The 72,089-nt window shown below is 44.6% G+C and overlaps 2 protein-coding genes across 10 annotated transcripts in view; both read left to right on the top strand.

Annotated features, from left to right (window-relative positions):
• Positions 1-3,483, top strand: part of eaf2 (ELL associated factor 2) — a 17,969-nt gene extending 14,486 nt beyond the window's left edge. Inside the window, exon 6 of the mRNA XM_078227848.1 lies at positions 2,615-3,483. Within this exon, the coding sequence (XP_078083974.1) occupies positions 2,615-2,661 (47 nt within the window). The 3' untranslated portion in view covers positions 2,662-3,483. The remainder of the gene's footprint in view (positions 1-2,614) is intronic.
• An 11,094-nt stretch (positions 3,484-14,577) lies between these two features.
• On the top strand, positions 14,578-56,304 carry iqcb1 (IQ motif containing B1). 9 transcript variants are annotated; one of them, XM_078227856.1, is made up of 14 exons: positions 14,578-14,666; positions 17,786-17,904; positions 22,783-22,945; positions 25,428-25,557; positions 26,399-26,492; positions 36,899-36,998; positions 39,426-39,598; positions 43,492-43,601; positions 46,459-46,568; positions 48,364-48,506; positions 50,174-50,322; positions 50,843-50,974; positions 53,070-53,226; positions 55,159-56,304. In XM_078227856.1, the coding sequence occupies exons 1-14, from the start codon at positions 14,647-14,649 to the stop codon at positions 55,359-55,361; spliced, it is 1,803 nt and encodes a 600-aa protein (XP_078083982.1). In that variant the 5' UTR covers positions 14,578-14,646; the 3' UTR covers positions 55,362-56,304. The 9 variants fall into 9 exon arrangements, with proteins under 9 accessions (XP_078083982.1, XP_078083980.1, XP_078083979.1 ...); XM_078227854.1 differs by having other exon boundaries at positions 14,579-14,726; XM_078227853.1 differs by having other exon boundaries at positions 14,587-14,756.
• The last annotated feature ends 15,785 nt before the right edge of the window (positions 56,305-72,089 follow it).

Genomic DNA, 72,089 nt, shown 5'->3' on the forward strand with positions numbered 1-72,089 from the left:
ACCCCCTGATAATAAAAGCTAACACACTATAGGCCTTCTTCACAGCTCTATCCACTTGAGTGGCAACCTTTAGAGATCTGTGGATATGGACCCCAAGATCTCTCTGTTCCTCCACAGTCTTCAGAACCCTACCTTTGACCCTGTAATCCACATTTAAATTAGTCCTACCAAAATGAATCACCTCACATTTATATGAATCACCTCACATTTATAAGATTAGGTATAGACTATAGGTGAACGGGCCTACTGCAGCTGACAATTCAACGGCTGTCAATGGAACAGTGATCCAGGTAAGAATTCTGAGGCTAATCTCAAACCTGCTCATTGGAGTACACTTACATAGATTCACAGGAAAATTACTGGCGGTATTGCCCAGAGTTAATGAGGTGAGACAGAATTCAGAAACTGGCATGGTGGCACAGTGGTTAGCACTGCTCCCTGGCAATTTCAGTCTTGGGTGAGTGTGGAGTTTGCGTGTTCTCCCAGTGTCTGCGTGGATTTCCTGCGGGTGCTCCGGTTTCCTCCCACAGTCCAAAGATGTGCAGGTTAGGTGAATGGGCCATGCTAAATTGCCCCTTAGTGTCAGGGGGATTAATGGGTAAATGCTTGGAATTACAGGGATAGGGCCTGGGTGGGATTGTTGTCGGTGCAGGCTCGATGGGCTGAATGGCCTCTTTCTGCACTGTAGGGATTCTATGATTTTTACTTGCTCCAGATAGCCAATTTGTGGGTGGCACCTGTAACCACAACGTAATAGCAGATCGTAACAGTGAATGACCAGTAACAGTTTACAGGAGGGTGTCCAAAGATAGCAAGAACATTTTTTGTGAATAAGAAGTGTATGGCCTCTGCAATCATTGCTTCATAATATACCAGTTAATTTGTGGCTGTACACATGGACAAAATGAAGTGTAATATTCAGGGCCAGGGTGAGGGGAGTGAAGGGAGATGTCAGAATAATTGATTGCGTCCAGGAGTGGGAGGGAAGGAAGGAGGCACAGGGGGAGCAGGGAAAGTGGAAAGAAAGGAAGAGGGAAAGAGATGTTGAGATAGAGGAGGTGAGGAGAAGGAAGTTTGGAAAGAAATGGAGGGGCTTAGAACAGTGGAGAGGTTTGAGAGAGGGCTTCCGTTTTTGAAAAAGGAGGATGAAGAGGAGTAGGGAGAGTTGCGGGGCCAAGAAAAACAGTTATAAGAAATGGAGAGGAGGGAGGAAACTCTGCTCTCGGCACCTGTTTTAATGTGGTGGGTGTGGGGACAGTGTTCCTCTTGTTCCCTGGTCTCCCAATTCCACAAGAGATTTGAAATTCGATCCTGATTCATTTATGCGTTGTGGGTTTGTGGTTCAATCCATGTTCGGGGATGGGAGAGGGTTTGGGCCAATCTACTCTCAGGTTTCAGGTTTATGTTGGGAGTCTCAGATTACCCAGAGACAGTGGTCAAGAACTCATAAGTGATTTTAAGTTAATTTATTGAGAAGCAATAGTTAAGTATGATGCATAAGCTATAAAGATAAGAGGAGCATACGACCATGACAGTTGAGAGCGGTTTACTAGGAGCAGTTCACTAATGCCCTTTAGGGAAGGAAATCTGCCATCCTTACTTGGTCTGGCCTACATGTGACTCCAGACCCACAGCAATGAGGTTGACCTTTAAATGCCCTCTGAATGGCCGAGCAAGCCGCTACGTTCGAGGGCAGCTAGGGTCAGGTAATAAATTCTGGCCCAGTGATGTCTGCATCCCATGAATGAATTTTAAAAAAAAACTTATCCCAGAGATCAAATGAAAAAAATGTAATTGGAAGTGGTAGTCCCTTTGTTTGAAGCAGACTTCTCTTTGTGCTTTGCCTTCTTGAGTTAGACTGCAGCATTAGGAAGTCTTCCATCAGGGAGGACTGTCCTCTACTCCTTTGAACATTCATTGATGTACCTGATTTCTGGGGGTCTTTGTTGAATCATTTATTCAATTGGACATTAGCACGGGACTGATATTCAGGGTAATCCCTCCTATTTCTATCAGAGAATGTGGCTCATCGCTAACACGTCCTGTTTAACCTTCAGTTGGTTTGCAAAGAGGGTCATGAGGTCACCTGCCCATATCCGGATTATCAATGTCTTATTTCAATGCCTGTGATAGAGACATGAGCTTGATGAAGATAACAGCCCCCATAAAGTTTAAAGTTTATTTATTAGTCACAAGTAAGGCTTACATTAACGCTGCAATGAAGTTACTGTGAAATTCCCCTAGTTGCCACACTCCGGTGCCTGTTCGGGTCAATGCACCCTAACCAGCATGTCTTTCAGAATGTGGGAAGAAACCGGAGCACCCGGAGGAAACCCACGCAGACACGGGGAGAACGTGCAAACTCCACACAAACAGTGACCCAAACCAGGAATCGAACCCGGGTCCCTGGCACTGTGAAACAGCAGTGCTAACCACTGTGCTATCATGCCGCCCCTCATTGTCCTGTTTTTGTCAGTTGAGGAAGCTCTTTAGAAAGAGGGGGAGAGCAAATTTCTATAATATTCAATAGATTTCTTGGGATTTTATGAAGTTATTGCACAGGAACTTCTTACACTGGTGTGGATAAAATGCTTTCTTTTCATTAAATTTTCAGGAAGTGATCTGCAGCTAAGTGACTCTGGAAGTGACACCGACGAGTGAAGAAGCCTTCAGTGTGTGACTGCAGAGACAGAACTTGGCTGTACTATCCAAACTGTTTTTAATGGAAACTATGCCAAGAAGGACTAGGAAGAAAATGGCCGTTGTGTAGCAGTGCCGTGTGTGTGTGTGTGTGTGTGTGTGTGTGTGTGTGCGTGCGTGTGTGTTTGTACATTCTGATAAATATAATTTAATAAACTTTTTGTAGCAAGAAAACAGCTACTGCAAGAACTTCGAGGGTAATGAGTATAAATGGTGAGCGAGTGAGTCTTGTGAGTTGAAGTTAATTGAACCGTTCTCTGCCTTATTGATGTCTTGAGCAATACTTGATGTCTTAACTAAATCAACTCAGTGCTCTTATTACAGAGGATCAGTATCTGATCCATCGAGAAGGGAAGGAACTTGTATTTATCATGATTAGATTTTGCTATAATCAGGCCATGAGGTTTTCAAACATTTTGTTCTACAATCTGAGGAATTCTGAATGTGGCTGTGTATAAAGGTGTATAAACATGTGCGCGTACAAGTGCATATAAATATTTATATTATACGTACATACACAGATGTTTCTTTTATTAGAAAGCACTTTTTAAAAACCGATTGAGATTTTCTTTGGCTCTTTGCACTGTGACCAGTTTATTTAAGATGATAACCATGGCAATTTGATTACAGATGCACTTTTGGTTCCTTCTAAATCTGAATGATGTTCCCAGGAAAAAAAATTTTCTCTTTCTCTGGCGGTGTGTTTGTATCAGGTATGATGGACTTGTATTAAAAATGTATTTAGTAAAATATTTAATAATAAAGAGGCCAACATAACTTTTGGTCCAATGTTTAGTGTACATTTCCTTTGAAAATTTGATCTCACCACCCGTGGACTTTTTCTGCCATTTATTTCAAGATTTAATTCAAGATTGCTGGGGAGAGGATGGCGGGGGATGACCATGAAACCATTCCAGATGTTTTTTTTCATTGAATTCAAATTCCACCATCTGCCATGGCGGGATTCGAACCCGGGTCCCCAGAACATTAGCTGAGTTTCTGGATTAATAGTCTAGCGATAATACCACTAGGCCATCGCCTCCCCCATGACACATCAAGACACTGCATCAGCTCTGAGCAGTGTAGAAGGTAAAAAATACCTCTGAGGCTGGTATGAGTCAAAATAGAATAGGCTTTATTCTCACAAGCTTGCGGGAGAACTTGATCCCTTGAAAGCAGAAGCCAAAGTTCTCCCTGAACACAGAAAAGTGGGGAATATATATACAGCATGGCTCCCAGCACCAGTCACGACACAAACACTGGTCTGGTCATGGATTAAAAGTCCAATTGGCAGTCCTTGAGCACGATGCATCTGACCATAAATCAGTGTGTATCTGATTCTCAGGTCACGAAGCACCAGTCTTAGTGGCTGTAGTCACGATGTAGTCTCTGGTTTCCTGCTCTTCCGCGGCTTCCCTTTGAAGTGACTGTGTGCGGTCAGCGGCCCCAGCGGGAGTCCTTCTGTCAAACATCATGGAATTGCTTTCCTTCCGCAAACCACACACAAGCTGGTAGAAAAGGTATTCTCTCAAACACATTCACATTTACATTTGACTATCTATTGTTTTATGAATAAAAGTTAACTTGTATTAATGTCAGAAGCAGTATAAACAAGGGGATTAGCCATAATGAAGGGTTATGCTTGTGATACATTCTAAGTACAAAGTTCAACCCTTTAGGTACAAAATACATTGAGTACAAAAAAATTAACCCTTTCCCTTCTTCAGCAGCACCACAAACCATCTCTGCTTTAGCAAAGGGACAATGTTGGTGTCTTCTCTGCATTGTGTTGACATGAAAGGAAAACCACCTTGTGTTTTGCTGATGGGTCACCATTGGCCCAGAAAGTTAACTCAGTTTTGTGCCACAGATGCTGCCTGATCTACTCACCAGCATTTTCAATTTTTATTTCAGATTTTCAGCATCAGCAATGATTTGCTCTTGAATTCCCAATTCTCAGCAATTCCCCATTGGCCAATAATTCCCCGTTGTACAGCCTTCCGGTATTGCACTTGTAAGAGTGCCCTATCTCAAACCTCACACCTTCTTCAAACCGTTTCATACAATAAACTCGTTCAATCCCTCTCCTCTCGCTCTCTAATCACCCTCAATCCCCCACCTCTCTCATTCATCGCCACAATCCCCCTCTCTCTGTAATCTCCCCCCCCCCCGCTCTCTCTATAATCTCCCCCTCCTCTCTCTGTAATCATCCCTCTCCCCCCCCCCCCCCCCCCTCTCTGTAATCTCCCCCTCCTCTCTCTCTCTCCCTCTCTCTCTGGTCTCCCCCTCTCATCTCTCTCCCTCTCTCTCTGGTCTCCCTCTCTGGTCTCCCTCTCTCTCTATCCCACTCCCCACTTTTCTCTCCTCCCTCACTGAGGGGTGCATTCCCTCCACCCAGCACTCCAGGGATTCTATGGTGACGTCATAATTTCACTGGACCACTAATCCCAAGGCCCAGGCCAATACACTGAGGACATGGCTTCAAATCTTACCCCTGCAATTCAATTAATAAACCTAGCAGTAATGGTGACCATGAAACTGGGAAGTGGTTAAATATTTGAACAAGACTGGGGAAGAAGTAAGGAGAATCACACGATTGTTACGGCGCAGGAGGCTATTTGGCCCATCGTATCTGTACCAGCTCTCCAAATGAACATCATGGCTTAGTGCCATTGCCCTGCCTTTTTCCCCATAATCCTAGCAGGGTGGCATGGTGACACAATGGTTAGCACTGCTGCCTCAGTGCCAGGGACATGGGTTCGATTCCCAGCTTGGGTCACTGTGGAGTTTGCATGTTCTCCTTGTGTCTGCGTGGGTTTCCTCCGGGTGCTCCGGTTTCCTCCCACAGTCCAAAAAAAGTGCTGGTTAGGTGCATTGGCTGTGCTAAATTCTCCCTCTGTGTACCCGAACAGGCATTGGAGGGTGGCGATTAGGGGATTTTCACAGTAACTTCATTGCAGTGTTGATGTAAGCCTACTTATGACACTAATAAATAAAATATCCCTGAACGTTGTTTCTGTACAAATAATCACCTAATGCCCTTCCAGACAGTGCATTCCAGAACCTAAACACTCGCTGTGTGAAAATGTAGTTTCTCATATTACATTTGCTGCTTTTGCAAATCACTTTAAATTTGTCTCCTCTCATTTTTGAATGGAATGGTTACAGGAGGTGGTCATTCGGGCCATTGTGGCCATCCTGGCTCCCTGAATATGCAACTAATCCAATCCCAGTCACCAGCCTTTCTCCATAACCCTGCAGATTTGTTTTCTTCAGATAATTATCCAACTCCCTTCCAAAAGCCACAATTGAATCTGCCTCCACCACACTGGCAGTGAATTCCAGATCCTAACATTCAGTGAAACATTTTTTCTCATGTTCCAGTTACTATTTTTGCCAATCGCCTTAAATTGATGTTCTCTGGTTCTCGATCCCTCTGTCAATGAGAACATCTTTTCCCTATCTACTCTGTCCAGACCCCTCCTGGCTTTCAGCACTATCAATTCTCCTCAATCTTCTCCAAAAGAAGCCCCAGCTTCTCCAATCCATATAGCTGAAGGTTCTTGTGAATCTTTTTTGTGCTCCCTCTATAGTCTCCATGTTCTTCCTAAAGACTAGAACTGGACACAATATTCCTTTGATTTGATTTATTATTGTCACATGTATTAACATACAGTGAAAAGTATTGTTTCTTGCGCGCTATACAGAGAAAGCATACCGTTCCTGGAGAAGGAAAGGAGAGAGTGCAGGATGTAGTGTTACAGTCATAGCTAGGGTGCAGAGAAAGATCAACTTAATGCAAGGTAGGTCCATTCAAAAGTCTGACAGCTGCAGGGAAGAAGCTGTTCTTGCGTCGGTTGGTACGTGACCTCAGACTTTTGTATGTTTTTGCCGACGGAAGAAGGTGGAAGAGAGAGTGTCCAGGGTGCGTGGGGTCCTTAATTAAGCTGGCTACTTTGCCGAGACAGCGGGAAGTGTAGACAGAGTCAATAGATGGGAGGCTGGTTTGCATGATGGATTGGGCTACATTCAGGAACATAGCAGGAACAGTTTCTCCCTATCTAATCACATAGGATGGCCACATGGGATTGCAGGTAATGTCTTGAGGTGGATAGAAAGCTGGTTAGCGGATAGGAAGCAAAGAGTTGGCATAAATGGTCTTTCTATGATTGGCAGTCAGTGACTAGTGGGGTTCTGCAGGGACCCCAACTGTTCATATTATATATTGATTTGGAAAAGGGAACTGAATGTATTATCTCCAAATTTGTAGATTATCCAAAGTTGGGTGGGAGGGTGAGCTGTGAGGTGGATGCAGAGATGCTTCAGTTTGATTTGGACAGGCTGTGTGTGTGGGCATCTGCATAGCAGATGCAATAATGTGGATAAATGTGAGGTTATCCATTTTGATAGCAGCAATAGGAAGACAGAATATTACTTGAATGGGTGTAAATTGAGAGAAGTGGATACTCAGCGAGACCTTGGTGTCCTCGTGCATCAGTTGCTGAAAATAAGTGAGCAGGTACAGCAGGCAGTAAAGAAGGCAAATGGTGTGTCAGCCTTCATAGCAAGAGGATTTGAACATCGAGATAGGGATGTTTTGCTGCAATTGTATAGGGTGTTGGTAAGGCCACACCTGGAGTATTGTGTGCAGTTTTGATGCCCTTATCTGAGGAAGGATGTGCTTGCCATAGAGGCAGTACAGTTTACCAGGCTGATACCTAGGATGGCAGGTCTGTCATATGAGGAGAGACTAAATCGGTTGGATTATATTCATTGTAGTTTAGAAGAGTGAGAGAGGATCTCATAGAAACTTATAAAATTCTAGCAGGGTTAGACAGCGTAGATTCAGAAAGAATGTTCCCAATGGTGGGGGAGTCCAGAACTAGGGGTCATAGTTTGAGGATAAGGGGTAAACCTTTTAGAACTGAGGTGAAGAGAAATTTCTTCACCCCAGAGGGTGGTGAATGTGTGGAATTCACTACCATAGAATGTAGTTGAGGCCAAACACTCATACTACGTTCTGCACTCTCTCGTTTCCTTTTCTATGAATGGTATGCTCTGTCTGTATAGCGCGCAAGAAACAATACTTTTCACTGTATGCTAATACATGTGACAATAATAAATCAAATCAAATCAAACCAAAGCGTTGTCAGATTTCAAGAAGAAATTAGATATAGTTCTTGGGGCTAAAGGGATCAAGCGAAAGGGGGGGGGGGAATCGAGACATTTAATTTGAGGATTAGCCACGATCAAAATGAATGGTGGAGCATGCTCAAATGGCCTACTCCTGCTTCTAGTTTCTATGTAATCAGCCCCTCATGATTTTGACATCTCTGTCAAATCTCCTCTTAGCCTTCTCTCCCAGGAGGACAGTCCCAATCTATCCTCATAACTGTAGTTTCTCATCTGTGGAATAATCCTTGTCAACCTCTTTCCAATGCGTTCACATCCTTCCTACAATGTGGTGCCCAGAACTACACAACATGCCAGCTGAGGTCTACATGCCTTGTATGAATTCAGCATAACATCATTCCTGTTGTACTTTATTCCCCTATTAATAAAACCCAGGATACTATACGCTTTATAACTGTTCTCTCCGTCTGTCCTGCCATCTTAAATAATCCATGCACATATACACCCTGGTCCCTCTGTTCATGCACCCCCTTAAGAGTTTTACTCTTTATTTTACCTGTCCATGTTCTTCCTACCAAAATGCATTCACCTCACATTTCTCCGCATTGAATTTAATCTGCCAGAAGCTAGAATTGGAGGAGCGCAGAGATCTCAAAAGATGATAGGACTGGAGGGTTTTACAGGGGCTGGGTAGACAGGGTGGTTAGGCCATGCAGAGAGTTGAACACAAGGTTGAGAATTTTAGAATTCCTTTGTTGAAAGCTGACCATAGGCGAACCCCTTCCCAGCTTCGTCCGGGCTCTAACGAAAGGTCATTCAGACGCAAAACATCAACTCTGTTCTCTCTCCACAGATGCTGTCAGACCTGCTGAGGTTTTCCAGCCTTTTTTATTTTTTCTTCCCAACCTCATCAGCAAACAACCGAGGCTATCGAATCCCAGTGAATCCCAATCCCAAAGAAGATATTGACTCGGACTGGAAAACCCTCTTCAGGCTATATAGCCTAAATGCCCTGTGCACATGTCTGTCCTCACTCGGCCTTTTGCAATGTTCCAATGAACCCTAACGCAGGAACAGCACCTCATCTTCCGATTGGTACCTTACAACCTTCCGGACTGAACATTGAGTTCAACAACTGCAGAGCATGAACTCTCCCCTCCATCTTCATCCTATTTTATTTAATTTCTTTTCATCTCATTCATCCATTTTTATCACTTTTCATCCTTCTATTTTTTCACTTCTCCAATCTCGCTCTCCATCTTGTCTCCTAACCCACCTCCCTCCCCCCTTTCAGAGAAACTGCCACATTCCTCAGGTAGTCCCTTCACAATCTGTACCTCTGTTCTGCCATTCACACATTCCAATCACTTAATGGACACTTTTAACACCTTTCTCAGCCTTCATCAAAACTATTTGCATTTCCTTAGTCCTATTACAGCCCGCCCCATCCTCATTAAAAAAAATGTAAAAAGCTTTGAGGAAGGGTCATCCAGACTCAAAAGATTGGATCTATTCTCTCTCCACAGATGCTGTCAGACCTGCTGAGATTCTCTGGCACTTTCTGTTTTTGTCGCCTAAATATCTATTCTCTACCAATGACTCAAAAGATGGGTCTTCTGCACAGTATGATTCTATGAAATATAATTCCAGTGTTATAACTCAGTCAATATCTTTGAATCTGATCTTTGCAAATGTGTTACCACCATCTCTCCTTAACTCCCAACGCTTTTACAGATGCACCATAGAAAGCATCCTTTCCGGATGTATCGCAATTTGGTATGGCTCCTGCTTTGACCAAGAACGTGAACGTGACCCAGTCCATCACTCAAAACCAGCCTCCCATCCATTGACTCTGTTTACACTTCTCGCTGCCTCAGAAAAGCAGCCAGCATAATTAAGGACCCCATGCACCCCGGACATACACTCTTCCACCTTCTTCCATCACGAAAGATACAAAAATCTGAGATCACGTACCAACCAACTCAAGAACAGCTTCTTCCCTACTGCCATCAGACCTTTGAATGGACCTACCTCACATTAAGTTGATCTTTTTCTACACCCTAGCTACGACTGTAACACTGTATTCTGCACCCTCTACTTTCCTTCTCTATGCATATGTGGGAGTGAACGAGAATCCAGGATGGTAGTCTGCCTCCCTGGTGCCGGGGTACTGGATGTCTCCGAGAGGGTAGGAAGCATATTTAAAAAGGAAGGTAGTCAAACGGATGTGATTATACACATTGGTAAAAATGATGTAGGTAGGAAGAGCAGGGGGGTCATACGAGAGAAATTCAGGGAGTTGGGTGCTAGGCTAAAAAGTAAGGCCTCCAGGGTAGCAATCTCTGGACTGCTCCTGGTGTCTAGTGCAAGTGAGGCTCGGAACAGGGAGATTCTACAGTTGAACGCGTGGCTAAAGGACTGGTGCAAGAGGGAGGGTTTTAAATTCATAGATAACTGGGAAATCTTCAAGTCAGGATTGCAACTGTACAGAAAGGATGGGTTACACCTTAACTGGAAGGGAGCAAATATCCTGGCTGGGAGTTTTGCTAGAGTGTTTCGGCAGGATTTAAACTAGTGTGGCAGGGGGGTGGGGAACAAAACAGTAGGTCAGTAAATACTGAGGCTGGGGTTGAGCTAGGGGCCAGGGCAAGGCTAGCTAAGAAGAGGAGCACTCTGGAGGAGGATGACCTGAGTGGGCCTGGAGGTCTGGAGTGCATCTGCTTCAATGCGAGGAGCGTAACGGGTAAAACAGACGAACTTAGGGCCTTAATGCTTATGCGGAATTTGGATGTGGTTGTGGTGACGGAAACTTGGTTAAAAGAAGGACAGGACTGGCAGCTGAATATTCCGGGGTATAAGTGTTTTAGGCGAGACAGAGGAGGGGCTAAAAAAGGTGGGGGAGTAGCGATATTAGTTAAGGAGCATATTACCGCGGTGCAGAGGGTAGACAACTTAGAGGGGTCATGTACTGAGTCGCTGTGGGTGGAACTCAGAAACAGGAAGGGTGCAGTCACTATGCTGGGTGTGTACTACAGACCACCCAACAGCCCTCGGGAAGTGGAGGAAAGGATATGTCAGGAGATTCTGGATAGGTGCAGAAAAAATAGGGTTGTTGTAGTGGGGGACTTTAATTTCCCTGGCACAGACTGGAAAGTGCTTAGAGCTGGGGGTCTGGACGGGGAGGAATTTGTAAAATGCATACTGGAAGGTTCTTTGGAATAGTATGTAGATAGCCCGACTAGAGAAGGGGCTATACTGGACCTAGTTCTGGGAAATGAGCCCGGTCAGGTCGTCAAAGTTTCGGTAGGGGAACATGTGGCAAATAGTGACCACAACTCTGTTAACTTTAGGATAGTAATGGACAAGGATGAGTGCTGTCCTACAGGCAGGGTGCTAAATTGGGGGAAGGCTAACTATAGCCGGATTAGGCAGGAATTGGTGGATGTTGATTGGGAGAGGATGTTCGAGGGTAAGTCCGCGTCTGGCATGTGGGAGTCTTTTAAGGAACTATTGATAAGGCTGCAGGATAGGCATATGCCTCTAAAAAGGAAAGATAGGAAAGGTAGGATTCGAGAGCCGTGGATAACCAGGGAAATTGAGGATCTGATTAAAATGAAAAGGGAGGCGTACGTTAAGTCCAGGCAACAGAAAACAGATGGAGCTCTGGGGGAATGATGTGGAGATGCCGGATGGCTGTCTTGTCTGGAGACAATACACATCTTTTTAGCCTGTCTTGATGCTCTCTCCACTCACATTGTTTTGTTTCTTAAAGACTTGATTAGATGTAAGTATTCGCATTCCAACCATGATTCATGTAAATTGAGTCTGTGTCTTTATATGCTCTGTTTGTGAACTCACCTGAAGAAGGGGCTTAGAGCTCCGAAAGCTTGTGTGGCTTTTGCTACCAAATAAACCTGTTGGACTTTAACCTGGTGTTGTTAAACTTCTTGCTCTGGAGGAATACAGAGAGAGTAGGAAAGAACTCAAACGGGGAGTTAGAAGGGCAAAAAGAGGTCACGAGATGTTCTTGGCAGGCAGGATTAAGGAGAATCCTAAGGCATTCTATTCATACGTTAGGAACAAAAGAGTTGTCAGGGAGAAAATCGGACCTCTCAGGGACAAAGGAGGGGAATTATGCTTAGAACCCAAGGGAATAGGGGAGATCCTAAATGAATACTTTGCATCGGTATTCACGAAGGAGAGGGGCGTGTTGACCCGTTAGAGAAAATCTCCATTACAAGAGAGGAAGTGTTAGGTTTTTTAGGGAACATTAAAACTCACAAAGCCCCAGGGCCTGATGGCATCTATCCTCGACTGCTCAGGGAGACGAGAGATGAAATTGCTGGGCCTCTGATGGAAATCTTTGTCGCTTCTTTGGACACGGGTGAGGTCCCTGAGGATTGGAGGATAGCGAATGTGGTCCCGTTATTTAAGAAGGGGAGCAGGGATAACCCAGGAAATTATAGGCCGGTGAGCTTGACGTCCGTGGTAGGGAAGTTGTTGGAGAGGATTCTTAGAGACAGGATGTATGTGCATTTAGAACGGAACAATCTCATTAGTGACAGACAGCATGGTTTTGTAAGAGGGAGGTCGTGCCTTACAAATTTGGTGGAGTTTTTTGAGGAAGTGACAAAAACGGCTGATGAAGGAAGGTCCGTGGATGTCGTCTATATGGATTTCAGTAAGGCATTTGACAAAGTCCCACATGGCAGGTTGGTTAAGAAGGTTAAGGCTCATGGGATACAAGGAGAAGTGGCTAGATGGGTGGAGAACTGGCTTGGCCACAGGAGACAGAGGGTAGTGGTCGAAGGGTCTTTTTCTGGCTGGAGGTCTGAGACCAGTGGTGTTCCGCAGGGCTCTGTACTGGGACCTCTGCTATTTGTGATATATATAAATGATTTGGAAGAAGGTGTAACTGGTGTAATCAGCAAGTTTGCGGATGACACGAAGATGGCTGGACTTGCGGATAGCGAAGAGCATTGTCGGGCAATACAGCAGGATATAGATAGGCTGGAAAATTGGGCGGAGAGGTGGCAGATGGAGTTTAATCCGGATAAATGCGAAGTGATGCATTTTGGAAGAAATAATGTAGGGAGGAGTTATACAATAAATGGCAGTCATCAGGAGTATAGAAACACAGAGGGACCTAGGTGTGCAAGTCCACAAATCCTTGAAGCTGGCAACACAGGTGGAGAAGGTGGTGAAGAAGGCATATGGTATGCTTGCCTTTATAGGACGGGGTATAGAGTATAAAAGCTGGAGTCTGATGATGCAGCTGTATAGAACGCTGGTTAGGCCAGATTTGGAGTACTGCGTCCAGTTCTGGTCGCCGCACTACCAGAAGGACGTGGAGGCGTTAGAGAAAGTGCAGAGAAGGTTTACCAGGATGTTGCCTGGTATGGAGGGTCTTAGCTATGAGGAGAGATTGGGTAAATTGGGGTTGTTCTCCCTGGAAAGACGGAGAATGAGGGGAGATCTAATAGAGGTGTACAAGATTATGAAGGGGATAGATAGGGTGAACGGTGGGAAGCTTTTTCCCAGATCAGAAGTGACGGTCACGGGCTCAAGGTGAGAGGGGCGAAGTATAACTCAGATATTAGAGGGATGTTTTTTACACAGAGGGTGGTGGGGGCCTGGAATGCGCTGCCAAGTAGGGTGGTGGAGGCAGGCACGCTGACATCGTTTAAGACTTACCTGGATAGTCACATGAGCAGCCTGGGAATGGAGGGATCCAAACGATTGGTCTAGTTGGACCAAGGAGCGGCACAGGCTTGGAGGGCCGAAGGGCCTGTTTCCTGTGCTGTACTGTTCTTTGTTCTTTGTTGTTCTTTGTATGTCTGTATAGCATACAAGAAACAATACTTTTCACTGTATACTAATACGTGACAATAATAAATCAAATCAAATCTCTATCTCTCCCCACTGATGCTGTCAGATCTGCTGAAATGTTTTAGCATTTTCTGTTTTCCCATCCCAGCTTCATCACCGCACAACCTGGCCTATCAAATCCCTGTGAATCCCAGTCCCCAAGAAAACATTGACTCAGACTGGAAAACCCTCTTTCAGGCTAACGCCTAAATGTCTATTCTCTGACCAATGAGTCGAAGTCAGGATGGGTCTTCTGCACAGTATGGTTCTACAAAATGTAATTCCGGTGTTATAACTCAGTTAAAGTCTGCGTCTGATCTTCATGGGGCAACACACTGGCACAGTGGTTAGTGTTGGTGCCTCACAGCACCAGGGACCCGGGTTCGATTCCCAGCTTGGGTCACTCTGTGTGGAGTCTGCACGTTCTCCCCGTGTCTGCGTGGGTTTCCTCCGGGTGCTCCGGTTTCCTCCCACAGTCAGAAAGACGTGCTGGTTAGGTGCATTGGCCGTGCTGAATTCTCCCTCAGTGTACCTGAACAGGCACCAGAGTGTGGTGACTAGGGGATTTTCACAGTAACTTCATTGCACTGTTAATGTAAACCTTCTTGTGACACTAATAAATAAACTTTAAACTTGCAAACGTGTCACCCTCCCTGACTCCCAAGACTGGGAGAGCAAGTTTTCACCTGAACAACATGGCTTTCAGGTTCACTCCGCCGATTCGATTAATCAGTAGTGTAGCATTTGTAATCAATCATCTCTAAGTCTAGCTTTGAAAATAAAAGGTTAATAATTTACGTGTGTGAATGTGTCTATATTTTTGTTTTGGGTTGCTGAGAGGGGGTGGAAGATGTGGCGAATGTGCGGCTGTGAAGCCGAGGCTTTGGCGTTGCCCTTGGAAACCGGCTGCGGCCCGGAGCCTGAGGCCGGGCCGGGAGTGAGGGGATGGCCGGAGCCAGCCGGCGGTCAGTGCCCAAGGCCGGAGCGGGTCGGCGGTCAGTGCCCGGGGCCAGAGCGGGCGGGAGGTCAGTGCCCGGGGCCAGAGCGGGCGGGAGGTCAGTGCCCGGGGCCGGAGCGAGCGGGAGGTCAGTGCCCGGGGCCGGAGCGAGCGGGAGGTCAGTGTCCAAGGCAGGAGCGGGCCGGCGGTCAGTGCCCGGGGCCGGAGCGGACCGGCGGTCAGTGCCCGGGGCCGGAGCGGGCGGGAGGTCAGTGCCCGGGGCCGGAGAGGGCGGGAGGTTAGCCCCCGGGTAGGGTAAAGGGCAGCGTTTCTCCAGGCTCGGCCGCCGAGGGATGATATTTTATTCCCACCTTTCAGCCTCGACTCCCGCACCTCCTCCCGGCCTGATTTTCACAGCGCATTCCTCCTCCAGTGGTGGAATCAAACCCCCCAACCCCCATCCCTTTGCAACCCCCACCCATCCCTTTGCAACCCCCCCCCCCATCCCTTTGCAACCCCCCCCCCCCATCCCTTTGCAATCCCCCCCCCCATCCCTTTGCAATCCCCCCCCCATCCCTTTGCAATCCCCCCCCCCCCATCCCTTTGCAATCCCCCCCCCCCCATCCCTTTGCAATCCCCCCCCCCCCATCCCTTTGCAATCCCCCCCCCCCCATCCCTTTGCAATCCCCCCCCCCCCATCCCTTTGCAATCCCCCCCCCCCCATCCCTTTGCAATCCCCCCCCCCCATCCCTTTGCAATCCCCCCCCCCATCCCTTTGCAATCCCCCCCCCATCCCTTTGCAATCCCCCCCCCATCCCTTTGCAATCCCCCCCCCCATCCCTTTGCAATCCCCCCCCCCCCATCCCTTTGCAATCCCCCCCCCCCATCCCTTTGCAATCCCCCCCCCTTCATCCCTTTGCAATCCCCCCCCTTCATCCCTTTGCAATCCCCCCCCTTCATCCCTTTGCAATCCCCCCCCTTCATCTCTTTGCAATCCCCCCCCTTCATCCCTTTGCAATCCCCCCCCTTCATCCCTTTGCAATCCCCCCCCTTCATCCCTTTGCAATCCCCCCCCTTCATCCCTTTGCAACCCCCCCTCATCCCTTTGCAATTCTCTCTCCCCCTTTCCCTTTCTCACCCCCCCCTTTCCCTTTCTCACCCCCCCCTCTTCAACATTAACTACATTGCACCTTCATGGTGGACGCAGATCCACTCGTGCATTTTCCAAATCAAGGCTATTTTGGATAAGCTTCTGCCTAAACAGACAAGAATTTGAAGGGTCAAAGGAAGAGTGCCCCTTGCCTATCTATCTGCCTGTCTGTCTATCTTTCTGTCCATCTTTCTGTCTATCTTTCTGTCCATCTTTCTGTCTATCTCTCTGTCTGTCTTTCTGTCTATCTATCCATCTATCGTTCTGTTTATCTATCCATCTATCTATCTACCCATCCATCTATCTATCTGTCTCTCTGTCTCTATCTCTCTCTCTATCGTCACACATCGGCTTACATTAACATGGCAATGATATTACTTTGAAAATCCCCTAGTCGCCACACTCCGGCACCTGTTCGGGTACATTGAGGGAGAATTTAGCATGGCCAATGCACCTAACCAGCACATCTTTCAGATTGTGGGTGGAAACCGGAGCACACGGAGAAAACCCACACAGACACAGGGAGAATGTGCAGGCTCCGCATAGACAGTGACCCAAACTGGGAATCAAACCCAAGTCCCTGGCACTGTGAGGCAGCAGTGCTAACCACCATGCTGCCCATATTTGCTCTTTGTGTGGAGCTGACATGGGCGCCTTGGGCTGAATGGCTTGTAAGCTGCTCTCGGATTGTATATTGGGCGCCATCATCAGGATGCCCCAAAAAACTTCTTGCCTGAGTGCAAAGCTCATCTATTCTCACCGTGATCTGAGTGCAGAGTCTGGAAAGGAAGACTTGCATTAATATGGCCGCAGGGTGTCCCAAGGAGCTTTACAGATAATTAAGTACTTCTTGACGTGTAGGGAACATGACAGTCAATATGTGCGCAGACAGCTCCTATTATCACACGGTGTTGACAATGGCTAGACAATCAAATTTTTGTTGTGTTGATTGAAGGATAAATTTTGGGGACAATTCCCCTTCTTTGAAACAGTGTTGTGGGATCTGAGAGGACATTCTCAATCCAACATTTCATCCAAAAGACAGCGCCTCTGACTGCAGCAATCCCTCCAGTACTACACAAGAGCATCAGCCTAGATTCTGTGCTCAATATTTGGGACTAGGAGACATGAGTCTACCCACTAAGCTATGGAGGAGCATTCTAGCCAGTTATCCATGGCATTGCTGGAAGGGAGCCCCAAGTCCAATAAGTAAAGGATTTGCATTTTTATGGAGCCTTTCACATCCCAAAAAGAGGGCTTGTGCCGAACCTGGGAGATCATCGGTTTGATGCCGTTTCAGACTGATTGGCATCATAAGAGATCCACAGTATCAGAACTTCTTGCAAAATGCTAAACTGCTAAATTACCTGGGAAATTATTTTGCTTTATGTAGTACAACCGGAACTCATGAGGAGAATGCTCGGAGAATGTCTAATGTCACCCCAATGGTCCATGTAAAATGGATTGGAGGCATTGAGTCACTACAACACAGAAGGAGGTCATTCAACCCATTGAGTCCATGCCAACTCTCTGTTGAGCCTTTTCTACAGGCTACTCTATAGATCCTACTCTATAAGTCCTATTCCTCTGCTTTTTCCTCATAGCCTTCGCAAGTTTATTTTCCTCGGGTTCCTTTACAGATCAAGAATGATCTCTTGCTTCCACCAATCTTGCAGGCCGTGTTCCTGGCCAAAAGTACTGCTGCGTTTAAAAAAAATAAACAGTTCTTTTTCACACACCTGCTGTATCGCTTGCTCCAAATTTTAAATCTGTTGCCCCAAGTAGAATATGTAGTTTGAACTGACTGGGAATTAAACCCAGGTCTCCCACATGATGGGAGGAAGAGGTGAGAATTTTACCCTCGAATCACCAATTCCTCCAGCTCATGTGATCAATAAGGAATTGTTAAGTTTTATGATTTGTATTTTATGCTGTGAACGTTTATACTGTACTGTTCACTGAACAAAATATTCTCTTATTTTATGCAAAATGATTAGGGGTGCAGCCACAGATAACCCGGATGAAGAAGAAGTGAATTCCAACATTTTAAACTTAGCAGCTGAAGTTGCAGAAAGCTCGGATGATAAGATCCCGACCCTGCTGCTAAAGCTGAAAGGTAGGAATTTTAAAGTTAAAGTAAAGTTTATTTATAGTCAAGTAAAGCTGACATTAACACTACAATGAAGTCACTATGAAATTCCCCTAGTCGCCACACTTCGGCGCCTGTTTGGGTCAATGCACCTAACCAGCACGTCTTTCAAACTGTGGGAGGAAACCAGAGCACCCGGAGGAAATCCACGCAGACATGGGGAGAACGTGCAAACTCCGCACAGACAGTGACCCAAGCCAGGAATCGAACCCAGGTCCTGGCGCTGTGAGGCAGCAATGCTAACCACTGTGCCACCATGCTGCCCCCTTATCTGGTTAATAATCAGATTATTATCTGGATTATTATCCAAATTATCTAGATTATTACAGAATCAGCCATCCTCAGGCCTTTTAATGTCTTTTACCCTTCAACTGCCCTTCCTTCAACTCTTCAGGAAGTGCTGTCTCTAGTTGGAGATCTTGACATTATCCCTCCAGTGTGTTATCCAAGTGTGGCAGTTTTCATTCAAAGGTGAATATGAATAGTGGGTACAGTCCAGTTTACTTTGTAGGACAATGATAGACTTCAGGAGGACATTGGCAGGCTGGTGGAATGGGTGGGCACCTGACAGATGAAATTGAATGCAGCAATGCTTTAGTAGAATGAAGAGAAGCAATATAAAATAAAGGATGTAATTCTAAAATGGAGGCAGAAACAGATGGGATAAATGTGCACAAATCATTGCAATTGGCAGGGCAGTTTGAAAAAGTGACTTAAAGGCGTACAGGATCCTGAGCTTCATAAATAGGGGCATAGAGGACAAAAGCAGGGAAGTTACGCTGAACCTTGATGCTGAATCACTAGTCCAGCCTCAATTGGAGTCTTGTCTCCAATTCTGGGTACCTCACTTTAGAACTTGAAGGCTTTAGAGAGAGAGCAGATAAGATTTACAAGAATGGTTCCACAGATGTGGGGCTTCAGTTATGTGAATAGGTTGAGGAGGAACTTTGAGAGAGGTATTCAAAATCATTTAAGTTTAAGTTTATTTATTAGTGTCACAAGTAGGCTTACATTAACACTGCAATGAAGTTACTGTGAAGATAGGGAACAAACATTCCCATTGATGGACGTTATTGCATCAGTAAAAAGAGGTACAGTATCAATCAGTTTCCAGGCCATTGTGCAGTTGACTTGATGATGCAACAGGTACACAGCAGATGCCATCTCCCTGGCCCTACACTCAACCCTGGAGCATCTTGATAACAACGACACTTATGTCAGACTCCTATTTATTGACTACAGCTCAGCCTTCAAACCATTATTCTGACAAAACGCACCTCCAAACTCCATGGCCAAGGGCTTGGCTCCTACTTCTGCGACTGGATTCTAGACTTCCTAACCCACAGACCGCAATCAGTAAGGACAGACAACAACACCTCCTCTATGGTCATCCTCAACACCAGTGCCCCACAAGGCTGTGTCCATAGCCCCTTATTATACTCCTTACATACCTATGACTGTGGCCAAATTCCCCTCCAATGATGACACCACCATAGTGGGTCGGATCTCAAACATTGGTGAGGCAGAGTACAGGAATGAGATAGAGAATCTGATTAACTGGTGCGACGACAATAATCTCTCCCTCAATGTCAGCAAAACGAAGGAGATTGTCATCCACTTCGGGAGGCATAGTGGACGACATGCCCCTGTCTACATCAATGGGGATGAAATGGAAATGATCGAGAGTTTCTAGTTGCCCAGATCATCAACAACCTGTTCTGGTCCCTCCACACCAACGCTATAATTAAGAAAGCCCACCAATGCCTCTACTTTCTCAGAAGGCCAAGGAAATTTGGTATGTCCGCTACGACTCTCACCAACTTTTACAGATGCACCATAGAAAGCATTCTTTCTGGTTCTATCACAGCTTGGTGTGGCTCCTACTCTGTCCAAGACCACAAGAAACTGCAAAGGGTTGTGAACAAAGCCCAGTCACAACCAGCCTCCCATCCATTTACTCTGTCCACACTTCCTGCTGCCTTGGAAAAGCAGCCAGCATAACCAAGGACCCCACACATCCCGGACATACTCTCTTCAACCTTCTTCTGTTGGGAAAAAGATACAAAAGTCTAAGGGTCACATACCAACCGACTCAAGAACAGCTCCTTCCCTTCTGCCATTAGATTTTTGAATGGACCTAACTTATATTAAGTTGATCTTTCTCTACACCCTAGCTATGACTGTAACATGATATTCTGCACCATCTCCTTTCCGTCTCTATGTACGGTATGCACAAGAAACAATACTTTTCACTGTATATGTGAAATTTATTTCACATGTGACAATAAATCAAATCAAATCAGTTATAAACTGAGTTAAAGCTCTGTTTGAAATTAAAAATGGAAAACGCTGGAACTCTTCAGAATCGGCCGAACAGCGACCTGCCTTTTTAATCTGTAGGTGTAATTTAAGGATTTGCATGTTGTTATATATTTAAGTAGTTGCATGATTGCTTTAAGAGCAGCTCACATGATTTGACGATGATGTCGCTCGGATGTTTCAGAGGTTCCTGCATTTAGTTTCAGTATGTACTCTGTTCTGTGCAGTGCAGAGAACATCTCTTTTAATAAACTTGTGTGTTATATCGAATCTACGTCTTTTTCTTTTTGTCTAAAACCCACAGCCCCGAACATAATTAGGACATTACAAAAAGAAAATTGGCGATGAGTTGGGATTTTATTTCATCGAGAACATTGAAAAAAGCTCCCAAGTAGAACAAAAAAAATTGTGGATCCTCACACTTCGAATATTAGAAGGCTGGAGAGAAGCATCAACAGGATTAAAGATTGAAGTGCTAGCACCAGGAAGACCAAAGAAGAAAAAAGCTCTCTTGTGTGTGGTTTTAAAAGAAGGGATACTGTACTGTCCAGCTGAGGCTATTTGAAAAGAATCGAGTCAACTGTCTCCAGGCTATAAAGGTGTACTGGGAAGACAGCAGAAAAATATATACTGAGCAGTCTCAAGTCGCTCGTGGCTGCAAGAGAAATGGGTTAATCAGGATCCATGGGAAGAAAATGAATGATGGAGTTCCTATCTAGAATGTTTTCAGTGCTTCGTACAAGCGAATAAAATTGCAAATAAGTTGCTTGTACCAGCTTTTCTCAGTACAATATTAAGTAAAGCCTTTGATTTGCTCTGGTGCTTAGTTCGTCCAGCAAAGCCAGAAACCAAAACTTACAATGACTTGCCAAAGATCCTTGAAGATTGCCAAAGCCACTGATCACTGCAAAATGGTTCAGGTTCCTCCAAAGGAATCAATTGGAAGCCAAAAGCATTGCTCAGTTTGCAACAACCTTAAAAAGGCTGGCACCACATTGTGAGTTTGGTGAGTCATTAGAAGATATTCTTCGAGATTGTCTAGTTTGTGGTCTCAAAAATGAGGCTATCCAAAGAAGATTGCTTACTGAACATGCTTTGACTTCAAAGGTAGCAGTAGAAATCGCAGTGTCGATGGAACTGGCTGCTAAAGAGGCTTCACAATTTGGTGCAGGAATGAAGATCCAGAGGTTGGGAACTGCCCATAAGAAGTCAAAACAGCAACAAGCATGCGAAAGATATGCCAAAATCGTCCATTCAGCGAGTGAATGCTGGAGCAAGGATAGTCAATGCAAGAATTGTGGCAAAATGAGTCATATTGAAAAAGCTAGTTGGGCTAGACCAGTTTCCCCTGAGAAGAATATTCAGAAGAAAAATCTGCGTACTTTCAAGAAGAAGAAGAAGAAGTTGTCTCGACAAAAAGAATTTACAACAAGGAAGAAAAGAATCTCGACTGTGAAGATGAGAATGTCCAGAAATATGAAGAAGAATCACGATAGATTCTGGGTGATTTTGACATTAAGTAGACAATATATTAGGGTGGAGGTAGATACGGGTGCTGCTGTGTCTTTCGTTCATGAGTCTGCAGACCAACAAAAGCCAAAGCAGCTTTCTATAAAAGCAGCTGATGTGATTTTAAGGACATACATTGAAGAGATTGCGGCGTTAAAAGAACAGATACATACATCATGTTCAAAGCAGAGTTGAGTGGATAAACACTGGAGTTGCCTCTCCATGTGGTCTGTAGTGATTTTCCAGCTCTATTTGGGAGATCATGGTTGGAAAAGATAAAGCTTGACTGGAGTGCTGTCAACAGATTGCTCAATGCCAAAACAGACCTGCAGCACCTTCTGGATAGATGTAAGAGTGCATTCGAAGTGACACTTGGCTCAGTAAAGAGAGTTCAGGTGAAACTCAACATAAAGCCTGATTGTCAACCAAAAAGTTTCAAGGCGGGGAGTGGTGCTGTATGCAGTTTGTCCCAAGGTTGAGGAAGAATTAGTATGACTTTTTAACACTGGTGTGTTAGAGCCAGTTATGATGATTCCATAACCACCTCCTCTTTGGAGACTGGCTGTGGTCCCAGCCACTCGAACCTGGCTGCTTGAGCCAGATAACTCCCCTTCTTTGCGTGGCTATTCTTGGACAGGGAGCAATTCATCTCGCAATTCTGGTCTTGGATTCTAGACATCACAAAGACCCGGAAGGGACAGAGGGTGCGGGAGGGGGTGATGTCAGAAAGGGTGTTGGGTCAATGAGGGAGATGAGTAAAAGTGAAGTATTGATTTCAAGGTTTTAGGCTGAAAGCTATACTGATGTTGCCTAAGGCCACAAACTTCTTTTTAACAATGTCCTGTATCTGTTAAGATCAAATAGCAGTTAAGATTTTAAAAAAATGTTTTCTCAGAATTCCAAATGGTACCCAAAGGGTTGCACCCCAATAATATTTCCACATTCTCTAGCATGTGTTGAGATTTTGTTTCTGGTGTAACATTAACCCATTCTGCTTTTGCCATGTGTCTTTTACAGAAATCCTGCAAGATCCTCCCTCAGGAAGCAAAGAATTACAGAAGTTAAAAGATGACATTTATCATTATGACCTAGTTCAATATTGCATATTGGTGCTTAGACAAGACTACTACAACATCCCAGGAAGCTGGTCCACAGCTGTAGAGTTAGCAGAGATAGTCAGGTAAACCAGATCAGGAGTCTACATTTGATATTCCACTCACGGTTGCAATGCAAGAAATCTGTTAGAAATTATTTTTCTCAGATCAGGCATGTCGATTATTTTGCCTGTTTGAAATATTGAAGCTTTAGTTTATGACATAATCTCCATTCTCCCTTCCTGTAGCACACAGTCCAGCATGTGTGTTAACCTAGAAATAATACACAATGCAAATCAACAGGTTTGACTTTACAATCAGGTGCCCCCGAAACAGAACAGTTTGTGCAGTGGATTCCGAACATGGAACTAAGAGGCCTGCTTCCTGAAAGCACCAAAGCAGCGCTATTGGGGGCAATTCTTTGGCCACGTTTGCGCAGGCGCAAATCTCGATGACCACGGCTAGAGACTAGGAGGCCATTGTAGCCCTCAGGTGGTCAGGGACATGACTGGACAGGACTCTTGTTGGCCAAGTCAAAGGGTGGGAGGTCCTGAAGGCACCTAAAGACGAGCCCATAGCGGGCGTTTACACATGTGGGGTTGGAGGATGTTTGATACTGTCAATGAGGAGGGGCAGGGGGTTCCCAATGATGCTGGTGATCCTGCATTGTTAGGGGGAAGACTGGGTGGCAGGTCATGTGTTTTGGACAGTTTTGTTTTCTACATAGTGAATTCAAGGTTTCATTTTTAATTTGGTTGCTGGCTGCAGTTTTAGTTTAGAAGCGGGTGGACATCAGACTGAAAGCAGTGTTTCTCTCTCCCTGGTATTGGAAATTCTGCTGGCTAGCTGGAAGCAAGGCTTCCTGGCCTTCTTGGAGTGAAAGTTCTGCCATTGGTGGGTTGCTAGTTAGTGCCTAGAGTCTCTCTCTCTCTCCCTGGTGTTTTGGGAAGCTGTTCTGACTCTAAGCTTGTCTGTGTGTGCGTCATGAGAGCTGCAGCATCAACCAAAGAACTAAGTTCCAGCATCACGTGAGCATTTGTATTTTCTGTGCTGAACCTGCAGAAATTTGTTTGATTGGAACATTTCCTATGTTCATTAAGGGTTATACAATATCACGGTTGTTTTTAATTCTTGTTTGTAATTGGTAAAAATTATTGTTAATTTTCTTTCTGTACATGTTAACTGTATTCTTAAAATAAACTTTGCTTGTTAAAAGCTCCCTAGTGGGTCAATTGAATCATACCTGAAGTGAAGCATCTCATGCTCACCTTAGCCAAATTCAAAGTGCAAAACTTATGATCCAGGCGGACTTCATAAAACACTTTGGAGTTTCTGACCTGAGTTATAACAGTGTTGTTATTCTGTGGAATTCTCTTCCCAGGAAACGTTGGCGGCTGCTTCATTGAATATGTTTAAGGCTGAATTAGATTCTTGACTGACAAGGGAGTTCAAGGGTTATTGGGTAGGAAGGAGAGCAGAGTCGAGGCAACAATCAGATCACCCACAATCTTATCAAATGGTGGAGCAGACTGGAGGAGCCAAATGGCCTACTTCTGCTCCTAATTCGTATGTTTGTTGGCTAAAACCACTCATCCGAATGGAGGAGCACTGACATGAAAACAGAAAATGCTGAAAATACTCAGCAGCATTCATGGAGAAAGAAACCAAGTTAATGTTCCAGGTCAATGAGCTTTCGTCAGAATTAGAAACTTGTGTGGGATGCAGTATCTTTCATGGAAAAGATGTGGGGAGAAAAAGGAAGTAAGAGGTAGGACTCTGATAGGGTGGAAAGCAGGAGTTAGTGAATGGAAAACAGGATAATGGTGCAAGGCAAAAAGATGCGTCAATGGAACAAGCAAAGAAAGATGGGTCTAGAGGAGGTGTGAATGTATTGGCAGAATGAATACCGACAGCCAAAAAGAATGGAACAAGGGTTGGAATGTGACATTGATGAGCTTGATGTTTAGTCTGAAAGTGCGTAAATGAAAGATGAGCTGGTGTCCCTCAAGTTCCCATTAAACTTTATAGGAACAATGCAGGAGGCCAGAGTAGGAGTGGGGCAGTGAATTAAAACGGCAAGTGACTGGAAGCTCAGGGTCACACTTGCAGACTGTACAGAGATGTTCAGTAAAAAAACAATCACTCAACTTGTGTTTAGTCCCCCTGATGTAGGAGCACAGGTAGTCTTCTTGCTACTTGCCAGTTTCCTCAGCCAATGATTGTACAGGGCTTTAACTTATATTCGTTTGATTTATAATGGTGTTTGCAACTCTCCAGCTAAATCCCTAGATCCATCTCACTCTTAACAATCAGACATAACCACTGTAAACCATCCAAACTCTTCATTTTTGGGTATAGGTTTTTCCATGCAAAAATCCCGAGACACTTGACAATAGCTTGCATTGATTTTTATCATTGTAAATTATCCAACTGGTCAATCTATTTGATTGCCAAAGCTAAAAATTCTTATTTGACGCTAATATCTGGTTGTACATCCAGGTTTTACTGGATGAAAGCGATGCTGGGCTAAAAGCAGAGTTAATGGTGAATTGAATTGCCCCCTTTCAGCACCATCTGTGTGGACCTGAATCCAAAGGAAGATGCTGAAGAGTTTTATACCAAAGTGCTGCCGTCAGCTGCAGACAATCTGATGTTGCTGGCACGTCGTCTGCAGGCTCGTTTTCTCAAGGCTGTTGAGGTAATTTATGCATATCGATTCTGTCTGCCATATTTGCATGAACTCTTATTTATAAACACTCGTCTAAAAGCTGAAGTTTTCCTTCTGATGACAGTGCATAAAGCGTGCAGCATGTAGATTGGCTGAAATTTTGTACTTGCTTAGAAACAATTGCTGAAGAAACTCAACAGCATACACATCTGTCAGAAAATTCACATTCTCAAACAGAATCACGTCCCTTAATAAATAGTATACAACATCTTGTAAGTGATTTGTAGTTCTCCAACCTTCCAACAGAAGTGAAGTTGAAGGGTGACCCTGTGAAGGTTTTGACAGATTAGACACCGAGGGAATGTTGCCACTCATGGGGAAGTGTCAATCTAGGTGCCATCAATATAAGATGGTCACCAAGAAATTGTGTGGAATTCAGAAGAAACTTCTTTACCCAGAGTGCTATGGAGACAAGGCAGGAAAGTGGACTTGGATCAGCCATGATCTTATTAAATAGCAGAGCAGGGCTGAATGGCTTACTCTGTTCCTTTTTCTTGTGATCTTAGTGTTGAGAATATGGAACTCAGTACCCTGGAGATTAATTAAAGGGAATTGTATCGATGTTTCAAGGGAAAACTAGATAAGCATGGGAGGGAGCAGTGAATTGGGGTTTATGACGATGAAGTTAGCTAAGGAAGGATGGGAAAGGATGCAAGTGGAGTATGAATGCCAACATGGACTTGTTCAGATCAATGATCTCTTTCTGTGAGCATTGAACTGAGTGTCTTATTACTCGACAATACTTAACTGCAACGTATGATCAGAAACAATGCAGTGTTTGAAAAGGTTAAAATGTTGTTCTTCATTCAAGAATGACAGCAAACAAGATTTCCTGCACTATTTCCACAATGTGACAAGTTCCCTTTGCTGGCTTCTTAGTGGCCATGATCAACTGATCCAACATGGTAAGTACAGCCAGTTGTTTTGTTTTAACTGTCTTTGGAAATTGTTGCTAACAATTAAAACTCGTGTGTAGCACTCTTAATGTAGATAATTGCCTCAATGGACATTGCAGAGGCTTAATTGGATAAAAATGGACTAAGAGACAATAAAGGACATATTAAGAAGATAAATCATTCATTGCAGTCAAGGAATGTGTAAGTTTCAAAAGACATTTGATTCTCAGAAAAGACCAATCTGCTCCGCTCCACCTCAGAGACATGAGGCAGAACACAAGCCCTGGCCGTCCAGTGCTGCAGTTCACTGCTGTTGCGACTGGCTTACCTTGAAAAACTTGGTTTATACTGTTGTGTTCTCATTGAATGGTTTATAGTTTGTTTATTTATTAGTCACAAGTAAGGCTTACATTAACATTGCAATGAAGTTACTGTGAAAATGGTTACACACAGAAAGAGGCCCTTTGGCCCATTGTGTCTGTGCTGGCTCTTTGCAAGAGTAGTTTTCCTCGTGCTGCTCCCCCTGCCTTCTCCCTTAGCCCTGCAAATGTTTCCTCTTCTGAAATTAATCCAGTTCTCTTTGGGAACGCATAAGCGAATCTATCTCCACCACATTTTCAGAATGAGGTTTAGTACCTTTCCCTTTCCCCTTTGAGGCAAATTATGCATTAAGAATTTGGACTTAAATGTAGGGAATATGATTAAGAAGTTAACAGATGATACAAAAAAATGGCCATTTGGTTGATAGTGAACAAGGCCATATATCTTATATCACTGAACTGAGCAGAATTGTCAATTCAATCTGGAGAAGTGTAGGTTATTGCAGCTGGGTGGACACAGAAGGCCAGGGAATGCACAGTACGTTATAGGATTCTAAAAAGTGAAGGGGAATAGAGAGATCAAGGAGTGCCAATCTACACAGCCCTGAAGGCAGCAGGAGAGGTAGATTAGGTGACTAAGAAAGTACAAGAGGCCCTTTGGCCATACAGAACTCGAGTTTTGCTGACAAAGGGACATGTCAAAGCTTTTCACATTGCACTCTTCAGGACACTATGCAAGAATATTGATATAAGGGGGGAAAACAACAATTTATACTGTGTGAGAAGAAAGTGCTGATTGGTTGGCAAGTTGACTCTGATTGGTAGAGGTGTCGCCATGTAGAATGCATCAGGCGACTCTCAGTTAACTGCCAAATATTGTTTGAAATTTAAACCAGGTAGTTTGACCCCGATTGATCAAGGCATTGCCCTGAGGAATAAATCAGCGAATGACTGTCACTTATTTTGTTTACCTGAAATAGGCACAATGTGTGTGCATGTTCTTTCTGTCTGTAAAGAGCAAGGCCCTGTGTATTTTTTTGAAAAAAAACCATTGGGGTTTATTGGTTTACATTTGAACCAGTCATTACAAAAGCATTCTGTATAAACAGATATAGAAAAAACCATGTAGTGAACAATGAAGGAAAAATACATTCAGCTTCCCTTTGTGCCAACTCCTGGACCTCTCTGAACAGGAGGTCAGGATCTATCAATAAAAAAAAGTATTATTAGTTACACAGAAAGCATACATCAATGCTTGGAATGTGTTCCAACAGGCACTTTTGTGTCACAGTACTGAGCCCGCATCTTCTTAACAGTCTCTTGTATAATGGAAGGTAACTCAAAAGCCTACAATGTGTATTAATATACATGAATTCCAGTACGTGCAAATGTGCTACACCACGGGCCTGACTGACAAGAGCTGTTAAAGAAGTTTAGATGTGGAGATGCCGGCGTTGGACTGGGGTAAACACAGTAAGAGTTTTAACAACACCAGGTTAAAGTCCAACGGGTTTATTTGGTAGCAAATGCCATTAGCTTTCGGAGCCCTGCTCCTTCGTCAGATAGAGTGGATACCTGCTCCCAAACAAGGCACACACAGACACAAATTCAATTTACAGAATACTGATTAGAATGCGTATCTTTACAGCTAATCAAGTCTTGAAGATACAGCCAATGTGAATGGAGGGAGCATTAGGCACAGGTTAAAGAAATGTGTATTGTCCTGTCTGGAGACTACCCCCATCCCCCTCCCACCAGCCAGAGGAAACAACATCCCTGCATCCAGCCTGTCCAGCCCTGTCAGAATTTTATACATTTCAATTAGATCCCCTCTCATTCTTAGAAACTCCAGTGAAAACGGTCCCAGTTGACCCAACCTCTTCTCATACAACAATCCTGCCATTCCAGGAATCAGTCTTGTGAGACTTCACTGCAGTCCCTCTATGGTAAATATATCTTTAGATAAGGGGCACACAATACTCAAGGTGTGTTCTCACCAAGGCCCTGTACAGCTGCAAAGACATCCTTTTGCAATGAAGGCCAAAATACCATTGAATTATTCAGCAGATGAGAGTAATGAGAAATAGGCAGGAAAGTGGAATTGAGCCAAGATCGGATCTGCAATAGTTTTACTGAAGAGCAGAGCAGGCTGGAGGGGCCTACTCCTATTTTACATGTTCTCGTAAATTCATGAGGATGTTGCCAGGAATGCAGAATTTTAACCGTGAGGAAAGATTGAATAGGCTACATTCGTTTTCTTTGGCACAAGTGAGTGGAGACTTCGGACAGGATTTTTGGATGGCAGGGTTCCCCGACTGCTACCCTGAAAACTCGGCAGAGAACACATCCCTGCCAGGACCAGCTACCCCAAAGCTGTTTATCATTCGATGGGGCATTAATTGGTTAAGGGTGAGACTTCAGCACCCATCCGGGGAGGAGATCCCACCTTGGAGAGCTGACAGCCAATCCAATTGGCTGTAGTCCCAGCAGCTCCAGCTCTTACAGCCAGGGTAAAGTAGCAGCAGGGGTGGGCTGAGGCACTTAAGTGACCAGTAACTGACCACTTAACGGCCTCAGTAGAAAGGTAGTTTTTACAGTTGGAATGCGCAATAAAAGGGCAGTTGGGGGGCAGTTAAGAGTTAACCACATTCCTGTGGCACTGGAGTCACATGTAGTACTGTGCTCAGTTCTGGTCGCCTCATTACAGGAAGGATGTGGGAATGATTGAAAGGGTGCAGAGGAGATTTACAAGGATATTGTCTGGATTGAGTGGCATGCCTTATGAGGATAGGCTGAGGGAGCTCGGTCTTTTTTCCTTAGAGAGATGTAGGATGAGAGAAGACCTAATAGAGGTACATAAGATGTTGAGAGGCATAGATTGGGTGGACTCTCAGAGGCTTTTTCCCAGGGTGGAAATGGCTGCTACGAGAGGGCACAGGTTTAAGGTGCTGGGGAGTAGGTACAGGGGAGATGTTAGGGGTAAGTTTTTCACACAGAGGGTGGTGGGCGAGTAGAATCGGCTGCCGTCAGTGATGGTGGAGGCAAACTCAATAGGGTCTTTTCAAAGACTCCTGGATGAGTGCATGGGACTTAATAGGATGGAGGGTTATAGGTTGGCCTAGAAGGTAGGGATATGTTTGGCACAACTTATGGGGCCGAAGGGCCTGTTTGTGCTGTAGTTTTTCTATGTTTCTATGTATGCCGGACCAGGTAAGGATGGTAGATTTCCTTCCTTGAAGGACATTAGAACAAAAAACAAAGAAAAGTACAGCACAGGAACAGGCCCTCCAAGCCTGTGCCGATCATGATGCCCTAACTTAAAAAAATCTTCTGCCCTTACTCGTTCCGTATTCCTCTATTCCCTTCCTTTCATTTACCCATCCAGATGCCTCTTAAATGTTGCTAATGTGCCTGCTTCCACCACCTCCTCTGGCAGTGCGCTCCAGGCGCCCACCACTCTCTGCTTGAAAAACTTCGCCCGCACATCTCCCTTAAACTTACCTGCTCTCACCTTGAATCTGTGCCCCCTTGTAATTGACACTTCCATCCTTGGAAAAAGCCTCTGACTATCCACCCCGTCTATGCCTCTCATAAATTTGTAGACCTCTATCAGGTCACCCCTCAGCCTCCATCTTTCCAATGAAAACAATCCTAGTTTATTCAACCTCTCCTCAGAGCCAACACCCTCGCGACCAGCCTACATCCTGGTGAACCTTCTTTGCACTCTCTCCAAAGCTTCCACGTCCTTCTGGTAGTGTGGTGACCAGAACTGCACACAATACTCCAAATGTAGCCTAACCAAGGTTTTATATAGCAGCAACATGATTTCCCAATTCTTCTAATCACTGTCCCAGCTGATAAAGGCAAGCATGCCACATGCCTTCCTAATCACCTTGGCCACCTCTATTGCCACCTTTAGGGAACTGTCCTAAATACCCCCAGAACATGAATTAAGTTTCTGGATTACTAGTCTAGCAATAATACCGTTAGGCCATCTGTATGTGATAATCATCTGGGGGATTCTGAGGAGACACCCACAGACATTCACTTGGGATTCAGAGTGTACAGTCATCTTGTTTGCCTAAAAGGGGGTTGGTGTGTTAATGTAGGCTAAGATGTACTTTGTAACCCATGTTAATCCTAAAACCTGTGTGTCATTGTTAAAATAGAGAGGGAGTAAAGAAGTTTTGTATCATTATCCAATTTTTTCCGTGGTTAATAAATGTTTATTTTGTTGTGAAAGCTAATTAGCAGTCTTGTGACTCTTTAAGGGAGATGTGCGGGCGAAGTTTTTCAAGCAGGGAGTGGTGGGTGCCTGGAATGCGCTGTCAGAGGAGGTGGTGGAAGCAGACACATTAGCAACATTTAAGCGTTTTATGAATAGAAGTAAAAGTTTTTGAGCCAGGGTTCATAGAATCATAGAATCCTACAGTGCAGAAGGAGAGCATTCGACCCATTGAGTCTGCACTGATCACAATCCCACCCAGGCCCTATTCCCATAACCCCGTGCATTTACCCAGCTAGTGCCCCTGACACTAAGGGGGAATTTAGCATGGCCAATCCACCTAACCCGCTCATCTTTGGACTGTGGGAGGAAACCGGAGCACCCGGAGGAAACCCATGCAGACACGGGGAGAACATGCAAACTCCACACAGACAGTGACCCAAGCCGGGAATCGAACTCAGGTCCCGAGCACTGTGAGGCAGCAGTGCTAACCACTGTGCCACCCGATCAATCTGGGATCTTCCCATCCAGTTATAACATCAACTGGGATCATAAAAGTGGGAAGCGTAAAAGTTTGCCTTCATTGAGTATGTAAAATTATGAGGGGTCTAGATAGAGTGGATAAGAAGGTCCTATTTCTTTTACAAGAGAGGTGGAAACCAGGGGCATAGATTTAAAGTATTTAGTCAAAGAATTAAAGAAGGGTTGAGGAAAAGTTTCTTCTCCCAGATAGTTATTTTCACCCACTGGATTATAGAACCTCCAGCACTATGGACCAAGAGCTGAAAAATGGGATTAGAGTAGATAAAGTTTTTCTGGCCAGCAAGAACACAATGGACTGAATGGCCTCCTTCAGTGCTGTAAATCTTTCCAGGTTTCTCAATGCAAAGGTGAAGCTGCTTTTTTTTAAAAACAAACTTAAAACAGCTTCAGTTTTCCAGCTGGTTCTTAGTGTCAGCTTTCGCAAAAGTGTGAAACTTCCCTGTTTCTAAAATCAGTCATTCTGATACCTGAGTGAGATTGTCAAACTAGCAGCGAATGCAAAAGTAAGATACTTCCAACGCTGGAAATCTGAATTAAAGACAGAAAAATTATGAAAATATTTAGCTACCCAGGCAAGACCTTAACTTGTAGATAATGGGTCAGAGCTCAACTTGAAAAACAATGTCCATGCCCCACCACACCATCAGTTTTCTCCCAACCCCCTCCCCGCTCTGACATTAATCATTTTTACTGCCTCGTGCTTGCTTTCAGCAGAAGTCGAGGGGCAGATTCCAAACAAATTTCTTTCCGTTTTTCCAATATGGTTTTGGAGGACCTGTAATTAAGAATATTTAGTAAGATAACAATTACAGCATTTATATGCGGACTGCTGTGTTTATGGATTAGCTTTACGTAATATACAGAAACGGCAGGTGCATTGAGAAATTGATATTAAATACGTCTTGTAATGCAATGATTCAGTTGTTTCTGAGACCAAAGAGCTTCAGTTTAACTACACTTTTGAACATCTGCAGTGAGCTATTTTTGCACAATTTGTCTGAATGGAGACTTGTGAGAACAGCATTGGTGGTGACAATGTGTTTAAAAACAGCAACAGGGGTACTCCCAGATAATTCTGACAGACTAATTGGTCATATTGAATTTAATAGCTTTTCCAAATATGAAGACTAGTTGGAGGGGGCAAATTTCCTTCCCTTTTTCCAATATGGTTTTGGAGGACCTGTAATTATGAAAAATTAGTAAGATAACAATTACCCTTATATGCTGACTGTTGAGTTTATGGATTTGCTGTACGTCATATAGAGAAATTGATATTAAATACATCTTGTGGATTGCCTACTTTTAACTGCTGCTCATCCTTTTTAGATCTTTCCGTAAATTGCAAAGCAGTAGCCCAGGGTTACATGTATGCCAATATCATGATGATTTACAGCCAGAGGCTCCCATTGCTTATCTCTTCAGCACCTTTGAAATCCTGGGGCTAACTCATGTCCTACACTTCCATTTACCTGGTTCCTAATTGCCTGTGCATTCGAGTATAAAATACATATTCTGCGCTTATTATTGCTGAGGTCAGCAGGGAGAAATCCTAGATTTCCTTTGTAAGGTCTGGCACCGTTTATTGTCCAAAATAAAAGCCTGCATGAGTGTGTCGTGTGCTAGTTGCTGCTATAGTTTGACAGTTCTGAAGAAACACAGTCGGGAATGAATATAATTGAGTGGAACTGCAACCTTCCAGTGATGGTGCAGATGCTACTTCACAACGCAAACCAGTGTGCCAGCAGTAAGCTTTGCTCTGCCACACTTTTGAACACCTGCACACTTGAGCTATTTCTGCACAATTTGCATGAACAGACTTGAGAAATTAGCATCGATAGGGGAAGAGAATGGTAACACATTGTAGATAAATGTGTTACTTGTATAACCAGAACTGCATACTAATGCATGTGACAATAATAAATCAAATCAAAATCAAAGGATTTGGGCATTATAGTAACAAGGTTAGGTTAGAAAGACTGTTTTTGCCCCGCTTGGGGCAAAGTAGATTGAGGGGATTTGATAGACTTGTACAAGATTATGACAGGTTTAGATAAGCTAGACAAAGAAAAGCTGTACCCATTAGCTGATGACACAAGAACTAGGAGATACAGATTTAAGATTATGGGCAAGAGGTGAAGGGGAATGTGAGGAAGAACCTGTCTTACACATCACACAAGGGTGGTGGAAGCATAAACAATGAAGGATTTCAGAAAAAAATTATTATTTGAAGGAAATAAACTACAGGGATTGAGTGGGAGCGTGGGAATGACCTGATTGCTCTGCGGGGAGCTGGAATGCAGTGGGCCAAATGGCCACCCTTCAGTCCCACAAATTACTTTGACCATATTAGGCAGCCAGTCATCATCACTGGTGTTCCTTTTACCCAGCCTGTCAATGCAGCATCTGCAGGAGAGTTTTGAACACAGAAGTGATGTCTCAGTTGGTCAGAAATATAATTATGTACTGCATTGAGTTTCAGCACCCAACAACAGGAAAAATATAAAAGTCCTCTTATCCTAGAAATCAGCCGTCTCTGCATGGATTCCAATGCAAATGTATCCTTCCTTCAGCTGGGCTAGCCACCCTGGGAAAATGTTTAGAGGCTGCAGGATGCCAAGGCGAGCTATTTAAAAGGCCCGCCTTGGTGCTGTGAGACTTCATCCCAGTTAAAATAAAAACATTAAAGCCCTCCAACCCTCCCAACTCGCCCCCATCACCTCAAACACACTCTCCTCACGCCCACATTCAGCCACTTTGGCCCTCATGCCAAGCTATGCCCTGCCACTCACTCCCTATGGCCCCTCATGCCCTCCATCCAAGCCATGGCACGTCCATACCCATTCACCCACTCTATTCTGTATAGAAGCAAAGAGCACCATAGTGAGAGTCAGATGTATAAAAAAAGTAGTTAATGGTACCTTTCCACTTTCTTCAAAAAAAATCTATATTAGTACCTTTAAGCTATCAATATCTGAAACTGCAAGCACGTGAAACCTCTTTATCTTCTGTAAATAAACATTGTAAAATTGGCATCAAAAATCTGGGAGACAGAGCTTTTAATCAAGCGATGTTTTCACTTGGGCTTATGTGTTTTAGTACTCTCTTGGATGCCTGTGCCCTCAGCCAAGAATACATAATGAGATGTGGCTGAGAGCCCAGCAGTCCATTAGCCTTTTGAAACACCAGCCAGCCCACACCCTTGAAATATCCTGTTGTAAATTGGAAACCTGAGAAATGGAATTAGGAATCCTGTATCGGGTCCTGGCCGCAATGTTTATAGGGCTCACAAGTGGTCCCGTCTTGGTAAAAATCCAGGCTATGCCTTGAGTGGGAAAATCCAGAACAGGAAAGCATGACTTTAAAATGGAAGCCAAACTGTTTAGGAGTTAAATCACATAAAGGGTTAAATCTTGAACTCTCTATCGCCAAAATATCTGTGAATGCTGGGACAATTGGAACGGGAAGGCAGGAATTTTCCGGCCATTCACGCCAGCGGGATTCCCTGGTCCCGCTGCTGCAGTGGCCAGGTGTGAACAACTGGAAAATTCCGGCTGAATTTTTTTATTGTTAGGGTTAAGGGTATTAATAGATATGTAGCAATGGCAAATATGTGGAGCTTGGGTACACTTTAACCATGGCTGAATAATGGAACATGCTGTGTGGGGCAAACACTGTCAACCCCCTCAGCTACACTTAGCCCTGTAGCTTTGAAGACATCAGTATAACATAGTCTCTGTTAGGTTTCTGCTCCATGTTGCTAATTGCCCTGACACTTTGTGTCCCCTTTAAACAAGTATTAAGGAGCTTTAAATTCTGGCTGCAACTTCAGATGCCCTCCTCAGAGACAATGAGCTCTTAATGTTGAGCATATTCATGCCAAGAGCTCCATGTAATCCCAGAAGTAGGCCTGACCTAGAAAATGCACTGGGTCAAGTATTCTACGTTATAACAGAATGACCTTAGTGTATCTGTGACTATTTGCTTAGGAAGCTGAAAAGAGTGAAGAAGAAATGGCCTGTGTTTTGGTCTGTGGATAAACTGCCCTAGTGCAGATTGGGGTTACCGGCACAGCAAAACAGAAGGAGATTCCCAACCCACATCATTTATTACCTTCACTGAAGTCCAGACAAACAGTAGAGCCTGTATAAATCAAAAATGCATTTTCAAAGTGCCTTCACGTCCTACCCAGATGACCTTGTTCCTTTTAAGTTCAGAAAAGGCTTGACTATCAAAAAGAATACACAAAAATCTTTATGTGGGGGGAATGGGTGGTACTTGTTAATGAAAAATGCCAGTGAACGCAGAGTTCCAATTACCTATGGAATATAATGGAATATTTGGAGCATGAACATGCAAGCATTCAGGAAGTAAACAGTATTCTTGTTACTTCTAATTCTTTAAAACATAAAAGTATGGAATTATACAGTGAGCAAATACAGGTTCCGGATAACTTTGTAATTGTTTGCAGTTGGTAAAGTGATCGTTCGTTTTAGGGGAACATCAGAAATTCCAGTTGATAGAGAATTCTAATTGGTATGAGTGTGGCACAGTGGTTAGCACTGCTGCCTCACAGCGCGCCAGGGGACCTGGGTTCGATTCCTGGCTTGGGTCACTGTCTGAGCGGAGTTTGCACGTTCTCCCCGTGTTTGCATGGGTTTCCTCCGGTGCTCTGGTTTCCTCCCTCACTCCAGAGATCTGCTGGTTAAGTGCATGGGCCATGCTAAATTGTCCCTCAGTGTGCCTGAACAGGCGCCGGAGTGTGACGACTAGGGGATTCTCAAAGTAACTTCATTGCAGTATTAATTTAAGCCTACTTGTGACTAATGAATAAACTTTAAATAACACAAAGTTTACTGTGTATGGAGCTCCGTCGTAAAGTGACTTAATGGCACAAAAGGAGGCCATTCGGTCCATCAAGTATATTTATGGAGATCCTTTCATGTATATGGAGTTTTGAAGTCTGGTTGTTGTTATGCAGGAAAACTAGAAGTTAGTTTGCACACAACAAGGTCTCACAAACAGCAGTGAGGTTTAATGGCCAGATAATCTGTGTTGGTGAAATCGTTTGAGGGTCACGTATTGGCCAGGATATGAGGAAAACTCTCTGTTCATTGAAGAAGTGCTTCGACTTCTCATACAGCCGCTTGAATAGACAGATGGGGCCTGACATTTCAAAATCTCATTGAAAGCTTATCCCATATTGAAGTCCTGGAACAAACAAAAGTGAAAAAAAAAATGCCAGCTGTTAAGATTTGGGCCGCAGCGCAACATTTGCAGGATCAAGGTTGTGCCATCCTTTGCTAACTGCCTTTCCCTTTTCAATTCAGTGTTTCAGTCTGATTGCTTTCTGCAACTGTTGCTCACTGACGATATGGAAACTGGAGCGATCATGCTGTCTGTCCTACTCAGTATCCTGCAGGTGAACAGGTTAGATGCTGAAGTCTGTCCTATAACATTCAAATGTCTGTAATCATCTGTTTAAAATCAATGACACAACAATGATTTATGCTGCTGAAGAATATGTATTAACACTGTTTTAGAACAACATAGTTGTCCATAGCTGTGTATGTTACCATGAGCTCCAACTTGGAATCAGCTACCAACCAATGAATTGTCACGTCTATCTTGCATGTAGAACGATGCTAACATAACCTTATTTTCACTTGTTTTTTTTTGTTGTGTTGAGATTTAGGCTATTCAAATCCCTTCACTGCAATATACATCTTCGACACAAGTAACCCCCTTTTAAGCAGGGACCTGCCTTAGGTGAGCTCCAGGCTACTTTGTAAATGGATACAGTCACTGCAAGAAATCCGCAGGAGTCTTGTCCAGTAAAACTGTGGGAATTTCATAATCCTGGCTTTGGACCAGTGCAAGAGAGATATGCACTCCGCCTTTTGACTAATGCTAGAGTGTCACATGCAAAACAAAATGTAGGAAAAGCCCATAAATACTCATCCATCCCAGTCCTACCCATTGCATAGTACAACCTTGTGTACCATCCTCCACAATTTCTAGTTATACTAACTCCAGAGATGGAGGCCGGAATTCTCCGACCATTCACGCCGATGGAATTCTCTAGTTCTGCCGGCAGCACGCCCACCACCCTCAGGTTTCGCGCGGCGTGGGGTGGCTTCAATGGGAATTCCTGCTGACAACAGCGGGACAGAGAATCCCATCACCAGCGAACGGCACAATGCTCCCACCACTGAGAAATACACAGCCAGGTGGGCCAGAGAATCCTGTCCAGTGTTTTAAAAAAAGCAGCCATTTTCAGGAAAAGCTTGGAGAAATTCCTTGACAACATCCGGGACACCAGGATTAAGGAACAAAGTTCCAAGAGACCATGATTAACCATATCCATCACTGGTCATGGTTAAACTAGCTCCTTTCTCACTACTTGGCCTAATTTCCTCAATAACCATTCCATTCTTCAAACTAATCCTAAGGTCATGGAATCCTAACTCCATTTTACCTCTGATATAATTGTCTGTTCCTTTTCAAAGATCATTCCTGACAGTCTATTCCACACATGTGGAGAGGGTACAGAAAAGATTTACCAGGATGTTGCCTGGTTTGAAGGGCATTAGCTGTAAGGAGACATTGGAGAAACTTAGTTTGTTCTCACTGGAATGACGGAGGTTGAGGGGCGACCCGATAGAAGTCTACAAGATTATGAGGAGCATGAACAGAGTGGATAGTCAGAAGCTTTTTCTAGAGTGGAAGAGCCAATTATTAGGGGGCATAGATTTAAGGTGCGAGGGGCAAGGTTTAGAGGAGATGTACGAGGCAAGTTTTTTTACACAGGGTGGTGGGTGCCTGAGGGAGGAATGATCATGACTTTTAAGGGGCGTCTTGACACGTACATGAATAGGATGGGAATAGAGGGATATGGTCCCTGGAATGGTAGGGATTTTAGTTCAGACGGACAGCATGGTCGGTGCAGGCTTGGAGAGCCAAAGGGCCTGTTCCTGTGCTGTAATTTTCTTTGTTCTTGTTTGTACATATATCATCTTTCACATCAAAAGGAAAACTTATATCTTTCTGTATTCACTTTTTAATTACATGATACAGTATTTGATTCTTGGTGAGAGTGGTGGGGGGGTGGTTGGACAATGAGGCCTCCCTCTCTTCTGCCACTCTCTGCGGATTATAAATGGATTCAAGAGGGCAGGTGGATAACATCATCCAGCACTTGAGTTAATGCAGCCCTGAAAGAGAAATTGTACAACTGCAACTTTAGATGTACACTTGCTGCAATTTAGTTTTTCCATAGAAAGGCAGACACCTTTTCTCGGCACTTCCTCACAATCATGTACCTAAAATCAGGAACTCAGCAAATTTGGGAATCGAACCTTTGTCCCACTCATTCCATGGTATGTTTTCCCTTATCCATCAATTTCCACCTCACCCCTGCCTCCTATTACAAAGTGCAATAATTATGTGAGCACTGGGGTGTTATGCAAGTCTCACCCAAATGGCTATTCTTCAAGCATGAACTAAGCAGGGAATGTCACAGGCTATTCTGTCACAGGGGCGTAACAGTCGAGCCCGATTCTCTCATTCAGTGTCCACACAGGGTCTCCTTATTGAGCAGTTTTCAAGAGCAGGAACCGTGGTGGCTTCCTCCGACAATAAGCCAAGGGTGCTGAGGCTAATTGTAGTGCCACCTGACTAAAATCATAGAAACATAGAAAATAGAGACAGGATTAGGCCATTCGGCCCTTCGAGCCTGCTCGGCCATTCATTTTGATCATGGCTGATCATCAAATTCGATATCCTGTAAAGATCAGTAAACATTGGACAGCACCAGGAAAGTCACATACTAAATTGTAGAAATGATTTCCCTTTCAGGACAGTATTGTTCACTGTTGAAGAGAAACACATCCGCATCATTCTGGATGAACTAATTTACAAGCTTTTTACGACCAGCAATCCAGTTATAGGAAGCACGTCTATTAAAATCATGCGATTGATGGTTGAGTCCCATCCTCCCACCTTGAAGATTCTTTGCACTTCCTACAAAGGTACGTGAAGTACTAATTATTTCCAGCAATGCTTTAATTAACACTTAGAGCAATTGCATTTTGTAAGGGTGTCCCTGGTACCTGGCACTTCCCGAGGGCAGAAACTAAACCAGACTAATTTCTTTTAGTTTTCTTCTTTTAAGAAGGAGGTCCCAAACAGTTAAGTTGATAACTACAGTGAGTGGTGTGGTACAGTCAAACAAATTTGGTACATTCAATTTTTGGTCTGTGATTAGTAATGATGAATTGTGTCCTGCACAATCTTGTGCATGATTTCCAGCCCCATATGCTTTAAATTGGCATTTTCTTGTTAGTTCTAAAATATCACCCTTATTGTCACCCCAGCCCCCTCACCACTGCAACTGCAATTCTTCTCCATGATTACACCCAAAATTATCTTTTCTGGATTAAAGCAAATTTCTGGAAATGCTCAGCAGATCTGCAGTATCGGTAGAGTTAATGTTCTCGGTAGAGTCATAGAGGTTAACAGCATGGAAACAGGCCCTTCAGCCCAACTTGTCCACACCACCCACTTTTTAACCACTAAGCTAGTCCCAATTGCCCGCGTTTGGCTCATATCCCTCTATACCCATCTTACTGTCTAAATGCTTTTTAAAAGACAAAATTGTACTCGCCTCTACTACTACCTCTGGCAGCCCATTCCAGTCACTCACCACCCTCTGTGTGAAAAAATTGCCCCTCTGGACCCTTTTGTATCTCTTTCCTCTCACCTTAAACCTATGCCTCTAGTTTTAGACTCCCTACCTTCGGGGAAAGATATTGACTATCTATCTTATCTAGATCATTATATTGTAGACCTCTATAAGATCACCCCTAAGCCTCCTACGCTCCAGGGAAAAAAGGCGCAGTCTATCCAGCCTCTCCTTATAACTCAAACCATCAAGTCCTGGTAGCACACTAGTAAATCTTTTCTGCACTCTTTCTAGTTTAATAATATCCTTTCTATAAAGGGTGACCAGACTGTACACAGTATTCCAAGTGTGGCCTTACCAATGTCTTGTACAATTTCAACAAGGCAGCCCAACTCTTGTATTCAATGTTCTGATCAATGAAATCAAGCATACCGAATATCATCTTCACCATCCTGTCCATCTGTGACTCTACTTTCAAGGAGCTATGAACCTGTATCCCTCGATCTCTTTGTTCTATAACTAGCCCCAGCGCCCTACCATTAACTGAGTAAGTCCTGCCCTGGTTCGATCTACCAAAATGCATCACCTCGCATTTATCTAAATTAAACTCCATCTGCCATTTATTAGTCCACTGGCACAATTAGTCAAGATCCCGTTGCAATCATAGATAACCTTCTTCACTGTCCACTATGCCACCAACCTTGGGTATATGATCTTTTATCAGCACCAAATTAATTCTTCTGATAGTCTGTCTCCTTAGGCAGCAACTGTCTGCCTCTCCACAACCTGTTCATTCAGTAATCCCATCTTTTAAATGTTATTGGCTTCAACACCTAAATAACCATCCTATTTTTTGTCCTTTCACGGGATGGGGGCATCACTGGCAAAGCCGGTTTTTGTGCCCACCCCTAATTGCCCTTGAACTGAATATTTCAGAGGGCATTTAAGAGTCAACCACATTACCGTGGGTCTGGAGTCACATGTAGGCCAGACCAGGTAAAAATGACTGATTCCCTTCCCTAAAGGACATTAGTGAACCAGATGGGCTTTTACAACAGTCAATGATAGTACTGAGGCCAGCCTTATATTCCAGATTTAGTAATTGAATTTAAATCACATCTACTGCTGTTGTGGGATTTGAACCGACATCCCTAGAATATAGACCTAGGCCTCTGGAATGTTAATCCTTGTCATTATCACTATTCCTCTATCTCCTCATGCATGTCTGTGAGAAGCCTTCACAAAAGTTCTATACTGAATCTCCCTTGTTGTGCTTCTCCTGAAGCTATGGCCCATGCTGGCTGCAGGCTGATGAGCCATGGTGGTACCAGTACAACAACTTGCATTTATATATCACCTTACATGACTGGTAAGTGTATCAGAATGCTTTGCAGCCAGTGAAATAATTCTGTGATTTAGTGAGTATTGTAATGTATGAAACATGACAGTTGATCTTTCGCTACACGCTAGCTATGACTGTAACACTACATTCTGTGCTCTCTTGTTTCCTTCTCTATGTACGGTATGCTTTGTATAGCGCGCAGGAAACAATACTTTTCACTGTATGTTAATACATATGACGATAAATCAAATCAAATCAAAACCAATTTACACTCAGCACGCTCCCACAAACAGCAATGTGACAATGACTGGATTAGCATTTGTGATGTTGATTGAGGGATTATTATTATATGGAGATGCTGGTGTTGAACTGAGGTGGGCACAGTAAGAAGTCTCACAGATAATCAAGTCTTTACAGGTACAAACAATGCGAGTGGAGTGAGGGTTAGCACAGGTTAAAGAGGTGTGAATTGTTTTAAGCCAGGACAGTTGGTAAGGTTTTGCAAGCCCAAGCCAATTGGCGGGGGTTACAGATAGTGTGACATGAACCCAAGATCCCGGTTGAGGCCATCCTTGTGTGCGGAAGTTGGCTATCAGTTTCTGCTCGGCAATTCTGCGCTGTGTGTCTTGAAGGCTGCCTTGGAGAACACTTACCCAAAGATCGAGGCTGAATGCCCTTGACTGCTGAAGTGTTCCCTGACAGGAAGGGAACAGTCTTGCCTGGTGATTGTCGAGCGGTGTTCATTCATCTGTTGTCGTAGCGTCTGCATGGCCATGACAGCTGCAGCTCCAGGCTGCCTTGTGGAGAGCTTCCTCGGGACTTTTTTTATGTGATATTTTAAAAAGTTGGAGCGCGGGTTTCCCACTTTGCGGTGCCCTCTCTCTCATCTACCTTGATAGACCAATTGCTGCTTCTTAATTGTATGTGGGCCTCTGATTGGCCCTCCAGCTTTGAGAACCCCGAAAGGATGAGGAAACTGCCCTCTGGCCACTAATTTGCTAATTTGGGAAAAATCACTGTTTTCCCCACACAGTGTGAGCTTCTGACTCCCATTTTAACCTAACAGCAGGGTCCTGAAGCCTGTGACACAATCCTGTTCCTGGTGTGCACGACATTCATTTCTACCATGTTCTGATGGTAACACGATCACAGTGAAGGTCAAGGAGAAGTTTGAGTGACTGGAGCCTTTCAGCATGAAAGACATACGTTATAACTTGAGCCTGCAGTTTTCTAACTTGGAGGATTCTACCTTTCTAGGATGGTATAAAGATACCATCCATTCTTTATAGTAACAAAAAGGGCAGGAGACACTCTGCAAAATGATTCCATTTGGTAATGTGAATATCAGGAATTGTTGATTCACTCTTTGACACTGGGAAAAATGAGATCCGCCTCAGTATAACATCACTGTGTCAGTTCACATGCAATTAGATGGTGAATTCCTTCATGGTCAAAACTTCATCACTACTACTGTGCTGTTTGGTGAGACCCGAGACCAAAGGTGAGTGAAGGCAGGATGCGGATGTGGGGTTGTGGGTGCAGCATGTTTGGAGAGAAGGGGGGAGGCAGCAGTGTTGGAGGTAAGGGCAGGGTGCTGCCTTTCAGTAGCTCCCCTCTTCTGGAGACCTGGTCCCTTGATTAGTTACTGAGTGTCTGACTATGAGGGACAGGCACTTGTACCATTATATTCGGAACCAAGATGGCTTTGAGTTAGTGATAAAAATGTGCATTACAGATTAGATATTATGTCAACACGGTCCGAAAAAGAACTTGGATTTATAAAGGTAATATATCAGGTAACTTGTAATTCCCAACATTATGTTTTGCACTTTTAAAATTAATCATTGTGAAAATAGTTGTCAAGCAATGTATGAAAAGTAAAGTTGTTTGTTTCCCAGGTTTATGTCCTCTTCTGAGCAAACACTGGACAGGAAGAGGCTTTGACAAGGACTTGAGTCAGCTGTTGGAACTCCTCTATGCTGGGTCCACCCCAGGAGTTAGCCACCAGGCATGTATTATTAGCACACTCAGTGGCATAGAATTAATAATTCCGTGACAATTAAAATATGCAGCGTTCCACTGGTTTTGGTAAAACAATTTTCAAATAGAATTGGATGTACACTTAAAAAGGAAATATAGTATCCAACAGAAAATGCTGGATAAACTCAACAAGTCTGGCAGCATCTGTGGAGAGAGAAACAGAGTTAACATTTCTAATCCTATGACTCTTTTTCTGAGCTAAAGGGAGGGTGAAATGTGATGGGGACTCTTTAAGAGGTTTGGAGCAAAATAGAAGGTCAGTGATAGATGTGAGCTAGGAGAGACTGCACAAAAGATGTTTGGGGCACATTCAAAGGAAGTGTTAATGGCAGTGTCAAGGACTAGAAATCATAGAAACCCTACAGTACAGAAAGAGGCCATTCGGCCCATCGAGTCTGCACCGACCACAATCCCACCCAGGCCCTAACCCCACATATTTTACCCGCTAATCCCTCTAACCTACGCATCCCAGGACTCTGGTAAGGGGCAATTTTTTTTAAACCTGGCCAATCAACCTAACCCGCACATCTTTGGACTGTGGGAGGAAACTGGAGCACCCGGAGGAAACCCACGCAGACACGAGGAGAATGTGCAAACTCCACACAGACAGTGACCCGAGCCGGGAATCGAACCCGGGACCCTGGAGCTGTGAAGCAGCAGTGCTAACCACTGTGCTACCGTGCCGCCCATAGAAGGTGCTGATGTATCATAAAAGTAAGATAGCAGAATGGGAGCGCAAAGATTAGCGCTCAGAACTTAAGAACAAGTGACAGATGGCTCTGTGAGGGAAGGGGCTGGGTTACTTTGAGATTAAAAAATGGATTTAGAAAAATGGTCAAGATGGAGGAGGAAATTCACAGTCTAAAGTTGCTGAACTCAGCGTTGAGTCCAGAAGGCTCTAAAGTGTCTAATTGCTCTTTCCTCGGGTAGAAAAGTCAAATATTAGGGGACATAGCTTTAAGGGGCGTGGGGAAAAGTTTAGAGGAGATGTTCGAGGCAAGTTTTTTACACAGAGGGTGGTGAATGTCTGGATCACAGGGCACTCAACCGTGTCTGTCCAATCTCCCACACCTCTGCCCTCATCCATCCCCCTCCCCCCTAGAACCACGATAGGGTCCCGTTTGGCTTCATTTTTCACCCCACCAGTTTTCACATTCAAAGAATCATCCTCCCCCATTCCATGGGAATGGAAGGATACGGACTCCATAATTGCATGCGGTTTTAGTTTAGGCAGGCATCATGATCGGCGCAGGCTTGGAGGGCCGAAGGGCCTGTTCCTGTGCTGTACTGTTCTTTGTTCTTTGAAAGATGAGATGTTGTTCCTCCAGTTTGCATTGGGCTTCACTGGAACACTACAGCAGGTAGAGGATGAACCTGGAGGCATGAGAGCAAGATGGTGAGTTGAAATGGCAAGCAACAGAAAGGTTGGGGTCATGTTTGTGGACTGAGTGAAGGCCTGCAAAGTGTTACGTCTTCCCCATGTGGAGGAGGCCTCATTGGGAGCAGCAAGCACAGTAAAGCAAATTGAAGGAGGTGCTTCACCTGAAAGGAGTGTTTGGTGTTTTTTGGACAAAAAGGGGATAAAGGGGCAGGTCTTGCACCTTCTACGATGTCATGGGAAGGTAGTGGGAAGTGGATGAGGGGCTGGGGATGATGATGGATTGGATCAGGGTGTCGTGGAGGGCCAGGTCCCTGCAGAATGTTGACAGGGCGAGAGGTCAGTTCTCGGTGGCATCATGTTGGAGTTGGCAGAAATGGCGGAGGACGATGTTTTGAATGTGAAAACTGGTGGGGTGAAAAATGAGGCCAAAAGGGACGCTATCGTGGTTCTGGGAGGGAGGGGAAGGGATGAGGGCAGAGGTGTGGGAGATTGGTCAGATACGGTTGAGTGCCCTGTCGACCACAGTTGGGAGGAAATCACAGTTAAGGGCAAAAGCAGACATGCCAGAAGTGGTGTTTACGAAGGTAGCATCACTGAAACAGAAACTAGGAGAATGGGATAGAGTTCTTACAGGAAGCAGGATGTGTGGAGCGGTAGGAGGTGATAGGAAGATTGGGATCATGCTTGCGGACTGAGCAAAAGTGTTCCGCAAAGACTAGGTAACCGCTGTGAAGAATTCCTTTACTCAGTCCGCAAGCATGACCTCAGCCTTCCTGTCACTTGCCATTTCAACTCACCATCTTGTTGTCATGTCCATATGTCTGTTCCTGGCCTGCTGCAATGTTCCAGTGAAACCCAATGGAAACTAGAGGGAAAAAAACCTCATCTTCTAGACTTAACATTGAGTTCAACAGCTTTAGACTATGAACTTACTCCTCCATGTTGACCCTTATTTTAAGTCCATTTTTTTTGTCCCAACACACCCCCTCCCCCGCAGGGCCATCCATCACTTGTTCTTAAGTTTTGCTTTTACTGAGCATTGATCTTTGTCCTCCAATTAACACATTTATTTTACCTTTATGCCACTATCAGCACCTTCTATAATCCTACCACTACCATCAACACTTACTTTTCCCTATGCAAACATCTTTGTGCAATCTCTCCTTTTCCAAAGAATCACAGTGGGGTGAAGGCAAGGTTTTATGAATATTCCTTTTAACTTAAGGAAAAGGGTGATAAACGTATAGAACAATTTACTGAGTAAAGCAGTGAAATCAAAAACTTTTTGGAAGAATCAATGCACTTGGCTGGTCGAGTTCAAACTCAGGATCGATGGATTAATTTGTTGGGTTCAGTGGTCTTTTGTCATTATTGATTTTAAAAATATTTCTTACTATTTCAAGTTTAAGCTTAAAAATAAAGCCATGAATCTTGGCGTTTTTAGAAATTCTATAGAGCTGCATCTTTGATCCAAGCAGCATGGAGAGCATATCTGACAAGAAAGCGAGTGAAGAAGCTTCCGAAAGTAGTGACAACTTTACAAAGGAGTTTCAGGTAAAGCTTTTATCCTCTGACTTAGATGAAAGTCGATAAATGCCTGCAAATCAATTAAATTCTTTCACTGCATGACTTGGAAAGGATATTGCGCAAGGTTGATTTTTTTGCTCCACTATTGACAGCTGTGCCTTCAGTTGCCTTAACCTCTGGAATTCCCTCCCTCAATCTCTCTGCCTCGCTCCCTGATTTTCCTCCCTCGCTCCCCACCACTCCCATTTGCTTTGGGTTGTCACAAGTAAGGCTTACATTAACACTGCAATGAAGTTACTGTGAAATTCCCCTAGTCGCCAAAGTCTGGCGCCTGTTCAGGTCAATACACCTAACCAGCATGTCTTTCAGAATGTGGGAGGAAACTGGAGGAACCGGAGGAAACCCACGCAGACATGGGGAGAACATGCAAACTCCACACACAGTGACCCAAGCCATGTGTGTGTGTCTGTGTCTGGATGGACCCTGAGGGTCTTTCCCTGACTGTTGTTGATTGTATGTTTATTATGTCCTATGAAGAGAAACAGGATAAGGGGGTCACCGAGTTTGGACAGAGCGGTGTGTATCTAATTAGCTCAGAGAGCATTTTGGCTGCTGGACAAAGGTAGCATATAGCAAAGAGAGTAAAATATGTGATTGAGAGTAGAGTCTTTGGGTACAGAGATGGCTGAGAATAGGGACCATTAGGGAAACTGAGTGATGAGGGGCGGCACGGTGGTTAGCACTGCTGCCTCACAGCGCCAGGGACCCAGGTTTGATACCCAATTTGGGTCACCGTCTGTGTGGAGTTTGCACTTTCTCCCTGTGTCTGCATGGGTTTCCTCCGGGTGGTCCGGTTTCCTCTCACAGTCCAAAAAATGTGCGGGTTAAGTGGATTGGCCATGCTAAATTGCCCCTTAGTGTCGGGGGACTAATTAAGATAAATGCATGGGGTTATGGGGATAGGGCCTGGGTGGGATTGTGGTCGGTGCAGACTCGATGGGCCGAATAGCCTCCTTCTGCACTGTAAGATTCTATGAGGGAGAAGGGAGAATTGGGTCAGAGAGAGATGGAAGACGAGGCAGAGAGAGAGAGACAGGAAACCGAGAATCAGTAGTCAATGCAGTGAATAAACCCTCAGCTTCAAACTAACATTCCTTTGCTGAATTTGAATTCTGCCAGTAGGAGATTAAGAACAGGGAATTCTAAAGAGAAAGGCTTGGATTCCTTTACCACCTTTCATGCCCTCAGGATTTCCTGAACCCAGTGATATACTTTTGAAATGTCACTGTTGTAATATAGGGAATTCTATTTTTAATATCTCAAATAAAAGCCAAATGTTCAAGTTCGTGCAAAAGTAATTTTTAAAAATTTAGTAAAGTGAGGAGGGAAATTGGGAAGCATTTTTCATACAAAGGCCAGTCAAAATCTGATATTCTATTCAGCTGTTGATGCTGGGCCAGTGGAACTTCGTAAGATTGAGATCGGTAATTTTTTGTTCAGTAAAGGTATTGAGAGATATGGAAAAACGGGAGGCAAATGAAATTGATAAAGTATGATCTAAAAGTCTGGCAGAAACCATAAGACATAGGAGCAGAATTAGGCCACTCGGCCCATCGAGTCTGCTCCGCCATTCAATCATGGCTGATATTTTTCTCATCTCCATTCTCCTGCCTTTTCCCCATAACCCCCGATCCCCTTATTAATCAAGCAACATGAAGGGCTGAATAACCTCCTCCTGCATCCCTTGTGTCTGTGACATATTTAGCAACTATATGGCTGCGTTTGATGAGAAATGATTGTATTCACATGAAATGCTACTTAGGGCAAAACGTGAGCGGGAAATGCAACGGCTGGAGAAGATAAGAGAGGAGGAGGAGCTTAAATGCCAACTACAGCTACGACGCCATCGAGCTCTCCGAGAGTTTCGACAGCGGCAACTGAGCTTAATGGAAATTGTCCCCGCAAGTAAATACCTTTTCAAATATTTGGTGTATTTGTCCTAATTCTACTGAGGAACAAAACTGCTTAAATTTGCAATTTCTTCCTTCAAAATCCTTTCAGTCACCTACTCGCCACCTTCTATGTGTTGTGTTCACTGACCAGCATTGTCTCCCGGTCCGGCAGCCCCTCCATAGTGAAATTTTTGTCCTTTTCAAACCCCTCCTGGCCCTTAGCTCTCCCCCTCTCTGGAACCTCCTCCAGCCCCATAGCTCTGTCACATGTCTGCACCCCTCCGACCCTGGTGTCATGAATATTCTCAATTTCCATCACTCCGTCTTCGGTGGCTGTGCCTTCTGCTGTCTGCGCCTCTGTTTCTCTAGCTCTATCTGCACCTTTAAGATGCTCCTAAAATCCTAACCCTTTGACAAAGCGTTTGGCCACCTGTCCTGATACCTTCTGTTGTGACTTGCTGTCTGTCTTTGATAAATTTCCTGTGAAGCACCTTGTGACATTTCACTGCATAAGAGGCTCTGTATAAATAAATGCAATTTGTTATTGTAACGTACTCTAAGCTACTGTTCTGCATGGGCAGCATTATGTAACGGCAAATTGTTGTCCTTTGGGAGGCTCACTAAGCGTATCACTCTTCAGAACTCCCTTCAGCTGGGAGACCAAGAAGTAACTCACTGATTTCCAAAAGTACATCAGGCAGAATTCTTTTGATCGAAGGGTCATACGTTTGTGGGACAAATTACCAAGGCAGGCAATTGAAATGAGCCATAAAAATAGGTTCAATAACTCTGAATTCAGGCAAATGTAGAAGCTCCCTCGGGTTATGAAACTGTATAGAGTATTTCAAATAAATACATTGGGATCTTGTTCTATTCCAGGATCTTCATTACCGCGAAACATTGAGCATTGATGAAGCTGGGTTACTCCCAGCAGATGGGGCTGTTTAATGTTACTGCAACATTTTTACCAGTTTCAGAGTAGACTATATTTAAACTGGGATTATTTGATGCTTTTTTCTGAAGTGGAAACTAAATTCTTGATACAGTCTTTGTGTTTAGAAAATGGCCAATCTGCATCAGGCAAGGTTTGAGAACAATATGGCGCCTTGTGATTTAAACTGTGTTGAATTCTTCAACATTCTACTAACAGTTCCCGATCAATTGCTGGCAACTGGCAGGCAAATCAACTACAGTTCCCATTCATGTCAGATAACTACCAAGACTTTGTCCACGCCCAGCTACTGTGGGAGGGAAAGAAATCAAGCTGGCTTACCATCAGACCCCAGTGACGAAACCATAATACATCGGGGGGCCAAAGCAACAGGCAAGCACCAACTCCCAGGATCATTCATGAACCTGGATTCTTAGTCAAGTGTACTCGCCACACAATGCTACATGTGCACTGCATCGTATTCATCTAACATATTCAGTGTATTTAATTAATAGACAATTTTACCCAATTCTGCAGTGACATCAGGATTATTTCACATTATTTTGAAGGCCAGTGTCATCTCTTATGTGTCCTTGCTAATTTATTGTTCAGTAGCATTTCAAACAGACCATTACTTTGATCTTGTATGTAATTTTTGGAGATGCATCATAAGACTATTTAGAATGCCTTCTTGCCCCAGTTCTGTTTAATCCCCTGGTGCACAGTGTAATACCTATCATCCTCTGCAGGCGAGATGGACAAATACCTACAAGAAGAGAGAACGCAGTCAGCACTGCTGATCCAGAGGGTCTGGCTGGGACACAGGCAGAGAAAGGCCTTCAATAAACAGAAACAGGCCCTTAAGGAATTCAGGGCAGCTGTTATTATCCAGAGAGCTGTAAGTGCTTTCCTGACGTGCTGAAATGTAACACTTTGTTGGGGAGAAGAAATACGGAATTGCAATGTTGGAGCAGCATTCTGGAGGGACTAACTGTGCACCATTCTCCACCCAGGATTTGCACTGGAAAAATCTGGAGAGACCGAGGAATGGCATCTTAATCGGAAATGTTTAAAAGATTGGATAACGTACACCCAGAAAAATGATTTGCTTTGAAATGACTATTTATTGCTTGAATGTTTAATATGTTTACAATGTGCAAAGGCTACAGGCCTGTTTAGACTTGCTATCCTAAAAGCAAACAGGAGAGATCTTTTATAAATGATACTCAACTTGTCAATCCTATTCTGTGATTGTAAAGGAATGTTGTAGTTCAATTAGGAATTCTGTACCATAGAACCACATTCCATGTCTGGAAATTTAGCAGTTATCTTGAATTGTTATTGAGAAAGGGACATTACTCTTGTTAGTGAAGAGCTAGAATTTCAGAAGAGTTTCAGAATGTTTTTTCTGGTTGCAGGTCTTGAAGTTCTTAAATAAGCGTCGAAATCTGAGATCATGCATCACCCCCAGGCAGGAACCAAAGGGCCTCACAGACACCCGGAGACTAGAACTGCGTGCTAAAGTAGATGCGCACGTCAAACTTCATCCAGTGAGTATTCCGCACCAGAGCTCTGGCCTGGTCTCCCAAAAGTCACTTCTAAATCTGGATTTCACTTTTTCAAACATAAAGACATGTGGGCGGCATGGTGGCACTGTGGTTAGCACTGCTGCCCCACAGCGCCAAGGACCCGAGTTCGATTCCCGGCTTGGTCACTTTCTGTGTGGAGTTTGCACATTCTCCCCGTGCCTGCGTGCGTTTCCTCCGAGTGCTCCGGTTTCCTCCCACAGTCCAAAAATGTGCAGATTAGGTGGGTTGACCGTGCTAAATTGCCCCTTAGTGTCAGGGGGACTAGCTAGGGTAAATGCATGGGGTTATGGGGATAGGGCCTGGATGGGATTGTGGTTGGTGCAGACTCAATGGGCCGAAAAGCCTCCTTCTGCACTTTAGGATTCTATGGATTGAGAAACAGCCACTCACTCATCCCATTGAACCAATCAGTCCACTTTAGAATGGGGTTTCCCTAGATCATAGCAAAACAGGGAAAAGTTATGGAATTTGTAAATAACTTTTCCAGGTCTGGAAATTTCCAAACTAGTAAAGGCCGTAAGTCTTTGAAAAGTCATGGAATTTTATGAAGATGGGGTGAGACTTTCCCAACTTTGAGCAGAATTCCAACCTTTTCCAATGTTTTCCCTATGACCACTTCCTCCTCTTCAGTTGTTTGCTTCACTTTGTATGTCCAAAATCCAGTGCAGGTAAATGGACTGAGGACCCCTATAAGCACTTTTCATGGAACACAAACATCTGAAAAAATGAGAGAGTTTTGTGAGAAACTGACTTTATTGGATAACTAACACACAGTGCAAGGTTCCAATGTTTGAATAATGCTACAAATACCAGAGTTCATGATGTGTTTGAAAGAAAAATGGTCATGAAATATTTCAATTTGGTTATGGAAAGTCTTGGGGTAGAATTTTAATGATGGTGAGTGATTGGCATTCGCCATCCTGAGACTCAGTGCCTGGCATGCAGCCACCGCCAAGTCTCTAACTCCCACTGCCATTTAATGCTCGCTTGAGCATTGATTGGCAATGGGCAGGACTTCTATCCACTCTTGCAAGGAAGTCCCACCCATGAGTGCTTCCATTCAATCCCGTCCATTCAATTTTATTCACCTCCTGCCTCAGAACCCGATGTGGGGGAGCACAATATTCTGCCCTGGAATTATATTTTACTGAGGGTGCGGAACCCTCTTAGAATTGAGTTAATCCCAAATGGCTTGACTTTGGATGATCTCAAAGACACCTTGCTGTATAGTTTAGGTAACTGAGATCTTATATTTAGGAGCCGGAGTGTTACAAATGAAAGGCTAAGGTTCAGAGAGATGTGAAAGATTCATACTCGCACTGTTATAGACTGCCGTACATTTATTTGTAAACAATCCATTCATTTTCCTGTATAGTTTTATTGTCGATTATAATAATTACATTTCCAGACTAACTTTTATGAAACAATCCCTGTGTTTCTTTAAGCACAGGCTTTACGTTGAGCAATAATTGGATCTGCAGTATATATTCTCTGGGGTTAGACATTATCAGTCAGTTCTGTCATCCGATCTCGGATCCCCTACAATCTGAGCAGCCCCTCACTGTCTAACCCCCAGCTGGTGTGACCCAAGGACCAGAACAATCAGCTGATGGGCTCCTTAAGGAGCCTGAATATTGCAAATGAAAAGATATGATTCAGAGAGGTGTGAAAGATTCATACCCACACTGTTATAGACTGCCTTACAGTACCTGGCATTTATTTACAAACAATTGATTCATTTTCCTATGCAATTTTTTATTTGATTATAATAACTACATTTTCAGAATAGCTTTTATGAAACCATCCCTGCATGTCTTTAAACACTGGCTTTACATTAAGTAATGATTGGATCTGCGGTACACATTCACCCAGATCCAAAATTATCAATCACTCGTCTTCCAATCTCAAAACCCCTATTTGAGATGCCCCATCGTTGTCTAGCCCCCAGCTGGTGTGACCCAAGGACCAGAACACTCGGACCTTCTACTATGTGTATTGCTTACTCAAAGATAACAGGCAGAACTGGCACAATGTATTAACCCATGCTTCCCCTCAGGTTTCTCAAGTGTCTGAGGAGCGAACAAATGAACGACACTCTCACACTCAGGAGATGCTGGGTCAGTATCTCATGAGTAGAAACTTGGAGCGAAGGTTGGAGCAGCGGCAGGAGGCACTGCTTGCCCAGATCAACACGGACATTGAGCTGCTGATGAGTAAGTCGGCTTACTTATTGACCCTTTTAAACAGTGAGTGTCCTTTCACAGTGCACACACTGGACACAGTCACCTCCTGAGCACTCCTTCAATATTGGAGTCTGGAGAGGCCGAGGGTCAGTTCTCCCATGTGTCCTCTCAAAGAACAAAAGAACATTCATTCAGTCACTTGAACATTCCTGGAAAAAGAGATACACCGTTGAAGCTTTTCATCTTGCACACATCAGGACAGACGCAGGAATGCCAAATTTATTGTACATGAGAAAAGGGTGATGACTGGTTGGCAGATCGACAAAAGCATGGGGGAGCAAGGGTTCCTTGGGGCATAGCCAATCAGAATCAACTTGCTAACCAATCAGTACCCTTTTCTCATTGAGTATACATTGTCGCTCCCTTTGAAATTTGGCATTCTTGCACCTGTCCTGATGCGTGTGAGATGGAAAGCTTTTACGGCATGTCTTTTTTTTCAGCAAAAGAACATTTGGTTGAAGAAAGTGTATGTCCAATGCACATCACTCTAACGACTCACCGAGCTTAATGGGCAAGATCTGTACGATTCAATGAATACGTCTTTATCCAGCTGATTGAGACCTGTCAAAAGGCACTCAGCCAAGCGAGTAAACTTGAATGAGAATGAATCCCAAAGACTTGAGCCTCTGGCCCTGTGACTGGGGTTCAATCATCTTACCAGCAGGAGCCAGCACTACTTGAAGCCCTTTGTTTAAAGTGCAGAAGCCAACCTTCAGATTAGGTTAATGTCACAGAGAATGTGAAAGAGATTTCCTGTGATTCATTACTTCCGCAATACCAACCCTATTCCTGACCTATTTCCACAACTTCTCCACCAATGTGCTCCTGATTATTCTTACCACCGTCTGTCAACAACTTACCATCAGCGAATAACGGCTTCAAATGTCTGAGAGTTTGCTTTTATTAAACTGGTTGTTACACATTACAAAAGTCTTGGATGCGTTTTAAGGAGTCCTGAAAATAAAATAAAGAAACTGTGCAACCTTGAATATCTGAAATCAAAAGAAAATATTGGGAGTGGAGAGTCAGACAGGAGCAGAAAGGAAAAGGTAGAGTTTAACTTACTTCTGGGTCATGTTCAAAGCATTATATAAAAATCAAATAAAATGTGGGTGTGGCCCATTTCTGATTTTGTTTTATTTTCCCAGAGCCCAGTTTGAGTTTGGCCTTATTGTGGAGGTTGGCCAGTATCTGGATAACAAAATGACAAGCAGAGTTTGAGGTCTGAGAGACACTTCAATGCAAGCTGTTAACTTGTCTTTCCATCTGTCCAAAGGGGTGGCACGGTGGCACAGTGGTTGGCACTGCTGCCTCACAGCGTCAGGGACCCAGGTTCAATTCCGGCCTCGGGTCACTGTCTGTGTGGAGTTTTAACGTTCTCCCCGTGTCTGCGTGGGTTTCCTCCGGGTGCTCTGGTTTCCTCCCACAGTCTAAAGATGTGTGGGTTAGATTGATTGACCATGATAAATTGACCCGAGTGTCAGGGAGATTAGCAGGGTAAATGTGCGGGGTTACAGGAGTAGGGCCTGCGTGGGATTCTGGTGGGTACAGACCCGATGGGCTGTATTGTAGGGAATCTAAGTTGTGTAGGTTAGGTGGATTGGCCATGGTAAATGAGCGGGGTTAAGCTTTAGGGCCAGGAGCTGAGCTGGGTAAGATGCTGTTTTGGAGAGTTAGTGCAGACTCAAAGGGCTGAATGGCCTTGATATGCATTGTAGGGATTCTATGGATTCTATTCTATGATTCTGATGCTGATACATCTGCAGTTTATCCCCAGCATCCTCACTTCTGACGTCCTGCTAACATTCCCATATCAGCCAATTCAAAATGGTATCTTCTGTAGTTGCCTGCCTTCTTTCTTTCCTTTTCTTTTAACCTTTTTTTTTGCCTTATAACATCCAGACGCTCCAGGTTTGAATGAGGCCACTGAGGAGGACACAGCGGTGTTTAGCAGCAGGTCTGTTCCTGTCGCAGCCAGAGCCAGGCAGTCACACAACACCATGCTGCAATTCACAAGGGGGCCCTGGTGGAAGAAACTGGGAGACGAGTTCCAGGATCCAGAAATGATCTACGCCCAGGACATGGATTTTGATCTTGTGCTGTGATGTGACGGACAGCGCTGTGAAAACGCTGGTGGGAGCACCAGATGTCAGTCCAGTGACAGATGTGCGGCGCACAGTTTCATGATGCGTACAGCTGAAAGGCAAGAGTCTCCTTTGGTAGACCATATTCATAACATCAGCACATGACTGCTTTCTTCAGGAGCGTTTGTGAAGAGCCAGAAGACGGGAAGATAGAGCTTGATTTGTATAGCACTCTTTTTCAAAGCATGGCCGCTGTTGTAATGTGGAAAAAGTGGTGGCCAATTTGCATGTAGCAAGAACCCAAAATCAGTCACGTTAATCTGTTTTGGTGGTGTTGCTTGAGAGATGTATGTTAACCAAGAGAACTCCCTTGCTCTTTTCCCATTAATGGCAGGAGGTATTGTTATACATCCATCTGAACTGGCACTTGGGAACTCAGTTCATGTCCCAACTGAAAGTTGGCATCTCTGACAATGCAGCACTCTCTGAAGGTCCCCCAAACAGCCACAAGATGGTTGGCCTATTGGTCTGTTAGGAATAAGTGTTAATCCTTGATGTTATGGGGTTTGGATGAAGCTTTGAAGATTGGAGAAGTGGGATTTTTTAGCCCTGAAAGACCACTAAGAGGGGATCGCTAGAGGTACTTTAGATGGGACACAGCCCAGAAAATACAGGACACTACTCCAAGATAAAATGCATGCCAAGAATTCAAACAGATAAAAGGTAAAACTTCGACTGATATCAGAATGTTTCAAACAGAGAATGATAAACAGCTGAAACAAACTGCTAGGACAGAGGATGCAAAAACTTGAATATTTTAAGGAACAATTAGTAAATGGGGAAATATCCTTTTCTCCAGATGGTTAGACTACAGCAGGCCGGATGGCCTCCCTCATCCACATGATATTTTGTGTCTTAATTTTCAAAAATCACATTTATTAAACTTCAATCTGTTTTTCCTACCTGTGCTGATCCTGAGTTTATTTGATAGACATAATCACACACTCCACGGTTTTCTATCAGGGAGCTTTAATTAAAGCGCACCACTTAAAAGGCTTTGTACAGTCCAGCCAGGAAACTGTCAATCCCGACAGCAATTTTTGTTTCTGTTTTAGTATGTGAGTAAGGCTCTGCATCTTCACTATTTCCAGGTGAGAGGCAGAAAGAACATTCCAGCAGGTGAACCAGGCTGGATAGAATTTACTAAATGTAATATTTACATAATATTTCCAAATTTGCTGATGACATAAAATTGGGTGGGAATGTAAGCTGTGAGGACAATGCAAGGAGGTTTTAAGGGGACTTCGACAGGCTAAGTGAATAAGCAAAAATAGTTGGAAAATAAAGTGAATAAGTGAAGTTATCCATTGTGGTAGAAATAAACAGAATGACAATATTTCTTTAACGGTGCAGGATTGGGAAGAGTTAATGTCCAAGGGGACCTGGATATCCTTGTTCATAAGTCAGTAAAAGTTGCATGTAGCTGCAGCAAGCAGTTAGGAAGGCAAATAGTATGTTGTCATTTCAACGCAAGGGAATTTGGGTGCAAGGGTAAAGATGTCTTGCTGCAATCGTATCGAGCCTTGCTGGCTGCACCTGGAGTATTGTGTACAATTTTGACTTCCTTATCTAAGGAAGGATATACTTGCCATAGTAGGAGTGCAGTGGAGGGTCATCAGACTAATCCCTGGCATGGTGGGATTGTCTTATGGTCACCAAACTTTGGGAAGGATGCGAGGGTGCAGAGGAGATTGATCAGAACGGTGCTGAGGATGATGAGGGATTTTAGCTGACGGTTAGGTTAGAGAAAGTGGGATTGCAATAAAGGCTAACATACCATTAGCCTTCCTAATCGTGTGCTGCACCTGCATGCTAGCCCCCAGTGACTTATGGACAAGGATTACCTGATCCCTTTGTACATTTACACTTTCTAATTTCTTACCATTTTAGAAATACTCTGCACCTCTGTTCCTTTTACCAAAGTGGATTACCTCACATTTCTCCAGAGTATATTCCACCTGCATTGTTCTTGCTATGTTTGTCCAATCCTTCACCCAGAAAGTGATTTGATTGTGGAACTCGTTACTGCAGCAAGTGGTGGAGACAACTAGATAAGATGCTTTCAAAAGGAAATTGGATGAGTACATGAGAGACAAAGGAATGGAAAGATATACTGAAGTGATGTAGGCCGAATGGGAGGAGCCTCATCTAAAAGTTTATTTAGTGCCACAAGTAGGCTTACATTAACACTGCAATTAAGTTATTGTGAAAATCCCTTAGTCACCACACTCCGCCGCCTGTTCGGGTACACTGAAGGAGTATCTGGAGCATAAACACCAGCAGAGACTAATTAGGCCGAATGGTCTACCTCTGTGTGTACAAAGGGTGAGAGCTTCAAGTTTCTAGGTGTCCAGATCACCAATAACCTGTTCTGGTCCCTCCATGCTGACACTATAGTTAAGAAAGCCCACCAACGCCTCTACTTTCTCAGAAGACTAAGGAAATTTGGCATGTCAGCTACGACTCTCACCAACTTTAAAGATGCACCATTGAAAGCATTCTTTCTGATTGTATCACAGCTTGGTATGGCTCCTGCTCTGCCCAAGTCCACAAGAAACTACAAAAGGTCGTGCATGTGGCTATTCCATCATGCAAATCAGCTCCCATCCATTGAATCTGTCTACACTTTCTGCGCAAAGCAGCCAGCATGATTAAGGACCCCATACGCCCCGGACATTCTCTCTTCCACTCTCTTCCACTGGGAAAAAGATGCAAAAGTCTGAGGTCACGTACCAACCGACTCAAGAACAGCTTCTTCCCTGCTGCCATCAGACTTTTGAATGGACCTACCTCACACTAAGTTGATCTTTCTCTACACCCTGGCTATGATTAAAACACTACATTCTACACTCTCCTTTCCTTCGCTATGAACGATATGCTTTGTATAGCACGCAAGAAACAATACTTTTCACTCTATGCTAATACATGTGACAATAAATCAAATCAAAACATTGGATGTATCCACTCCCTCTATATTGCACTGGAGAGTCGGCATAGCTACTGTGCTCAACTGGCACAGAACCTAGTGAAGCTCAGAGTGAAATACAGGATACGGCATCAGTCCAATACGCCAGAGATGAGAAGAGAGCTGGTGGATAGTCCTGGGACTTGGTGGAAAGAAAATGTGGATTGGTGATTCCAGAAAATAGCTCTGAGAACAGACTAGACTGAGAGATGCCGATTCAGGGCAGCCTAGCAGTTGGAGCCACTAATCACACAAGATGAGGGTGTTTAAATATTCATGCACCGCTGCATATCCTGACAGCTGTTGTTGACTTTGTTTATATTCAGATACAAAACGAGAGATACTTAGCTGTCAGTTGCTAGCTGCAGCAACCATCTGACGCTGAAGAACAAAGTCAACGCGTTGAAGGTGACTTGCGTATGAACTGATAAACCATCTGGAATGGATAAAGGGATTAGCAGCAGCCTCGGAGTATGTTGTACCTTTAATGTAGCAAACCGTCACAAGGTGCTTCACAGTTGAGGAGGATTTTGGGGAGGAACATGGAAGGAGAATTTATGAGATGGGAAGGCGGTTAGGAGTGAATTCCAGACTGCAGGCTGAATTTATATTGCAAGACTCAATATCCATCGTTAAAACAACCTCATAGATTTTGAAACCAAAAGAGAAAATGCTGGAAAATCTCAGCAGGTCTGGCAGCATCTGTAAGGAGAGAAAAGAGCTGACGTTTCGAGTCCGGATGACCCTTTGTCAAAGCTAAAAGGTATAAACAGTGGGAGATATTTATACTGTAGGGTGAGGGAATGAATGAGTCATAGCCACAGAAACTAGGGGAAAGGCTGCTAATGGCTGTCAACAGAGGGAATAAAGGTATCTCCCCCTTTGCTTCCACTTTTCGAAATGTTACCTCTGTCCCATCCATTTCCACCCCCTTCCCCAACATCTTCATTTTAACTTCTCTACTGTTTGGCCATTCACACCCTTTATTCTCTCAGGGGGCTGCTAATGGCAGTCCACAATCAGAATAGCCTTCTATTCCTTCCTACTTTCCCAATGGATGTATTAATCGACAAGGGAATCAAAGATTATGGGGTGCCTTCAGGAGAGTGGAGTTGGGGCCACAATTGGATCAGCCATGATCTGAACAATTGGAGCAGGATCAAGAGGTTGAAAGGCCCACTCCTAATTCATGCGTCAATGCGATTATACATCACCACTCCTTGTAGTGAGTTCCAAATTTGGACATACTGGGCAAACTTTTCCAGTCCCACCCACCATAGGAATCATAGCAGGCAGAGCGGGGGACGGGTGGCGAACAATGCAAAGGTCCGCTTACCTCGGGCGGGAATTTCCAGCCTTGGGTCGAGTGCAGCCGGAAAATCCAACCCAGTGTATTAATTACAGTTATATATTTGTGACCTCTTGTTTTCATAGAATCCCTACAATGCAGAAGGAGGCCATTCAGCCCATCAAGCCTGCACCGACAACAATCCCACCCAGGCCATATTCCCTTAACCCCATATATTTACCCTAGCCAGTCCCCCTGACACTAAGGGACAATTTAGCAATGCCAATCAACCCAACCCGCACATCTTTGGAGTGTGGGAAGAAACCAGAGTACCCGGAGGAAGCTCACGCAGACAAGGGGAGAATGTGCAAAGTCCACGCAGTCAGTGACCCGAGGCTGGAATCAAACCCGGATTCCTGGCACTATGAGACAATAGTGCTAACCACTGTGCCACCGTGCTCCCCTCTCCCCCAGCCCCACAATTAGACACCCACACACACACAAATGGAAACATTTCCCTCCGTCTATCCTATCAGTCCCTTTCAGGCAACTAAAGACCTCTCCTCAGGTCTTCCCGGATCCTTCTCCTTTGTAGAAAAAAAGCTGTTGAGCCTTTCCTGATCGCTGTACGGGCAAAGGTTGTGTCATATGGGAAGCAAGAGGAAGATGTATGTGCACAGGAACGCAAGGGAATGCGGTTGATCAGTTGGCAAAGTTTATCCTTGGTGAGTGGGTTTCGGAGGGTGGGACAAAGCCATCAGCAGGAGGTTTGATCTTGCGCTGCTTTTGAACGATCGAGTAGGATGTGGAAGGCTAAAGATATTGTGGTTGAAAATGAAGGTGAGAATTTATCAAGTGATGGTTAACCCCATATTAATTATACAGATCCATTAGGCTGTATAAAGTGCAGTAATTTCCCCATGGTGAACATTAAACCACAGAAATAACAGTCCCAGTTGCTGACAGCTGAGTGTGTGTGTGAATGAGGAAATGCTTCGATCCATTGTGGTCCAGTCATCTCGGAATATAATTTTTAATATTTTGCATATCTGCTTTTCACAGAAATACATATGAAGATAATAAATTGGTAAGAGCAATCTTTCTATTCAATATTTTCTCCTAATTACAATATGTCTCCAAATTGCTGGATTCCACCGCCCTTTCTTCCCAATAATTCAGTCCAGTATTAAGCTAACTGATGTGCTTTGCTTACAGTCATGTTGCTGTCTCCCCTCGATCACTGGAAATCAGGTTCATTATTTTCAGGCTTCAGTGCATCAGCCCAGTCTCCAGAGGACTACAGAGAATTTCAATCAGCCAACCCGTTCTCTCTTTCATTTCTCTCTCTAGCCTCGGAATAATTTCACCTGGGCCCCCATCACCTTGCGGCTGCTGTCTTTTCCCATCTTTTTATTGCTTCGAATCTCTTAGGAATCCCTTTGCATAAATATGCCCAACTCTCAGGCTGAGAAGCGCTACAGCTGTCTGCATCTCTGAACGCTGATCGGTTGAACTTGGTGATGAGAAAGTGCTCCTTTACTGTTTGTGTTTGTTACCTGAGCATTCAGGGGCCTCCACTAATCTCAGACACTTTACCTGCGCTGATTTACTGTCGCAAACAAGGACATGTTATTCTCGTTCGATCTTCACCCTAATTTTTTTTTCCAGTATGCCGAACTGTCCACCAAATAATAGGGCGGCACAGTGGTTAGCACTGCTGCCTCACAGCGCCAGGGTCCCGGATTTGAATCCCAGCTTGGGTCACCGTCTGTATTCTCCCCATGTCTACGAGGGTTTCCTCTGGGTGCTCTGGTTTCCCCAACACTCCAAAGATGTGCGAGTTAGGTGGATTGGCCATGATAAATTGCCCCTTAGTGTTAAGGGAGGGGGGGCGAGCTAGGGTAAATGCATGAGGTTATGGGGATAGGGCCTGGGTGGGATTGTGGTTGATGCAGACTCAGTGGGCCAAATGGCCTCCTTCTGCACTGTAGGATTCTATGATTCTGTGAAATAAGGTAAACACAGTAAGAAGTCTCACAACACCAGGTTAAAGTCCAACAGTTTTATTTGGTAGCAAAAGCCACAAGCTTTCGGAGCGCTGGTCCTTCATCAGGTGAGTGAGATTTCAGTTCACAAACAGGGCATATAAAGACACAAACTCAATTTACAAAATAATGGTTGGAATGCAAGTCTTTATAGGTAATCAAGTCTTAAAGGTACAGACAATGTGAGTGGAGAGAGGGTTAAGCACAGGTTAAAGAGATGTGTATTGTCTCCAGCCAGGACAGCTAGTGAGATTTTGCAAGCCCAGGCAAGTCGTGAGAGTTACAGATTGTGTGACATGAATCCAAGATCCCGGTTGAGGCCGTCCTCATGTGTGTGGAACTTGGCTATCAGTCTCTGCTCAGCAACTCTGCATTGTCGTGTGTCGTGAAGGCCGCCTTGGAGAACACTTACCTGAAGATCAGAGGCTGAATGCCCGTGACCGCTGAAGTGTTCCCCAACAGGAAGAGAAGACTCTTGCCTGGTGATTGTCGAGCGGTGTTCATTCATCCGTTGTCGTAGCGTCTGCATGGTCTCCCCAATGTACCATGCCTCGGGACATCCTTTCCTGCAGCGTATCAAGTAGACAACGTTGGCCGAGTTGCAAGTGTATGTAACGTGTACCTGGTGGATGGTGTTCTCACATGAGATGATGGCATCCATGTCAATGATCCGGCATGGCTTGCAGAGGTTGCTGTGGCAGGATTATGTGGTGTCATGGTCACTGTTCTCCTGAAGGCTGGGTAGTTTGCCGCGGACAATGGTCTGTTTGAGGTTGTGCGGTTGTTTGAAGGCAAGAAATGGGGATGTGGAGATGGCCTTGGCAAGATGTTCGTCTTCATCAATGACATGTTGAAGGCTCTGGAGAAGATATGATAGCTTCTCCGCTCCGGGGAAGTACTGGATGACGAAGGGTACTCTGTCCGTCGTGTCCCGTGTTTGTCTTCTGAGGAGGTAGGTGCGGTTTTTTGCTGTGGCACATCGGAACTGTCGATCGATGAGTCGAGCGCCATATCCTGTTCTTATGAGGGCATCTTTCAGCGTCTGGATCCTCCTCACCTGAGCAGATCCTGTGTATACAGAGGCCTTGTCCGTAGGGGATGGCTTTTTTAACGTGTTCACCCCAGTCCAATGCCGGCATCTCCACATCTATGAAATAAACCATTAATACTTAGATTTCCAAGCTCCATCCAGTTAATTGATTTTTGATTTGATTTATTATTGTCACATGTATTAGTATACAGTGAAAAGTATTGTTTCTTGTGTGCTATACAGACAAAGCATATCGTTCATAGAGAAGGAAAGGAGAGGGTGCAGAATGTAGTGTTAATAGCTAGGGTGTATGTAATGCGAGACAGGTCCATTCAGAAGTCTGATGGCAGCAGGGAAGAAGCTGTTCTTGAGTCGGTTGGCACGGGACCTCAGATTTTTGTATCTTTTTCCCAATGGAAAAAGGTGGAAGAGAGAATGTCCGGGGTGCGTGGGGTCCTTGATTATGCTGGCTGCTTCTCCGAGGCAGCGGGAAGTGTAGACAGAGTCAATGATCTCACCCAGTCTATAAGCAAGTCGGTTAGCTCAGTTGGCTGGATGGCTGGTTAGTGATGCAGAGCAACGCCAACAGCGTGGGTTCAATTCCCGTACCAGCTGAGGTTATTCATGAAGACCCCGCTTTCTCAACCTTGCCCCTCGCCTGAGGTGTGGTGATCCTCAGGTTAAATCACCACCAGTCAATTCGTGGCGTCAAAGGGCAGCCTCTGGTGATCTGGGACTGTAGCGGCTTCACCATATAGTTGAGCTGCATAGATCAAGCAGGTACCAAAACATCTCATGCTTTTAATGAAGTGAAGCATCCCAAGACATTTCACTGGAAAGGTTTTTTTATTCCTTTATGAGCTGTGGGCTTCGCTGGCAAGACCAGCATTTGTTGCCCGTCCGTAGTTGCCCTTGAACTGAGTGTCTCGCTCAGCCATTTCAGAGGGCAGTTAAGAGTCAACCACATTGCTGTGGGTCTGGAGTCACATGTAGGCCAGACCGGATAAGGACGGCAGACTTCCTTCTCTAAACGACATTAGCGAACTAGATGGATTACCATTACACCACGGTCTTCCCCTGAAGAGTTAGCAGACAAAAAGATGGAGCAGAATATTTTTTCAAAGATGAGAAATTTGTAAATGTTGATGTTCAAAGAGATTGGGTGTGCTCGTACAAGGAACGCAGGAAGTTAGCATACACAAAACAATTAGGGAGGCAAACAACATTTTGGCCTTTATTACAAGGGGATTGAAGTGCAGGAATAAAGAGGTTCTGCTACACTTGTACAGGGTTTGGTGAGACCACATCTGTAGTACTGTTGCAGCTTTGTTCTTCACATCTAAGAAAGGATAGACTTGCATTGGAGGTGGTACAGCGAACATTCACTAAATTAGTCCCTGGGACGAACAGTTTTTAAAAATTCATTCAAGGGTTGTGGGCTTTTCTGACTGGGCTAGCATTTATTGCCCATTCCTAATTACCCTTGGGAAGGTGGTGGTGAGCTACCTCCTTGATCCACTGCAGTCCATGTGGTGCAGGTAAATCCACAGTGCTGTTAGGAGGGAGTTCCAGGATTCTGACCCAATGACAATGAAGGAACGGCGATGTATTTCTAAGTCAGGATGGTGAGTGACTTGGAGGGGAACTTCCAGGTGGTGGTGTTCCCATATGTCTACTTCATCTTGTCCTTCTAGATGCTAGTGGTTACAGGTTTAGAAGGCAATGTCTAAGGAGCCTTGGTGATTTCCTGCACTGCATCTTGTAGATAGATGGTGCACACGGCTGCTACTGTGCGTCGATGGTGGAGGGAATGAATGTTTGTGGAAGGGGTGCCAATCAAGTGGGCTGCTTTGTTCTGGATGGTGTCAAGCTTGTTGAGTATATTTGGAGCTGCGCCCATCCAGGCAAATGGAGAGTATTCCATCACACTCCTGACTTCTGCCTTGTAGATGGTGAACAGGCTTTGGGGAAACAGAAGGTGAGTCACTCATCGCAGAATTCCTAGCCTCTGACCTATTCTTGTAGCTACAGTTTTTATATGGCTGGTTCAGTTAAGTTTCTGGTCAATGGTGACCTCCTGTGATGAGAAGTTGAAAAAATTTTCTTTGGCGTTTAGAAGAATGAAAGGCGATCCTCCAAGATTCTGAAGGACTTGACAGGGTGAACAGATTGTTTTCCAATAGTCGGGGAATCTAAAACACTGGGATACAGTCTCAGGATGAGGAGCCAATCATTTTGGACTGAGATGAGGAGAAATGATTTCACTCGAAGGATTGTGAATCTTTGGAATTTTCTACCCCAGAACCCCAGAGGGTTGTGGATGTTCCATCGTTGAGTATATTTAACAATTTGAGACACAGATCTTTGGTCTCTCAGGAAATCAAGGCATATGGAGAGTGGGTGCGGAAGTGGAGTTGAAACCCATGATCACATTGAATGGCGGACTAAACTCAACAAGTCATGTGATCTAAGTCTGCTCCTATTTCTTGTGAGCCACATAAAGAGATTTTGGGGGAATTGACCAAAAGGTGTACCTCTTTTAAGCAACATCAGAGAAGGGAGGAAGCAAGGCAGAGGTTGGCCAACCTAACCCCCTCCTGCAACATTTGATTTTACCCTGAAAGCCCACCATGCCTCTCAATGTTTTCGGGATGCCAATCCCCACTGGCCCCCCCACAGTGCTTGATGCAACCCATCATGCCATCATCTGACACCTCTCCTGCCACCGATGTCCAACCCCTCCCCCCCTCTGCCCCACTTTCTGATGCCCAATTCAATACTTTCCATATTTTCATCCACCCCTGCCACATCCGGCTCTCCTAGTCACCACATTGTTAGACATGACTCCCTGGATGTTTTTCTCCCCCATAAACAAACTGGCGGGGGGGGGGGGACCCACTGAAAAAATGTTGAAGACACCCAAAGGTTAATTTTGGCATGACATCCGGGAAAGTCGCAGCTGTAGATTTCCCATCTGATAACCCACTCTTCCCCTCCCCGAGTAAATATCAAGACCCCTGAGTTTGGCTCCAAATAGGCGCATTGAGTTCCTGTTTTTCCTATTTCTACTCTGCAGTTATTCTTCCCAGCTGTTACCTTGTGAAAATAAAGTCTACAATCTGATAATTATATTACAATACCCAACTGGCCTCTATTTTCTCAGAAGACTAAGGAAATTTGACATGTCAGCTATGACTCTCACCAACCTTTACAGATGCACCATAGAAAGCATTCTTTCTGGATGTATCACAGCTTGGTATGGCTCCTGCTCTGTCCAAGACCGCAAGAAACTACAAAAGGTCGTGAATGTAGCCCAATCCATCACGCAAACCAGCCTCCCATCCATTGACTCTGTCTACGCTTCCCGCTGCCTCGGCAAAGCAGCCAGCATACTTAAGAACCCCACGCACCCCGGACATTCTCTCTTCCACCTTCTTCCTTCGGGAAAAGGGTACAAAAGTCTGAGGTCACGTACCAACCGACTCAAGAACAACTTCTTCCCAGCTGCTGTCAGACTTTTGAATGGACTTACCTGCATTAAGTTGATCTTTCTCTACACCCGAGCTATAACTGTAACACTACATTCTGCACTCTCTCGTTTCCTTCTCTATGAACGGTATGCTTTGTCCGTATAACACGCAAGAAACAATACTTTTCACTGTATGTTAATACATGTGACAATAATAAATCAAATCAAATCATAACACACAATCATTAACATGGGCACAATGGACTAACAGCACGAACAGCAACTCTGTAAAGCACCTTGGGATGTGTTTCCATGTTACTTAGATTGACTCCCAGTCAAAATCTAAAATTCTCTCTCCACAGCTGCTGTTGGACCTACTGGGATTTTCCAGCAGTTTCTGTTTTTTTCAGATTCCAGCATCGGCAGTAGTTTTATTTTATCTAAAATTCTCAGCCTCATTTTCAGATCTCGCCCCCTTCCCCCCAACCCGCCCTCCCCCCCACCCTTGGCCAACCCTCTGAAATCTCTGCATTCCTCCACTTGTGGCCTCTTTGGCATCCCTGATTTTAATTGTTCCACCATTGGCGGGCGTGCTTTCAGCGGCCTGGTCCCTATGCTCTGGAATTCCTTCCCTAAACCTCTCCATCTTTTGATTTGATTTATTGTCACATGCATTAACACACAGTGAAAAATATTGTTTCTTGCACGCTATACAGACAAAGCATACTGTTCATAGAGAAGGAAAGGAGAGAGTGCAGAACGTAGTGTTGCGGTCATAGCTGGGATGTAGAGAAAGATCAATTTAATGCAAGGTAAGTCCATTCAAAAGTCTGACAGCAGCAGGGAAGAAGCTGTTCTTGAGTCGGTTGGTACATGACCTCAGACTTTTGTATCTTTTTCCCCGGCGGAAGAAGGTGGAAGAGAAAATGTCCGGGGTGCGCCCGGTCCTTAGTTATGCTGGCTGCTTTGCAGAGGCGGCGGGAAATGTAGACAGTGTCAATGGATGGGAGGCTGGTTTGCATGATTTCTCCCTCGTCCTCTAAGAGACTCTTGAAAAACGTGCTTCCTTGACTGAGCTTTTGGCCATCTGTCCCAATATCTCCTTGTGGGACTCAGTGACAAACTCTGTTTGATATTGCTCTGTCGGGACAGTTTACTACATCAAAGGTGATGTGGAACCTTCGCTACAAGAGTGTATCTTCTCTTCCTGTGGAAGATGCAGAGATCATGGGCGGAATTTTCCAGCCTCAAAACCGGGAAATCCCACTCGAGGTCAATGGACCTTTGCATTGTCTGCCCACCCCAACCCACCGCCCCCCCCCCCCCCCCCCACTCCCACCCACTACGATTCCCATGGCAGGCGGGATGGGAAAATTCCCCCCCCATGTCTCAAACGTCTTGTGACGAACTGTTCCAAGTCCCAAAACAACTACCTGCAGAAAAGAAAGGAGAAAGGTTGGAAAAGTGACAGTAAGGAGAGAGAGTGAGGAGGAGAATTCCAGTGAAGGTTAATGGTTTTCTTAGTTCCATCTGTGCACCATCGACTGCTACACTCTGCTGTGAAAGCGCGCTTTAAACCAGCAGGGTGACATCATCCTGAGACAATCTGTAAGCTGTGTCACCCAGCGACTGTCGTATTTGCCACGCGAGTGAGGGTGATTGATGAATGAAGGAAGGTTTGTTGAAGTAACAATTCTGCTGCACTTCATCGGGACTAAACACGGTCTTTTGTCTTGATTTTCCATTTGAAGGAGAGAGAGAGAAACTGCATCTCATTAACTTTGCCAAGTTTACTAGCCGATTAACATGACACTGCTAAAACACCAGAGGGCAGTACCCAACACCATGTTGGCGAGCTATGAAGACAATGAAACACGATATTAAAGATTGCCCACAGGGTTTGCCAAGTCCTCCAGAGATTGCTGTGGAGTCTGTAGGTATTGGAAATTAATCTCCAGGACATTGTTATACACAATCACAGGAACAAGATCATGGTGGGTGTGGGGGGGGTGGGGGGTGGGGGGGTGGAATTGTATTGAAAAAAAAAATTCCGAACAATTTTTTTATACATCCTCCACCACTGACACACATCAGTAGCCGTGTGTACCATTTACAAGATGCATTGCAGGAACTCACTAAGGCTCCTTAAACAGCACCTTCCAAACCTACGACCACTACCATCTAAAATCATAGAATCCCTACAGTGCAGAAGGAGGCCATTCGGCCCATCAAGTCTGCACCGACCACAATCCCACCCAGGCCCTGTTCCCTGCAACCCCACATATTTACCCTGCTAATCCCCCAACACTAGGGTCAACTTAGCATAGCTAATCAACCTAACCCGCACATCTTTCGGACTGTGGGAGGAAACCAGAGCACCCGGAGGAAACCCACACAGACACGGGGAGAACGTGCAAACTCCACACAGTCAGTGACCCGAGGCCAGAACTGAACCGGGTCCCTGGTGCTGTGAGGCAGCAGGGACAGGGACAGCATACGAGCATCTGGAAGTTCCCCTCCAAATCACACACCATCCTGACTTGGGAATATTTCGCTGTTTCTTCACCGTCGCTGGGTCAAAATCTTGGAACTCCCTTCCGAACAGCACTGTGGGTGTGCTTACACCGCATGGACTACAGCGGTTCAAGAAGGCAGCTCACCACCACCTTCTGAAGGGCAACTAGGGATGGGCAATAAATGCTGGCCTAGCCAGCGACGCCCACATCCCGTGAACAAATAAAAAGAAGAGGGTGAAAAAGTTTGTTTGGCTGACAGTCAACAATGATAGCAACAAAGAGTGTGTCTGCTTTTTGATTGGCTGTGGCAAGGCACAGCATCACGAGCATGGATGCGGTGGGCAACCAATGGCATGGATCGGTACATCACGGAGCTTGCAAGCATCAGGTCATGTGATGAAACTTCCAGGAATATGTCCAACTGGAGTTGGCAGCCAGAGTGCACCCACACACACACGCACGCACACACACACCAATCCAACACCAGGCTATAACTGGAGGAAATCCAGTCAGGGTTCTGAATCCTGATTGCTATCGTGTCGTTCCTACACAGAGTACGTGTGCATAGACATCGGGTGAGGAAAAGGCTTGGGCTTCATGGAAATATCATCCCTACATCTTTTTAAAAGAATATCAGTTCATACGATATAAGAGCAGAATTAGGCCATTCGGCCCATCGAGTCCACTCCGCCATTCGATCATGCTCCTCATCCCCATGTTCCTGCCTTCTCCCCATAACCCTTCAACCCATTACCAATTAAAAATCTGTCTAACTCTTTGTTAAATTTGCTCACTGTCCCAGCATACACCACACTTTGGGGTAAGTAAATCTTTACCAGCACTCGCTGCCTCATGGGATGGCTTCTTGAGGGCACCTAGCACCCATGAAGCTGCCGGGCAGAGTCGGCAGAGGGGGCAAAGATTTGCCCACGTGAGCTTGTTCAAGTTTCCTTCAGAAAATGAAAGGAGACAAAGACTTGCAGTCATATCACGCCTTCAATGTCCTCAGGACATCCTAAAGTGTTTTCCAATCAATGAAGGTGTAGTCAATGCTGTAGGAAACATCGCAGCCAATTTCTACACAGCAAGCTCCCACCAACAGCAACATGATAATAACCGGATAATCTGTTTTTGTGATGTTGATTGGGGGATGAATATTGGCCAGGACACTAAGGATCACCTCCCTCCTCATCTTCAAAAATAGGGCCGTGGGATCTTTTATGTTCACCTGAGAGAGCGGATTGGTTGAATATTTTACCCGAAAGACAGAACCTCCGAGTGAATGCAGCGCTTCCTTAGTAAAGTCACCACAATGTCGGATGACCATGGGCTGTTCTCCCCTTTGAGCGGGGGAGAGCTGACTGGTGGTGATTTAACCTGAGGATCACCACAGCTCAGGTGAGGGGCAAGGTTGAGGAGGCAGGGCCTTCTGTGAACAACCTCAGCCGGTACGGGAATTGAACCCACACTCTGGTGTCGCTCTGCATCGCCAACCAGCCGTCCGGCCAACTAAGCTAAACTGACCCCTCAGTACTGTACTGGAGTGTCAGCTTTTGAGGTTTCTTCTCAAGTCCTGGGCTGGAACTTGAGCCCACAACTATCTGATCAGAAATAGAGAGCTACCAACCTCAGCATGGCAGAGCGAAAAGGTATCTGTTCAGAAGTCAATTTGCAGATTTAATCCATTCTATATTGAAGTGTTAGTAAGCAAATATCATCACCATATCTAATATGTAAGCCCTAAAGAAAGCTCCTGCTCTGCCCAAGACCGCAAGAAGCTACAAAGGGTCATGAATGAAACCCAGTCCATCACTCAAACCAGCCTCCCATCTATTGACACTGTCTACATTTCCCACTGCCTCGGAAAAGCAGCCAGCATAATCAAAGACCCCAGACATTCTCTCTTCCACCTTCTTCCGTCGGGAAAAAGATACAAAAGACTGAGGACACGTACTAACTGACTCAAGAATAGCTTCTTCCCTGCTGCCATCAGACTTTTGAATGGACCTAACTCGCATTAAGTTGATCTTTCTCTACACCCTAGCTATGATTGCAACACTACATTCTGCACTCTCTCCTTTCCTTCTCTATGAACGGTATGTTTCGTCTGTATAGCGTGCAAGAAACAATACTTTTCGCTGTATGCTAATACATGTGACAATAATAAATCAAATCAAATACTGTTAACGGATCTTCATCAAATGAAAGGGCACATTATATTTCCCAAGAGCTATCTGGCCTTTTAACAATTTAAGGTTTATTGTATATTATGTATTCCAACATTCTGAAGATTATAATTCAGTAATGCTAACTTTACCTTAACCTTCAATGATTTAATACTTTCTAGACACTATGAATATTATGTGGTGATACCCATGATTCAACAGTACTCCCATATCCACCTCATCCAGCGGGAATGGCAAGAGCAACAGGAGCACGGGAACATCACCACCTGAAAATTTCCCTCCAAATCGCACAGCGCAACAACATCGACGTGTATCAGCTGTTCCTTCATTCTCATTGGGCCAAAACCTGCAACTCAACCTCACAGCACTAGAGGGGGTACAGAGGAAGTTCACCAGGATGTTGGAAGAAGTCTCACAACACCAGGTTAAAGTCCAACAGATTTATTTGGTTTCGCAAGCTTTCGGAGCGCTGCTCTTTCATCAGGTGAGTGGCGTGGTGACTCCAAAAGCTCGTCATTCCAAATAAACCTGTTGGACGTTAACCTGGTGTTGTGAGACTTCTTACTGTGCCCACCTCAGTCCAACATCGGCATCTCCACATCATGGCCACCAGGATGTTGCCTGGGATGGAGCATTTGAGTTATAAGGAGAGACTGGATAGGCTTGGATTGTTTTCTTTAGAGCAGAGAAGGCTGAGGGGGGACATGATTGAGGCATGTAAGATTATGAGGGTATGGACAGGATAAAAAGGAAGCAGTATTCCATTGGTTGAGGGGTCAATCACGAAGGGGCATAGTTTTTTTCCATTCGAATGTGGGACATGGGCATCGCTGGCTGGCCGACATTTATTGCCCATCCCTAGTTGCCCTTGGAGGGCAGTTGAGAGCCAAACACATTGCTGTGGTCTGGAGTCACATGTAGGCCAGACCAGGTAAGGGTGGCAGTTTCCTTCCCTAAAGGACATTAGTGAACCACATGGGTATTTCCGACAATCGACAATGGTTTCATGGTCATCAGTAGATTCTTAATTCCAGATATTTTTTATTAAATTCAAATTCCACCATCTGCCATGGCAGGATTCGAACCCGGGTCCCCAGAACATGAGCTGAGTTTCTGGATTAATAGTCTCGTGATAATACCACGAGGCTGTCACCTCCCCTATGAAAGGGTAAGGGGAAGGAGATTCAGAG

The sequence above is a fragment of the Mustelus asterias genome, chromosome 14, assembly GCF_964213995.1.
Source record: "Mustelus asterias chromosome 14, sMusAst1.hap1.1, whole genome shotgun sequence".
NCBI lineage: Eukaryota > Metazoa > Chordata > Chondrichthyes > Carcharhiniformes > Triakidae > Mustelus > Mustelus asterias.

What these genes read in the sequence shown, in the direction of transcription:
- iqcb1 (XM_078227849.1), top strand. Translation starts at nt 14,647, where the DNA reads ATGGCCGGAGCCAGCCGGCGGTCAGTGCCCAAGGCCGGAGCGGGTCGG. An exon ending in AGTATCCTGCAGGTGAACAG is followed by an intron (nt 36,999 to 39,425) that starts GTTAGATGCTGA and finishes TTTCCCTTTCAG; the next exon opens with GACAGTATTGTTCACTGTTG. An exon ending in TCTTTGCACTTCCTACAAAG is followed by an intron (nt 39,599 to 43,491) that starts GTACGTGAAGTA and finishes TTTGTTTCCCAG; the next exon opens with GTTTATGTCCTCTTCTGAGC.